We start from the raw sequence: 72,089 nt of genomic DNA, 5'->3' as shown, positions 1-72,089 counted from the left end.
TCTTGGGGCTCCATGTTTTTGGTGCGCAACCGGGGAATATCTGCCATCAACAAGCATCAGAAGAGGCTGAAAATGAAGGAAATGACATTGCCAAGAAGAGAAGAACTCAATGGATATTTGCAAAGTTCCTTCATCCACTGAAGAATTGGAGATTCTTATTGCCAAAGCCACTTTCCACAAGAAGTTCATCCCACAATGGCGAAAACATATTGCCATCATGATGCAGGCTATGCACACACAGGATTGGTCTCTGCTATCACCATAGGACACGTCATCCTCTTCTGTACACTGCACAACAAGGCTCCATGGCCTTCCTACTTGCACCTATGCTAGACAGGATTGGACATACTAATGCATCATCAACTGTGCACCCTGGCATACTCCCTCTGCACCATCCCCCTTGTCAATTCCTAACCCAGTTTTGAGAATTGGGTTTCAATCATGATTCACTCGAGTGATGTCAGTACTAGGGCGAGTAATTGTTCTTTCATTCCATTTGAGTGACCGTGAGTTGAGTGCAATATTCTTCACCATCGACGATTTCACGCGATTCCCTCAACAAAGTTGCCTCCCTAGGTATTGCTACTACGTGGTCTCTACCCCACTAGATGTGTACGTGCTGCAAAGACACCTTGGTCTCTCCTGCATTCGACTGTGACACAATATTCGACATCGACAGTCAACCTTGATTCTCTCCAACATGGGCCAAGTTTTTCTAACCCTATACCTTTTGTTTATTAGTGATGGTCATCAGGTCTTAAGTGTGGGGACATCACAGTCGATTTGATGTGTAGTCCTAGGTCCCTAATGTTCGGTTTACCCTTCCCGTTAAGGTTTTAAGTTTGGGGATGCTTCCTTGTGCGTCTATGATGTATACAGGGCCCCTGCATATGCCTCAATTTGATCATGCATCTATGCCATGACTTTCTTTTACCCTGATAAGGTCCCTTCCCTACCCACCCTTTCACTTTCACCACACTCTTGGGGCCATTCATTCTCTCTTTCCCTTTATCCCTTGTTTTGAAGTGTTTCATTTGAATGCACCCTACATTCACCGGAACCCAAATCCAACCTTCCAGCCCTATTTATCCCTTTGAACTGACCATTTTTTATTTTTGCCAACCCCTGTTCTGCCAGATGGTTCTTGAGATATTACCTTTTGAACCCTTTTCCGTCAATTAGACGTGTTTCCAAGTGAACACATCCTTTTTGCTTCGGAACAACAATCTAACATGACAGCCTTGTCCTACACCTTCCTTTTTACACCGTGTCATTCCGATGCATGGTTCATTAGTTATTAATTTTTGTGGGTTTTTGGGACATTTTCGTGCGTATTTTTTTTTAAATTTTCCATGTGAACATGTCCTATTCTCACCGAAATTACAGTTCAATTTGACAATTGTGTGCAACCAACCTTTCCCCACATTTTTTCTTTTTTCTCCACCCTATTTTGCCCGCTTGATTTTTAGTTATTAAAATTTCAATGTGTTTTCGGGCTTCTTTTTTGTGTTTTTCTCATGTGAACCCCTCCTCATTCCTTCATACATGAGTTTTGATGTGACTGCCATGTAAATCCCCTTCCCTTGGACATGTTTTCTTTTTATTAGTCCTTTGTTCCGGTCCTCAGTTCTTTTTGTATTAATTTTTGAGTCTATTTTTTGGGTTTTACCCATGTGAATGCATTCTATCCTAGTCAAAACCACGTTTTAAAGTTTCAGGCTATTATTTTGCACATTTTTCCTTCTTTTTGCCCTGTGTCCAAACGAACGGATTCTCCGATATTAATTCACGTATGCATTTTCAAGCTCGATTTTTGCCTTTTTCCCATGTGAATGCCCTGCATTCTCCACGGACCCTTGTTGCATTTTTCCATTGTCTTCTCCTTGCCTTTCGGCACATTTTTTGTTTTTTTCGCATTTCATTCCGTTGTACGTTTGGGTTTTAGTAAAATTTTTGCGTTTTAATGTGTGTACGTATCTCCCGCGTTGTGCGTGAACATCCGCGTTTTTTCATTTACCCATCCTGTGCTACGTCCGTTGCACCGTTCGCCCTCGCGCTAGTGTCCCAGCTATCTACGGGTCTCGCCACTGCAAATTTTTTTACCCCCGCTATGTGCCTATGCGTGGGAGGATGGGGACTCCCTTGTTTTTCTTTTTAACATCATTACTATTATTTATCTTTTTTTATTTTTAATTAAAAAATTAAATTCCCCCCTCCGACTGTTCCCTCCTCCCCCCTCTCCTTCCTCCCTCTTCTCTCTCCTCTTCTTTCTCTCTCTTTCTTTCTTCTTCTCTCTCCCTGGCCCTCCCTCTCTCTCTCTCTCCCTTCTCTCCTTGCTCTTGCTCTCCCTCTCTCTTTCCTTCTTCTTCTTCTTCCTTCTTCTTCTTCTTTCTTCTTCCTCTTCTCCCGCTTCCTTCCTCTTCTTCTTCTTCTTCTTCTTCTTCTTCTTCTTCTTCTTTCTCCTCCTTCTTCCCCTTCTCTCGCTTCCTCTCTCTTTTCCTTCTTCTTCTTCTTCTTCCTTCTTTCTCTTCTCCTGCTTCCTCCCTCTTCTTCTTCTTCTTCCTTCTCCTCCTCTCCTTCTTCTTCTTCTTCCTCCTCCTCCTCCTCCCCTCCTCTTCTTCATCTTCTTCTCCCTCCTCTTCCTCTTCCACCCTGTGGCGGCAGTCGCCACCTCCTCCTCCACCATCGCCACCGCCGTTGCCACCTCCTTCACTCTCCTCTCCTCCCCACACCCCCCCTACTAAGCCCCCCATTCCCACCCTTTCCCCCCACCCCTACTAAGCCCCCCTTCCCACCTTTCTCCCCTTCAACCCCGAAGAAAACCCCCCCCCCCCCCCCCCCCCCTTTTCCCTAGCCCCCTGTCCCCCCAACCCGTTGCCCATCCCATACTCAACCCCCCCTTTAACCCACACACATTCACATTCATCATAATGTGGTTGTGTGTGTTCGTGACGTCATGCGCATGCGTGCGAGTTGCCGTGCCGTGTCTAGGAGTTCCTTGTACGTGTTCACGCGCGAGGATGCGCCTCGGTCTTGTTTGTGGGCATGCGAGGTCACTGTTGTTCACGGCAGACCTGGGTACATCCTTTTTTATTTTCCAAAACCTTGTTAAACCTTAAGAAAACACCTGAAAACACTTAAAAAAATTCATTAAAAATCATATAAATCTAATTTAAAAACCCAAAAAATAGTTGAAATTTTCTTTGACAAATTGGAAAATTTTTGGATTATTTTCTTAGTCATAATTGCAAAAAATTAATTGTACGAAATTAAAAATATTTAAAATCCTTTAAAATTTATTAAAATCAATAAAAATAAAAAATAATTCAATAAAATTTTCAAAAAATACCACCATTTTATTTGAATATTTTTGGCATGTTCCATACACTAAAAATGTTGTACACAATGAACAAAATATTATTTTAAGGTCAAAATGCTAATTTTTTAACCTAATTTCATAGAGATTTCATCTTACATTCCAAAAAATAAGCTAAAAAATGCTGAACAATAGAGACATATTGTTGAAACCAGATGGTTCGATTCTCACTCAAGATTGATTGCAAAAATCTCGTTATTAAAATACTTTTTCTAAGTATAATAAACTAAAAAAACTTTAAAAACACATAAATAATAATAATAACAATAACAACAACAACATACAAACACTAATGACAACTAAATACACTAAATAGGACCACACTAACCTTGCCTTGATATTTCATTTTTAAAAAAAATAAGGTGATCCACTTTTTTTCTAGTTAGTGGTTGGAATCTAATTAAATGACAGGCTGGAGAGTCACCTTTGGGGCAAGAAGCTTTGAGTTTTGAGCCTCTAGATTTGTAGTGAACTTGCTCGATCAGTGATTAGAATCACTATTAATGTTTTTTGGAAGAAGAAAACTAAAAAAATCAAGCTTCAAGCTTTTTGGCTATGGCTACCAAATAGGGTGCTAGTTAGGTTTTGGCACATAGTGGCCAATAAAAAAGAAACTTTTACACGCCCTTTTAGAGGGAGATAGCCTACTTGGGGGGCTACAAATGCCCTACGAAAGCCCCTTTAATGAAGCTGACCAGAGGGAGTATTAGCAAGTCATTTCTATAGTAGTGAAAATTGAGCCAAATTTGGGTATTTCTACAATGTTGGGCCAAAGATCATGGAATGTGGTTGATTGAAATGACAAGTAGTGTGCCTTGAGGTGGAGAAGAAGTCTCCAAAAGAGACCATGAGATAAAATTCCCTCATTTGGCCACACCAACTCCTCCAAGGTTTGCAGGTCTAGAATTGGTAATGGAGGTTGAGAGCATAAGTTGAAAAATGGAACTCTCATGTGCACTTAGGTTGAAATGAAGTCAAGAGAAGCTCAATAGATCAAAGATCTAATACATCCATCTTCCTATTTGAACGATAGAGGATTAATAATATTGTAATGATTAATGGAGAAATGATGACCTTACATTGTTGGATGTATGAACAAGTCATTCAAGTCATACCTTTTGATTGTATAGTAGTTCACAAGAGACATGCCCAAAATGAATACGATGTCAAAGGATACCCTTCCTTACCTTCAACTTTCAAAACCCTAGAAATAGATGAGAAACATCCTTATTCGGTAAATGTACCATTCCACAAAGTCCATGATTGACTCTATTGTATTCCTTACTTTTGAATTAATAAAGATTACTCTAGTCCCTAAAACTATCTAAGAGAGTAAGGGATTAACCTCTTGAGCAATGGAATCTAACATTCAACTCATATGTTAATCAAAATTTCCAATAGATGTGGATCAATGATATACACAAAGAGCTCCAAGAGAAGAAGTTCCTTTTGAAGCAAACACAACCACCCAAGTTTAGTGGGGAAGGATCCAAGGTAGAGCAAGATACAAAAGGCTAGATTAAAGTTCTTGATGGAGTAAAACAATAAACATCAGGTTGATATTAGGAAAATTCATGTTGCTCTCTGCCCACCCTAGACTAAGCAACACCACGCTCAGGTGAGAACACACTATCATAATCAAGGCGCTGATAAGTGTAACATATAGCATCTTGCATGATAGTGGTTCCATAGCGTCAAAAGTAAGTATGACACTGCCAACACAAGAGCTATGCATGCACATAAAGATGCCGCTAACACTGCCTACAACCAAACTTGGGTGGATGGTATTGCAAACAAAAATGATCACAAAAGAAAAACCGTAACAGGCCTCTCCCCTTGGTGCATATAAGAACCTGTCATGCGTCTAAAAACGCGGAATACTATAAGGACCTCTCATGCGTCTGAAAACACGAAATACTATGAGAACCTGTCATGAGTCTGAAAACGCGGAATACTATGAGGCCCGACATGAATAGGATCAGAACTATCAGCATCAAGACGAGGGTAAAGCACATCCATCCACAGAAAAGCCATACCTACATCCCATTAAAAACCCCCAAAAGAAAAGAAATCCAAATATAGATTAGTTAAAGGATTATTCTAACCACTAACCTAACTATACCTAACTAAACCAAGTCACAAAATGTTTAAGGTGGAGGCCATTAACCCTAAATAACTCATTTTCAGCATTAATATCATGCACATTAAGAGAACCATTATCATAAACTTTAACAACCTTAAAAGGTCCTGACCACCAAATTTTAAGCTTCCAAATATAGATTAGTTAAAGGATTATTCTAACCACTAACCTAACTATACCTAACTAAACCAAGTCACAAAATGTTTAAGTGGAGGCCATTAACCCTAAATATCTCATTTTCAGCATTAATATCATGCACATTAAGAGAACCATTATCGTAAACTTTAACAACCTTAAAAGGTCCTAACCACCAAATTTTAAGCTTCCCAGGAAAAACATTAACCACTTGGGTGGTAGTGTCAGCCAACTGAGTGTGCAAACTAGAAATGTCCATTTTCTGAGCATAAAGATCTTAGTCTGTTGCTCCATTTGGATAGAAAGATCAGAAAAGCGTTCATGAGCAGAGGCTAGCTCTGCAATTGCTTTTGTCAGCTCTTCTTTGGTTTGTTGGACTTCGTCATACCAAGAGGAATAGAGCTGCTAGATACATGCAGTCATTGAGAGCTCAATAGAACGCTGAACATCTTGACATAGGAAGGGAATTGCATCTCCAGCTACCAAGTGTTGTACTGAAGGGATGGAAATCTCTAGAGTCATTACCCCTTGTGGCTCTAACAAAGTGTTGATCCATTTTTGACAAAAGGTAGGAACTCCAATCAATCGTTATGCCTTTCAACACCATTCTAGAAGCTGTAAACAACTCCTTTAAAAGGTAATTAGAGGGTGCTTGGTTGGCATAAACCTATCCTGAAGGAATTGGCATAACTACTTCCACTCAGGATTGGAGATCATGGAGACACTGATGCCAAAAGTAGTAAGAACCTTCTTGGGATCCAACACATCATGTGTCTGCTTCTGCAACAATTTAAGGATATCCTCATTCGAGAACAATTGTCGAGTAGTACGGAAAGAGTCTCCTCGATAGGGTAAAGACAGAGCCTTGCCCAAACTTTTAGGCGTCAATTGGACAACTGTTCCACTGAGACAGGACCAGACATCTTACTGTAAGAGGCTAGAAACTTATCACAAGTATCACTATTCTCTAGGATGAGTCGTAATGAGAGTGCGATGAACTTAGCTAAGCCTGTTTTGCCAATAAGTTCGGACTCCAGCAATAAAGAATAATTGTGAGACACCAATGGGACATACTGGACTGGAGGAGGAGGTTGAAGCGCCATTCAAATACAATAGGAGGTTGAGGCGCCATTCAGATACAACACACACACATACAATCACAATGAATGCTTGGCAAGGGTGTGTATGCAAGAAACTGAGGGCGCATGGAGTAGTCCCAAGATGCAATGAGTCCAAAAAAAATCAAAAGATTTAAACATCATTTAATTTTCTTTCGCTCTTATTGCCCACCTTGTAAAGGATTAGACACACTCCTATTGCCCTGTGCAATCAGTAAGACCTTCCTATCATGGGCTACATTGATGTAAAACCTCAAATATGCAAGTTTAATGGGAGAGACTTTCACCCATGGTAGGTACTAGTGAAATATAAAATTACGGAGAGGGATTATTAGCCCTTCATAAAAGGACCAAGTGTTAATGGTATTTTGACAAGCCTTCAAAAAGCACGTGTTAGTTACTATTTTGGATTATGGACATCATCATATTATCATGGATGTATTATTTTATGAGAGCCGCGCTCATTCCCGTGCAAATTGTATTTATCACCCGTAGTATTCGTCGCACCCGTAAGTGTTGTGTGGGTTGAACACATGGAATTGTGATTAGATTAGCATAGGCTGGGCCTATTTAGGCTAAGGTTGAAGCATGCAATGACATTTGACCAGCCTAGAGCCCAGTAAGTGGGTAGGATGCCCAACAGAGGGTGCAAACCCTAATTCACAGTTGTGGAAACCCTAAATGCAAAATGCAAATCCTAACCCTAACCCTAATTCTTGGTCTATATAAGGGTGGGAGGTCTCACTTCTTTTTACCCTTTTGGCACATCCATGTTGTGGAAGCTCTATCAGTGTGACTACTCAAGCTTTTGATTCTATCATCTCGCTTCCATTGTGTTGAGAGTGACTGAGAGGGAGAGAGTGAGAGGTGTGTTGAGTGATGGACTAAGGGAAGGTGAAGCTCTTCACCATCGTCTTGCTTTTCTTGTCGTCTCTAGTAGCTCTTTGACTCATCGGTGTGCTTGGTGGTGGATGCGAAGGAGCGACGGCATTGGATCTTGTTGACCGTGGTCATGAACCCATCTTTGAGCCTTCGAAAGGTAAGTTAGGTGGGTTCACTACAACTTGAAGCTAGTCTTGTGTTCTTTCTTTCTTGAATTGGAGAGAAGGATGCTTGGTTAGTTAGAGCGGAGTGTTGAGAGACAAGGTGAGAGATTATCACCAAAGTGAGTTGCAGCTTCTGAAACAATAGAAGTCTGTCTAAAGTCTCGACTGTTGGTGTGTTTCGCTCAACATTTTGGTTATGTTTGCTAGGACCTAGGACGGTGCAACGGTCGAGGTTCTCACACTCTCACCATGTGGCGGAATAGGAGGCTTGTGCATGGGTGTAGATGGGATCAATGGGATACCAATAGTCCACATTTGTGGCTGGCATTCTTGAACCATGCGGCTAGGTTAGGAAAGCTGAATCAAAAGGAACCGGTTCGTTGGATTGAGGTTGTGAAGGTAGACATTGTTATGGTAGAGAAAACACAAAACACAAACACACACGCACGCACACACAAAACTCAAAACTCAAATCTCAAACACAAAATGAAAAACTTGAACCCTTCTTTCTTAGACAACTCATGTGGCAACATTGCAAATGATGGTTTATTTTGCTTGCCCTTGTGATTCACTGCATATGTATTCATGATTGACAACTACCCAAATTTATAGCTCACTCTTGTTCACAAGCACTTGCACACATAGATCACTTGCACCACCTCAATCCTAGCCACTCAGTTGCACCACTCTCACTTGAACCATCTCTCTCACTCACACCACTTCCTTCATATCACTCACTTGAACCACTTCTCTCCTTTGAACCACCCTCACTTGCACACATAGATCACTTGCACCACCTCACTCCCTTGAACCACCACACTCACTCAAACCACCTTGACCCTAAATCACTTTCTCACACCCACCTCACTACTCACTTGCACCATCTAGGTCACACCTGCTCGCACCACTTCCTTCGAACCACCTCATTCGCACTACTCACTAACCCTACTCACACCACTTCACTCGAACCACCTTGACCCCACCACCTCTTTCACTCGCACCACTTCCTTCAAACCACCTCACTCACTCACACCATCTCACTCATTCGAACCACCTTAACCCTAGCCCACTCACTTGGATCACCTAGGTCACACCCACCTCACTACTCACTCACACCACCTAGGTCGCACTCAATTGCGCCACTTCCTTCCAACCACCTCATTCGCACTACTCACCCAACTCCTTCAAACCAACGCACTCACTCGCACCACCCTAGCACTAATCCCTCGCAAACCCTGATTATCACTTAAACCACTCACCCCTCACTCGAACCACCACACCTCTCTCACTAATCCCCCACTTACTCATCCACACTCATCTCTCACTCATCCTACTCAGTCATCCTCTCTCAACTTCACTTATCACCCACTCGCACTAACCAATCATTGCCGCACTCACTCACACTCCCACTTACACACACATACACCACCTCAAGGCTCACTCATACTTGTCTTACTCACATTCTAAATTCGAACCTCTTACTTTAAGTATTTGTATGAAAGTGCCGTCCTTACTTGCCATATTGTCATCATGACATGGTTGTGATAGTTTGAGGAATTGCTTGCACCCATGCACATTGCATTGGAAAGGAAAGCCCGATTTTACACACCTCACTCTTGTGAGTTTTTGAATCAAAGTATTGCAAAGTGCCCTGATAACTTGTAGGTTTTGAAGTTAAGCATTTGAAATAAATATCTTAATGACTTAAGAACTCAACAAGGAGCTTGTTAAACTAAGTAATCGCCTCGTCATATTGCAAGGACCTAGCACACATTGCAGCTAGCACCTAGGCAACCTTGGCAACACACACTGGGCTGACAATACATTAGGTCATTTAAGATAATAATACAACCACAAGAGTCACTTTCACATCTACATATAGGACACACTGCAAGTCATTAGGCAGGGAATCGTCCAACCAAGTTGCCATCATCATGTGCTCCATTCCAATCATTAAAAGGGCTCGATGAGTAAAATATTGTCGACCAATCTACCGTAAGTCCTAAGCCCCCTTTGAATCATTTTGAACCACATTCAAGAAAGTGCCAAGACCACAGCAATTGAGAGGAGAAGCCAACCACTGCACCCATAATTTCACCGCTTGCACTTAGTGCAGATCACAAGACCAATTGACCAACGAGAGACAAATTTGAAGGATTGGAACTCCAAGAAATGAAGTTGCAAAATCCAAGAAGAACTGGCAAGCCTAGAGAGTTGAACGAGAACACCCACACCAAGAACCACACAAGACCATTGCAAGAAGAGTTGAAGAGTTTGTCATCTAGCTATTAAGAGCCTTACACTCTATTGACATGACTCGTAGTGGACTCAATCTTAGGTCTCGAAGTCCTAAAAGTTGATGAGTTAACACAACTCAGTGAATATTCCCATCCATCTATCCATTCACGTGTTGCTAGAGCTAGCAACACAAGAGCTTAGGCAAAAGCTAGTAGAGCGGATGGTGCTAGATACATTTCCAAAGGCTGACCTTAGATGCATTGAGTGCATCATCACTCACATGTATCACAATTGTCCAACATGCAAGGTTTCATCATGTACTATCCTAACTAGGTATACCATGCCTAAAATACAAAAGGTCCAAGCCACAAACACTAACCCAGAAGATGAAGAGATAATCCCTCTTGCATATCTTAGGGCCAAACTAAGTGGCAAGTGAGAGCTCATCATTGACACTCTCACATACAAAGGCTTAGATTACAACATCTTGACCTATGAAGGTATGGACCTGAATTCGTCCCAACCAATGCAGCTATCAAGCCGTATGGAGGATTAGCCTATTCCCTCTTAGGACCATGTGAAATCCTCTTGACTATTAAGACTGAAAGTATGCCCACAATGTTTTATGTGCTTCCAAATCGAGAAGATATGGGAAAGGAAGTCTTGCTTGGAAGACCTTTCAAGCGTGCAACCACATGCATTGTGGACTACGATGCACACCGTATACACCTAAGCTTATGAGACGTGGAGATTGTTAATACTTTTAGTAAAGGGGACCTTTCTTCTCTAGAGAAGGGCAAGAAGCTTGTCTCGGAGTCATATCAAATGCCTAGAGAGGACAGCCATAGAGTTCTTATGAACTACTCAAGCCACACAAGAACAAGAGAGAACTGCTCAGTAGAAAGCCTCCTGGAACCAAAGGAAAGACCACAACTACTAGAAATACTACCACAACTTCTCAAGCTATTGGGAATGGAACTCCATCTAGAAGAGGAAAGAGATTTAGTACAAGTAATCGAAAGCATCGATGGAGAGCTAGCACAAGGCCGCGATGGGTGCCCAAAGCGTTGCTCCGTGCTCAAGGGTTTTATGCGGGAAATTGTTGGATTTGGCTACCAAAACCACCTGCAAAGCCACCTCCCGTGACCACAGATCGAGTCCCATCCAAATCCTAGAGAAAGCAAAAGAGACCCATGCACAAATCTAGGTCATGGACCAAGATACTTAAGGAGACAACACCAAATAAGTTAGTGACTGATGAGCTAGTTCCTGTGACACTTGAGTCCACCATTCCAAAAGAGAAACTTGAAGTTGTTGCTACTCCACAAGAGGAAATAGTACTGTCCGAAAAGTCCTTGAGCAAGGGGGAAAAGCTAGAGCCAAAGCAACCACTTCCATGTGAGGCTGCTCAAGCTGAAATGGAAAGTCCTAGGATAGATAAGATAAAGCCCTCAAGTGTTGATAAGCAACAAGCAACAACCCTAGGTTGTTGCTAGTTCTTCAAAACCACAAAAGTCTCCTCGAAACCAATAACCTTTTTCGCCCAAACCAACACAAAAAATCTGGCAATAGCAGCCTAGTGTAGCTGCTCAATTTAAGGAATATGATCCACAAGGGACAACTCTGAAAACATCAAAAGAGTGACGACCTCCCTCTACGAGTGTTGTCACAAACAAATTTGGAAATACCAAGGCCATGAATACTTCCACTAAGTCTGAGAATCCAAGTGCACAATCATCTATGACTCTCACGATTGACCACTCCACTGAATCGAATGTTACTACTTCGAATTTTGAGATGGAACCCATATAATCACATCCCTTGGCTGTGACTAAGACTATCACTTCAACTAAAGAACAAGTCTCTAGTACCTCAATCTCACATAAGGATATAGAATCTAGTGCAGAGAGCATAATGAGCCCATTAATTCACAAGTCATGTTCTTCTTGACCAAGGAATCCAATGTACTTGAAACTAGCTAAACGATCGATCATGAAGATGTTAGAAAAGATGGGGCAACACAGAGATCAATAAGAAGCTATGAGTTCTCAAGAACCAGATGAAATGCTCTTGACTTCACTTGCTCGTGCATATGTTCATGCCGACCTTGGAATACATACTACTGAGTATCAAAAACTTTTAGACAAGCCTTTGACATGGTCAGAGCAATCACAAATTTGTTGGATTTACCCAGTTGTCGTGGGAGAGGTTATAAAGCAAATGACCAAGGTAGAGTGGCAAAAGCATTGCTTAATTCTTATGTTTTACACTGGGAAGCACACAACAAGTTGGGAAGATGTTGTAGCATTGGCCAAGAAAGCAAAAGGAAAAAGTGAGTTTAAACAAAAATGGTATTCTAGTTGAGGGTTAGTTGCACGATATGGTAGTCGCCTAATGACAATTGATGAGCAAAGAAAGGCACTTTGGACTTCAATGCATGATCCTACATATGTTGCTCCTACATCTCTCTGAGTACTTGCACTTGTCCATGGTGTCAACATTTCTAAATTGGCTAAAGTTAATCCCTTGTATGACAAACTTCTTTCAGAGGAAGAGCACACATTGCAAGTCGATTAGGACAATGAGACATGATAACTGATGTCACTAGATATATCTTTTGTCTCACCTATGACCCACAACTTCTTAATGAGCATGCTTCATTAGAATACAATCCTAATTTTTATGAATGGTTTATTCCAAGGCTGCATGACACAACACCAAATCTTACCTCTACTTCTAATACTACAATGACTGAATCTTCATCCAATGATGTGAAGTAGAGTGATGTACATAAACATTCTCCTAACCCCCCAGACACAATGGTTGAAAGAGGTATGCTTGCGACTCCAGATCCTAGGCCCAATGCCACTGATGTCCCTACTAGCTCACCCTACTAGTTAGTCCCAATTGAGCTAGTTGATCCCCGGGATGCTCCAAAGGAGGTTGCTAAGACACATCTCCAGATCAGTGCTACTAAACTTGACTCTCCATCTAGCATCAAGCCTTTGCTAGTATGTCAACCATTGAGTACCATGGCGGCTCATTTGGTAAAGAAATTCAATTCCTCTGAAATAGAATGGCTACACCAATTTGAGGCCATATACACTAGTTATGCCAAGTTTTTTGCAATGATTGATTTAGGCCTTGCTGATGATGAGGCAGTTCAGGTTTCTTCTCAATGGCATTCCACTTGGGAGGACAATGAACATCTTTTCAATAAAAGCCTCTTGATTCAGGAGGAACATGTTAGGACTCTCCCTCAAGAGCACTTGCTAATATGTCGATTTATTTATTCTTATGCTTCTGTGACCAAAATCCAAGACAAATCAGTACTTGATGAGCTTGAGCAGTATTGTCATTCCTCAAGTCCATTCTTGTAGAAGTGGTTATCTCATTGACTTGATATTGCTGGCAATGGAAATCGTCTTATGACCATAGCTAAGCAATGCCATACAGTTAGTATACTTCAAGTTGACCCAACTTACTGTGAGACCACTTCACTGCGCTCTATCATCCTAGCTCGAAATCTTGCCTTGCCACAAAAGTTGGTATATTCTTGACAAGATTCTGATGGAAGAGGAACTACACATTGCTAGTCACTTTGCATGACCCTCTTTGCTTGGTGATCTGATTACCTACATTTGTGGACTAGTTTCCAAACCACTTGACTTGGATGCTTTTGCCAAATGGGAGTACAATCCAAATTTCTATGACTAGTGGATCCCAAAAATTGTAGATTACTAACTCTTTTTCCTTTTTAGTCTTGGTTCTTTGTACATATTTTTATTTCACTCAATTTGTTACATTGACAAGAGCAAAATCCCTCCGACTTTAGAAACAATGCTACATCTTATGCAAGGGCAAAAAATAAAAACAAGAGGTACAAGCTCAAACCCTTTTGCTCCTCGTGTGACGATGAAATTCAAAGAAGAAACATTTTTTGTTCATAATTCTTTCTATCTTTTTCCCTTGAATCCATTGCATGGTACTCTCAAAGTTTCACCAAGTGAATGCAGGAAAACAATAGGTGACAAAGCAATGCAATGAGCCCCAAGGTTTGAAGACAATATCATTGGAAATAGAAGCTTCCTATGAATATCCTACATTGGAACACCATTAATGACTTGACGTTAACACTAGCATCAAAACCTTCCTAAAGATCTCAAGCTCGAGAGGCATCACGTCAAGACATCAAAGGCCAATCAAGACAATGAGTTTATCTTGGAGCATCATTGAGGAAACACAAAACTTAAAGAACTCAACAATGAGGTACCGATTTCTTCAATGACAACATGCCTTGACTTCAACATCCAATGGTCATCTACTTCCTTTGGAGCCATTGCAAATTGCTTCATCAATTAGCATATCGGTCTTGGTTGCCAAGTTCAAGTTCTTATTCAACAACAACTTCATCAACAATGTGGTATTCAATGTCCAAGCTCAATATTCAAATCTTCATTGCACGCACCTCAGTGCACCAATCATCTTATGCGGCAAGTTTTATTCTTTGCAATCCAGCCTTTTGATCTCATACTTTCGTTTCTCCTTGTAAGGAAGCATGCCTTATTGTATATCACTATTGCTACTTGACTTGCCAAAAGAAAGTAAAAAAGAACAAACAGAGAAAAGAAAAAAAAGAGTGAAAAAAAAAAACGAGAGGCAAAGAAAAAGCACTCACATGCACTCCACCGCACCTTAGGGGTCCTCAAGTTGGACGCATCCAGTGGCTTCGGTCAGCTGGCTCTATCTCTAACCCCCTAGCCCTTTTCCCATTTCCCTGCACATTTTCTTAGGGCACATCAAGGTTAGGACATATCTAGGGAGTCTCGGCTCGCCTAGGTTAGTAGACCTGTCTCATTGAGTCACTTGCACATTTCATCCCTTCATTTGATTTATCCAGTGTCATCAATCCTCACTTCCTAGCAAGGTGGAAAAGGTTCTTCAACATAAAGCCAACCATTGCATCAGCTACCATGTGTGGTTGATCCTGCAGAGAACCATATTCTTCAAAAGTTTATTGGATTGGACATCTGCTAACTCATTTTCCCTCCACCACGAAATTTTTTCCCATCATCATGAGTTCAAGTTCCTTTGCTTCATCAAGCATCATCATCAACAAAAGCACCCATGGAGAAGTCTTCTAACTATGTATTCAACTATGTAAGCACGTGCACTCACATAGTATTTGCACCATAACCTATTCACAGTTTTGGGTCATCAAGTGTGGGACAACACTTCAGGCTTGCCTGGAGTGTTTGACCCATCTCCCAAACAATGTATTCAACTATGTAAGCACGTGCACTCACATAGTATTTGCACCATAACCTATTCACGATTTTGGGTCATCAAGTGTGGGACAACACTTCAGGCTTGCCTGGAGTGTTCGACCCATCTCCCAAACCAACATTCTTATTTGTCTTGTGCACGAACAACACGAACAATAAACTAGCACTACTATATTCATTGCTTCTCCATCAGGCTTACTTCCTCGACTATTCCTAGCATTCTGCATCTTCGGTGCAAGCTATTGCATGCTACCTACGATGTGAGTGCCATGGGACTGGCAATTGTCTAGGGGGGAAATAATGTTAATGGTATTCTGAGAAGGCTCCAAAAAGCACAAGTGTTGGCTACTATTTTGGATTATGGACATCATCATATTATCATGGATATATTATTTTGTGAGGGCTAAGGTCATTCCCGTGCAGATTGTATTTATCACCCACAGTTGTATTTGTCACACCCGTAAGTGTTGTGTGGGTTGGGCACATGGAATTGTGATTAGATTAGCATAGGCTTGGTCTATTTAGGCTAAGGTTGAAGCATGCAATGATGTTTGACCAGCCTAGAGCCCATTAAGTGGGTAGTACGCCCAAGAGAGGGTGCAAACCCTAATTCGCAGTTGTGGAAACCCTAAACGCAAAACCAAAAGGGGCGCAAGCCCTAAATGAAAAACACAAACCCTAACCCTAATTCTTGGTCTATATAAGGGTGGGAGGTCTCAATTGTATTTACCCTTTTGGCACATCCATGCTACGGAAGCTCTATTAGTGTGACTACTCAAGCTTTCTATTCTATCTTTCCATTCTATCATCTTGCTTCCATTGTGTTGAGAGTGACCGAGAGGGAGAGAGTGAGAGGTGTGTTGAGCAAGGGACTGAGGAAAGGTGAAGCTCTTCTCCATCGTCTTGCTTTTCTCGTCATCTCTACTAGCTCTTCGACTCATTGATGTGCTTGGTGATGGATGCGAAGGAGCAACAACATTGGATCATGTTGATTGTGGTCGTGGAACCATCTTCAAGCCTTTGAAAGGTAAGTTAGGTGAGCTTGCTACAAATCAAAGCTAGTCTTGTGTTCTTGCTTTCTTGGGTTGGAGAGAAGGATGCTTGGTTAGTTAGAGTGGAGTGTTGAGAGACAAGGTGAGAGATTATCACAAAAGTGGGTTGCAACTTCTAAAAGACTAGAAGTTTGTCCAAAGTCCTGACTATTGGTGCATTTGTCTCAACACCAAGGCCATTAATGGATACCAACCCTATAGATGTAGAAGATAATGAAAGAGCCCAAGCCATAATAATATTGCATTTGGTGAGTCCTTAATCCACCACATTGATCAACTTGCTAGCTATAAAGGAGAAGTGGGATGAGCTTGAGAAATTGTATGGTGCAAGAGAAAAGAACTCCAAAATTTTCCTCAAAATAGAGTTTTTAAGCTTAAAATACAAGCAAGGAGAAGACTTGGGAAATTTCATTTCCCACATGAAGGGACTAGTGGCCCAACTAGCTTCAGTCCAAGCTCCAGTTGGTGCTAAAGAAGATGCCATTACAATACTTTTAAAAACTTTAAGAAAAGTCTTTCCAACTCTTGTAACAACTCTAACAAATGTACCAAATCCTACACTCGAAGGTGTCATTTAGTCTTGTTTGGATGAGAAGAAAAGAAATAAAAAGGAAGGCAGCACTAGCTTAGTATCTACCTCAACAACCCATGATAAACTCTTAGTCCATACCATTTCTACTAAATGTTCCTTTTGCAATAAAAAGGACATATTGTAAGAAACTGCTTGAAAAAATATCCCAACAAGATGTAGTGTAACAAATGTGAGTAAATAGAACATATCACCAGTAAATGTCCTAACTCCCTTGAAGCACCAAAAGAATTGGAGACTAACTATGTCTCCAAAGCACTTGATGCCTGCCTTTTTTAGTATCTATTGTATCATCTTTCCATAAATGTCCTTGTAGCCTACTTTATAAAGACATCCCACTAATTGATTGAGGGGGGGGGGGGGACATTTCCATGCTATGTAATCCAATGCCACCTTGGCATTGATGGGGAGTGTTATAAGTATAGCATAAGAACCCTATGTAAGTAAGGGCGCATGATGGAAGGTAAGGTGTGAATGGACTAGAGGATAGGAAAAACCCTAACCGTAGCTCATAAAATGGCTATATAAATAGCCCTAAGGGTCACTCTCAGTGTAGAAGAGAGAGTGTACCAATTGTACTTCATGAGCAATTGAATAAGCAAGATCTTCTTCTTGTACTTTGTGAGCTCTCTTCTCCCTCTTGTGCACACTCTTCCATATCGTAACTTTGATATTTCAACGTTTAAGATAGGTTTGCTAAGTGTGGATATGCTTCCATCATGTCTTCCTTCACATCTTGGTTGAAATTACAAAGTTTTAGTACCAAGGCTACATTCACACATTCCTTGAGTTTAATGAACCTCTCTTGGTATTCTACTAGCCATACAATGTAAGTGTTATTCATCAAGAGATTAGTTGAGGATGCTATTATAAGGAAATAATCCCTAATGAGGATTTGATACCGTCCTATTAGTCTTAAAAATCCTTAGACTTCCTTGAATATTTTGAGAACTGGTCAATCTAGAATGCCATTGAATTTTACATGGTTAATTAATATTCTTTTAGTAGAGATAATGTACCCCAAGTATTTGATTTGGTTTGTATAGAATGTACACTTGCTCTTGTCAGCATAAAGCTAATTTTGGCACAGGGTTTGGATCATAGTCTTTGCATGAACCTCATAATCTATTTGGGATTTGGAATATACCGATACATCATCAAAGAATACTAGCACCACATCATATAGGTAGGGCTAAAATATATATAGGATCAATCTTTTGAATGTTGTTGGGGCATTAGTTAATCCAAATGGCATGACCACAAACTCATAATGACCGTAGTGAGTGAGTGTTAAATGCCATCTTTGGAATATATTTCTCTTTTGATTTGGATTTTCTAGTGCCTTGATCTCATGTCTATCTTTGAGAAAACTTTGATTTGATAGTATCCTGATCTCATATCTATCGTTCAGAAAACTTTAGCCCCACATAGTCAATCTAGGAGTTCTTCAATTTTGGGTATGGGATACTTGTTCTTGATTGATGTCACTTGCTTTTGTCCTTTGAATTGAATACAAAATCCGAGGGATCGATCTTTCTTCTTTTGGAAAAGCACAGGAGGGTGGATGAACCCTTGTTCAATTAGCTACCTAAACTATTCCTTGAGTTTGATGGCTTAAGGTATAATTGTCTTTAAGCATTTGATGAAATCCTTTTTGAATGCTAGGTTGTGCCTCTTGGTTTGATAATGAAGTTTTGAACTTCAAGTCCATTGACGTGAACTCATAATCTTGAAACCACCATCACATGCAAGAGTCTTTTGATTGCAATTAGGCTCTTATCATCCAACGATCATACCTTTGGCTTAAATTGGGTGCCCAAGTATCAATGCAGAGATTGGTGTGTGTATATCCTACAGTCGCTTATCAAAGAATCACACCAACTTGATCTATAAATGAGGCGAAGAACCAAAAGTAGATTACCTACACTGGATAGCACACCAATCCTAAGCTACACCAAAAGGCCTCGGGGGCACAAAGCAACTTTTAGACAAAAGTACAAAGTGTTCAATTTTTCTTGAGATATACAACTCTAACAACTATCAATTTTATCTCATATATGACATCTTCATTTGGAGGTAGGTGCCTTAGCTCTTCAAGGTATATGTCATCAAAGTTTTTAATCCATGAGGATAGCATGCCTTTCTTGGGCTTTTTGATAGGCATTCATAGTGAAGGTCTATATATTACATGCCTATAAGTGCTTCATAGATTCTACATATATATGTTGATGCTTGGCATTGATATATACACTCGAATATGCTTATGATGAGTTTAGAGCTTCGTATTTGAGCTCAATTGAATGCATTTTGGTAGTGGCTCATTGATGCATTGATGGTCTTATACCTTTTGGGATGATAGGTGTTTGCTTTTTAGCGAAAACTCAAGTACTTGTGAGTGGTAAGTACCCCCCATGATGCCTAGCTTTAGAGACATGGGAGAAGTTAGTGGGGCTTTGAGATCATAAATCTCATGTGACATGTTGAAGGAGCGCAATTGCATATAGCTTAACCTTGCACGGTTGGAAGATCCCATATTGGGCAAGATCGTTTTGGCCATTCTTGTAAGAGTGATGATATTGTAACAAACTATTTGATTAAAATATTATTGTTTTTCAAAGTGTTAGATTATGGTCAAAGGTTGCGTTAAGGACTCTTTTGTAATCAAATACCAAAAAAGAGGTTACATTTTATTGTTCTCACAATGTGGTACCATGCTTTGATAATTGAATAGCTAAATCAACCCCATTAAGGTAAGTGGGAGATCTCAATCTCGATGATTGAGTATCTATGGCTAGGCAAATGTGATAAATTGGGTAGCTTTTCTACACTAGATGAAGTTTCTAAAACGTTCCCCCCTAAAGTTGGTTGGATAGAACCAACTTTAACACCATTTTAGGAGAATAGAGTGAGGTTAAGTATTGATCCTAATAGCCACAAAAGTTGAAAAAATAATTCCACTCTCTTATGAACCACTCCCTATGAACCAAGTGTGTTTTAGCCTACTGTCACCTTTGATTGGTTGTAAAGTGATTGTTCTCAAGTGTATGTTACACTACCATGGGGTGATCATCTCATGGTTCCCCTCTAAAGTAGGGTTAGATCTCCCATGCCCAACTAAGTTCTTGAGGGAAGTTTGGTTGGTGTTAGCATAGATATTAGGGTTTGGGTAACTATTAGGGTTATAGAGGTTACCATGGCCCCTTTTCAAAGGATGCCTAACACAAAAAACAAATCAGTTTGTGGCTTTCATGTCCAACCAAAGAAGGGATGTTAAAGGTAAGATATATATTTAATGCATGCTTGTAACGTAAGCTTTCATGTATTTATTGACCATAGATTGTGAAATTTTGAAACGATCATGCAAATGATCCAAACTTTTGTTTCTCTTTGTTTCTATCTCTTTATGGGAAAGCACTCTTACTCTCCTCAGGACATGACCATCTCAATGCTTCGATTCAACACTAATAAGCAAGTTGGTAGGATAACTGCTTGAGAAATGGGTGAAAGGTTCAAATCATGCAATTAGATAGCTAAGTGCTCGAGTGCTTGATGGGTATAGAGATTGAGATGAAGCCCAACCGAAAATTTCAAATTTGATGCCCTCCCCCCGCCCAAAAAAAAGAAAGAAAAACATTACATTGAACTCTCTTTCTCTCCCTAGCTATAGTAGACCGATTACTTTGTAAAAAGAATTGCTAGGCCTAGACTATTCTTAGGCATACCGTAGGTAAGTTATCACCTCACTTCACACGTCTTTCTCTCTCTTCCTTTCGGTCTCTCGGAAGATTGTGTGTTGTTCTCTAAAACCCTTGCAACCATTCTCCTGCCATTTTTTCGTGCTGGAAGAGAGACGATGGCTGCAGTCTGCTCTCCCTCGCATTGCATCGTACCCTCTCCCCTTCACACTGTTGAGTCCACCTGGGCCTCTAGGAGATGCTGTATTGTTCGAATTTCTTGCTCCAATGCACCATCAATCGCGGCTGAACCTTCTCTCTCAGGTGGCTGATTATGTCATTTGTTCCATGTTTCCTTGGCAAGTTCATGCTTCCGAATGCTTTGACTAAACAGATGATTAGGTCATCGTTGGCTAGAAAGGACGTATTTCGTTCAGAATCTGGTTACATTTTGACTCTCGGTCGAAAGCGTTCTCCTTTTGGATGCGCCACAAGGCAACTGTCTCTTGTCTTTGAAGTTGCATCCATTGAACTCTTGATTGGGGGAAAAACAATATAAGACATTTCAAGTATGGATAATGATCTGATTGATACATTGAATTCTACACTTTTGTTGGGGGAAAAGCAAGATAGGATGTCTCAATCATTGGAAATGCTCTCGTTAATACATTAAATTGTACAGTTTTGATTGGCGGAAAAACAACCTGGGACATCTCAAACATGGAAACTGCTCTCATCATTCTACATTTTGATTGGGGGAAAAGCAACATAGGATCTCTCAAACATGGAAAATGCTCACATTGATACTTTAAGTTATATATTTTTTGATTGGGTAGAAGACAATAGAGGATGTTTCAAACACAGAAAATGCTCTCATTGATATCTCACATATAGAAATTGGAATGTCGAGCCACTTGATAATTGGGTCACAACATTTCATTCATCTATGATTTTATATGCATAAGTACAGTGATGGCTTCTCTTGATGAATTGATATCTGGAAAACAGCACCGAAGAGGCCTTGGAGAGTGAGTGACACAAGGCTAGTGTTAGAAGATGGGTCAATCTGGAAAGGAAAATCATTTGGTGCTGGTGGAACTGAAGTTGCAGAGGTGGTTTTCAATACATCTTTGACTGGGTGAGTTCTTGCGCGATGAAAGTTTCTCGCAGAGACTATATCCAGTTTTACGTGAGTAGTGAGTCAAAGTAGCTTTGTTTTTATCATAAATGCACTCCATGCTAAGGTTTCAAGTAGATACTTGTTCTTGATTTGATTCTTTTCTTTACCTTCTGTTGAGATTTGCACAGATATCAAGAAATCTTGACAGATCCCAGCTATGCAGGCCAATTTGTTTTGATGACAAATCCACACATTGGGAATACGGGCATCAACCTTGGTGAGAAACAAAGCTTTCGTTTCTTGGACACCATATTTAGGTGCCATATGGTACTAACTTGTAAATGGACGACTGGGACAGGTGATGAAGAATCATCTCAGTGCTTCCTTGGAGGTTTAATCATCAGGAATCTCAGCATATGGTAAGTTACTATCTAACACACATAATAAATACTTCACACCAGACTATTGTGCTGGCGTGGTTCTTCTCTCAATAGGTATAGAATGGTGCAATGCCTGTAAGCTTCAAATGTATACCCTGCCAACAAAAAAAGGCCTGGTTTAGGTCTCTTGTTAAAATCTAGTTGTAGAATTGTTTCTTGTGAACCTAGAAGATTTGGTGAACGGTTGGAGTACAACAGCAACTGTTTGAAAGCTGAGGACATATCACCAATGGTCCATGGACTCTTTGCCAAGAATCATATGATTGAGTTGCTCAGGGTTTAGGTTTTTCTCATAACAACCCTCTTAATCAACAGCTACTATCTTTGAAGGGCCTTGGCTCACATGCTACTTTATAATCTTTCAAAGAGAAACTAGAAGAGAACAAGCACATTCCTTCTTCAAGAGCATTGCAACCCAGTTTGGAGCTAGGAAAGTTGCGGAAGCAACTACAGCGATATCTAAAGGACAAGTAGTTTAGGATAACTTGGAAAGAGTCAAATATAGAAGATATCCAAGCTCCATCATCATGGCAATCTTCAAGATATCCTCTATTCAAAATGACATAGGCATCAACATTGTCAGCAACCATATTGAAGGGAAAGCCAATTCAAGAAATATTCTCAAGCTACCTCAAAAGACTTCGGTAGATGGGAGGGAGGTAAGAAATGTCAACCTTCTTAAAAGAGATTCAGGTTGAGCAAGTAGACCCCTGAATTGCTGCTTTGGCTCTAATAAGACCTATCAACTTCGTAGGAACTTTTTTTTTTGAGTGGCCGGGGGGTGGGGAGAGGAAACGGGATGGGGATGGGGATAGAGGACAACCAAAGTTAGGAAATTGGAAGGGGAATTGCATATTTTAAAAAACATTTTAAATGTAAAAACACTTTTCAGCTCATTACACTAGACTTTGCAGTGCACACACAAGGAAAACATTTTAAGGTTTGAAAACATCAATTATCACTGAATTTATCAAAACATTGCATAATGAACCTAAGATAAACAAATGCATATCAAAATCGAATGTCTAAAATCCAAATGGTGAATATAGTTGTTGCCCAAAAGTTCAAATAAGATAGGTAATTATGGGCGTATTATAAAGTAGGGAACATTTGTCATGAAGACTTGACAGTTTAAAACTAAAGACAAAAAGTAAATTGTAACAAAGTTAGAATGATAGCTAGCTAGGCTACTGCTTGCCACAAAGTTGTACACAAAATGATGACCAAAGCATTAATAGTGACCAACAAGTAGCTACAACTAAGACCTCAAGGCCCAAGTCTCTCAAGCACTATCATCAATATCAGAATAAACTACAGCAATCGCATTAGCATCTACAAGAGCATCAATATTCGTAGCTGTACAATTGATGGCCTCATGATCATGAGTGCCAAGAGTAGTCTCTAGCATACATGCATACTCCTCCTCCATCCCCTATTGTGTAAATGGATTGGCACATCAATGTTTGCAGCTCTATGATTGCTGGCCTCATGATCATGAGTGCCGAGAGTAGTCTCCATCATATGAGCAATACTCCTCTTGCATTTCCTATTGCGTAGATGCATTGGCCTTTGCTATTAATCTTTTGCATAGCATCCTTAGTTAGCACTTACAAAGATCAAATCATTGCCTTTAATACTAGTCAAAATCTCCATCTCCAATGGTTGATTTTGCTGAAAATTGCTGAGGAAGTATGGGGATAGGTTGGAGGATGATAGAGAATGTTGAGGAGAGAAAATTTTGACTTTTGTCGTGAGAAATTGGAGAAAATCAGCTGCTGCCCTGTTTCGACGGCCATGGAAGCTGTCACAGATTGCCAAGTTCTCCCAAAATTGCCGTCGCCTACATCCATAGTGCCTTGGGCTGTAGTCACTTGGTCCAAAAGCCTCCCCCGATGGCTGTCAATCGTCTCTAACAGCAGGTGACCTGATCATAGTGGCTCTCTTAGCCAGTGCATTGTAGAATGACCTCTCTCCCTCTCTTAGTCTCCAATCATGCTTTTCCCACTTGCATGGGCAGGTTTTGGTTAGTGGCAGCCTTTTAAAAACAAATTCCAATATTATCTAGCTTTATTAGATTACTTTTTAGAATATTAGTTTTGAAAACTAATTTTATAATTATTTATGCCTTGGAAAAATAGTTTTATTGGCCAACAATTAAATTAGCTAAGCTAATTTATCACCCAAGTGATCTTGAGCACTCATTAGCTTGAATTGGCATTAATTAATGCCAATTCTCTAGTGTCATCACTGACAGTTATGGCTAATTAAACGGTCTAGGCCAAATTCTGACATGTAGTACTACGTGGTACTTGTCTACTATAACTTGTCATAACTTTTACCTTTGGCACCCATTGATATCTCAGGGTCTTAGATCCCACATTGTGAAATAGCTAATCTGCATCTCAAATGTGTAAGTCGCATTTGCACATTTGATTAACTCTTTAATCAAATGCTAAGCAAAGTGTCAAAATATCTTATCCTCATGATATCATATGTTATTTGTCTCACATTGTCAGTGGATAGTTTCCAGCCCTTGCATTTCTTTCTCAGTGGTGGGTTGGAGAATGTGTTCACATTGGACAAGGGATGATTTGATCATGAAGGCTGCCATCAACATTTTTCTTGGCAATTTGATTGTTTTTTTTCTCCAGACGTAAGTTGCCCAGCAGTTTTGCTCCTTGCTTAATTAGGTCGGCTAGTTTTGGGTTGTTTTTACTTTTTATAGCATGCATATTTAGTTGTTAGCATTCACTCATAAGATTTTTTCTGTAGTCTACTTTAGCACACTTTGACATTGACATCAGCCTCTCCTTCATCTTCGGTGTTGCCATTGTCATTTGTTAAGAAGACTGCTAGGGTTTGCACTGAGGACACACAGAGTGTACGACCACGACAGAAACACAAAGACACAGACACAGACACCGAGGGCAAAACTCAAACCCTAAACGCAAAACTCAAAACTCAAACACAAACAGAAGAAGGGGGAGAGAGAACACAACTCTGAAGTGAATGAATGCTGTAAATGAATGTAAGAGTGTACAGTGTGCTCAAGGGTAGAGCAATGTCGGAGTGTGACGTCCACTGAAGACAGATCCCAAGTTTGTGACCACCAGTCGGAGTGTAGGAGTGCTGAATAGTGAATGCCAGCAGGCTGGTCACCAAAACGCAGCAGTCTGGAGGCTGGAAACTGGTAAACGTAGTAGTGTTCCACCGATTGGGGGCTGAAAATTGTGCACAGTTTGCTGTAAACAGCAGGCTGAAACAGTGTTTGAGAGTGTCAGGGCCTGCAATGCTGAAAACGCAGGTTGACTGACCCTGAAGATGATGGACAGCAGGCTGAACAGCAGTCTGGGACAATTTGGAGCAGTTGCTAGCAGCTGAGAGCTGTCGGCTACAGCAATGGACAGGCTGAAGATGATGTGGCTGCAGTCAATGATGGCTGGACAGCAGATGGAGGCGGGTTGCAGGCTGGAAACTGGGCGCCAACAGCAGCAGAGGATGTGTGGGCTGGTATAACCTGCAAAACAAGGATGATTGCTGAATGGGGGCAGCCTGTCTATTTATAGATGTGGAAGGACGCCCCAAAAATTAGGGTTTCCACTAAACTTTTTAGAACCGCTCCCTGTTTTAGGGTTTCCACCGAACTCTCTCGAACCGCTCCCTGTCTTAGGGTTTTACTCCAAAAGAGCATTTTGTGTGTTTTTAAGAGGCTAATCAGCAAGTAATGCATATTTGAGCTCAACACCCCCTCTCAGGCCCAAAACTGAGCCCAAAGGTTAGGCCAGCCATTGTGATGTTGATGTACCCCAAGGCGTCCCACCCCAAAGCAGCCAAGGCATCGGACAAAGGGTGCACGTCGACTGCCCAGTGGCCTACCAAGACTATAGAGGCGATGGTTATCTTACCAAGGGAATCCAAGTAGTCACCCCAGAGAGGACAGGGCATCGGACAAAGGGTGCACGTTGGCTGCCCAGTGGCCTACCAAGCCCTACAAAGGCGGATGAAACTACATGGAACTTTTGTGTGTGCGTGTGTGTGTGTTTAAAAAAAAAAGTGTGGTAAATTTATGGGATGCAGCCGATTGAGGAATAGTGACCCAGAAGACGGGAGTAGGGAGGGTACACCCAACACATCACAAAACAGTATAAGTTAACCCATCCACTCAGGGTGTCGATGACGAGGAAAAGTAGGTGATGACATATCCATGTGATGAAGAAGGATGGTGGTGTGGTAACAACAGCCGTCGGTGGAAACAGCTTAGGATCCGCTCAAGTGGTGCTCTGCACAATGAGATGCAAAGTATGCTACATGCTGAAGAATGCTCATGCAACAGGTGCTACTTGGACAGTGTCCCTTATGGGAAAATTGTTCACTTGCCCAAGTACCCTAGTATAAAGATGATGAAATCATGCAATGCAAAGGGTAAGGTACAACAGGGGGGAGAAGCGGATGTTGAAGACAAAGTGCTGAAGCCTGTAGAATACCAAGAAGGGTACGAATCCCCTCTCAGCCTGGATGTAGATGCCGAAGAAGGAAGAGGAGCCTGATGTCGGTCTTTGTGTGGTGTCGAGAACCATAAGGAATGAAGAGAAGGAGGAAGCATTCCAGCTGGAAGAGCTAGGTAGAAGTCACAGCCATGATAGCATCAAGAGAGATGCTGCACGATCCGCCTTGGGAGGGGAAGCCTCCATGCTGGTAGAAGAGCAAAACTCCAAGGACGATGAAACCTTGAAGGAACGACACACATTCCAAGTCTCCAGCCCAGGTAGGATTGGGCAAGCCGGCATGTTAGCCCTACACTGAAAACAAAACCTGCAAAGGAGATAAAAGTCTGCAATCACAGAGGTCAGTAGTGAGATGCTCCAAAAATCAAAACAAAACTAAAATGAAAAGCTAACTGAAGGAACAAGTGCAAAGATGCAAATGTGTATGTGTGTGTGAGTAAATGCAACGGAAGACTTAAAATGTAGAGACAAAAATCCTATGGGCTGAACTCTAAGAGTGCGAAAAATGACTGCTAGACTGACCTAGGGTAATCGAAAGGACCTAGAGACATACTAGTCTAAGAAGGTGGCCACCATTGTGTACGTCCAGTAGTAGGGCTTTGCCAAGGGAACGCTTGACGAGGTGGGGAGGAAGGTGAGATAGATGCATGAAGTGCAACAAGATCGGAACCTGCAGACCAATCAACCAATGCTTCAAGAGTAGAGAAGAATGGCTGTTGAGGCTGTCCGGGTGCCACATGTCCAGCAGTCGCTATGGGGGTTGGAGGAGCAGATGGGGTAGTAGCGGAAGGCGTAGCCCCATTGGATCGTGAAGTCGCAGCGGTCTGCTGAGGCTTTTTAGGTGGAAGACCTTGAGCCTTGGAGCGACACTTCTTGTCCACATGGTGTGCTCTCTAGTAATGCGTGCAAAACCGGTTTTTCTTAGGGAGTTGCTGCCAGATAGGTCTTGATTCTTTGGTTCCATCGGAGGAAGAGGAGTCACCCTTTGATTGGCTTGCCTTCACATCTAGCGAGTTCTTGCCACTGGTGGTTTTTCCTCCCGAAGAAGAAGCAACCAATCCCCTCTGCTCTGAATAAGGCTGTGATGAGGATTTCTTGTGGACTTGATCATGCAGCCTTGCGTAACGCAAGAATTGACACTCAAACTCGTAGAAGGTTGGCAATTGAGGTTGGGAGAGGATGTATTGAATGAAATTGAAGTATTTTGCGGGCAACTTATTCAAGAAGAATGTAACCTGATTGTCATCTGACTTTGGAGAGCCAGTAGTGGCGAACTCGGCAAGTAACCACCTATAGTCAGCTAGCTTGACTTTTAGATCATCCCCTTCCTTAAGAGAGAACCCTTGAAGCTCAAAGTCGAGATTGATGCACCGAGTACATGATCACGAGCCGCATAGCGGTTGAGAAGGTGACTCCAACGCTCTGACGCGAGTGGGAAGTGCTGCAACTGAGAGTGAAACTCAAGAAGCAAGCCCTGCATCAGCTCAACATTGATTGTAGCATTGCGGACTCTCCATTGACGGATGTAGTCAGGGTGAGCTAGTCGAGGGTTCCATACGTTTCGAATGCCGTATGTCCTCCATGATTGGAGAGGTGACCAGCCTCACCAACCAGTCCAAATGTGGTAGCAAAACTGGTAGGAGGGGTGTAAACATCACCGTACTTGTTGCGATAGTACTCCTCAAAGTCCTCCTTTGTCATGTTAGTGAAATCTGGTGAAGGTGGAGTGTCATCCTCCTCACTGAGTCCATAATGCGGTCTCAGGGCCTCCAATGATGGAGAAGCCTGATAAGACATCATAGGAACTGGAGAAGAAGGTGTCTGGGACATTGTGATTTGGTTACGAGTCGTATTGTGTGCCTTGCACAAAGACTAGCTCTCAACAATATCCGCAGGATACTCTTTACAAGAGCACCGGCTCTAATACCATGTTAAGAAGACTGTTAGGGTTTGCACTGAGGATACACAGAGTGTACGACCATGACAGAAACACAAAGACACAGACACAGACACCGAGGGCAAAACTCAAACCCTAAATGCAAAACTCAAAACTCAAACACACAAACTCAAACACAAACAGAAGAAGAGAGAGAGAGAACACAACTCTGAAGTGAATGAATGTTGTAAATGAATGTAAGAGTGTACGGTGTGCTCAAGGGCAGAGCAATGTCGGAGTGTGACGTCCATCGAAGACGGATCCCAAGTCTGTGACCACCAGTTAGAGTGTAGGAGTGCTGAATAGTGAATGGCAGCAAGCTGGTCACCAAAACGCAGCAGTTAGGAGGCTGGAAACTGGTAAACGCAACAGTGTACCACTGATCGGGGGCTGGAAACTGTGCACAGTTTGCTGTAAACAGTAGGCTGAAACAGTGTCTGACAGTGTCAGGGCCTGCAATGCTGAAAAGGCAGGCTGGCTAACCCTGGAGATGATGGACAGCAGGCTGAACAGCAGTCTGGGACAGTTTGGAGCAGTCGCCAGCAGTTGAGAGCTGTCGCCTACAGCAATGGACAGGTTGAAGATGATGTGGCTGCAGTCAATGATGGTTGGACAGCAGATGGAGGCGGGCTGCAGGCTGGAAACTAGGCGCCAACAGCAGCAGAGGGTGTGTGGGCTGGTATAACCTGCAAAATAAGGATGATTGCTGAACGGGGGCAGCCCATCTATTTACAGATGTGGAAGGGCGCCCCAAAAATTAGGGTTTCCACTAAACTTTCTCGAACCGCTCCCCATTTTAGGGTTTCCATTGAACTCTCTCGAACCGCTCCCGGTTTTAGGGTTTTACTCTAATAGAGCATTTTTAGTGTGTTTTGGGGCTGTTTAAGAGGCTAATCAGCAAGTAATGCATATTTTAGCTCAACAGCTGCCTTTACTGATGACTTGGGCTGCGTGCAAGGACCAATTAGTTTGCTATCGTATTCAGCCTTCTATTCAGAGTCAATTCAAATTTATCACTTCATTCTTTTCTCCCTTATGTGTCTCTCTTTTCTTTCCTCTTTGTGTTCATGTTTCTCTTCCATTGCGCACTCTCACATGCTATAGCCTAAGTAAGAATGTGGAGGATTCTATAAGAGGAGACCACATCTAGGTTGTTATTTGGGGTATATTTGACACGAAGAACGCAAGCTTGCTGTTGTATGAAATCAGCCTTCCTTCTTGGAATGGGTGGTGATAACTTGATTTAAGAGTTAATTACAACAATAAATAAATGCACATAAAATGAAATACATACTTTACCATAACATTCTTGGATAGTAGATACCCTGTTGGCCCCAAAATTGGTGCCCCTTGCGGTATTTCTTTAGCTTTCATTCAATTGGAAGGAGTACAACGTGAGATTCTTCAATCTCCTCTTGCTAACCAATTGTTCTTGCTGTCATAAATGACTAGCAAGCCTTTTGGGTCATTTGTTCCTTGATTCACCTAGGACTTCTTCTCCAATTTGACCCTTGGCTGGCCAAATCTTTCCCCAAATCAATTTGGGATGGGCTAGCTCCTGAAATCCCTTGATAATCTTCAATTATCAGTTGCTGATTTCAGTCCCTTGAGCCTTCAATCTCTGGCATGGATCCCAAGGTGGCTGCTAAACCCTAGTTTCTTCTGTAAATTAGGGTTCACTGCAAAAATTACAGATCAGCCCGCCAAAAATGGCTGAAATCTTCTCCAAATGGCTAAGAATTGTTGAGAATGGCTGAGCATAGGCTGAAGGAGATGAGAGAATGCTATAGAGAGAGAAAATTCTGAGATTTGTCGCAAAGAACTGATCAAAATCAGCTGCTGCCCTGTTGTACCAGCCCCAAATGGATGCACCAACAACAATAGGAGCATCAGAGACTGTGATCTTCAGGAGAAAGTGTATCAGCAGCAATTGTCAGCTTCCCAAGGTCAAGAATATGTAATCTCCATCACCAAAAATGGTCTCCAATGGCTGGGAAATGGCCCCAAAAGCTGGCAATAACAGTCCAACACCTCTTTTCAACAGCTCCAAAATGTAAAAACGAGATTTCCCTCTCCCTTCAGCCCTATTTAGCCTTTCCCCCACTTGCATGGGAAAGTTTTGCCAAGTGGCAGCTTTCTTAATCCATTTTCAGCAATTTCCAGCCATTTAATTAATTTTCAGAATTATTAATTCTGAAAATTAATTCAGCCATTAATCCTTGCCCAGAAAATTTACCTTGCCCATCCAAAAATTAATTGGCTAGGCCATTTGCAACCCAAAGTGGTCCCATGCATTAATTGACCCTTGGACATGCATTAATCCATTAATTAATGCCTAGTCCCTAGTGTCACCACCCATACTTAATGGCTAATTAATGGTCCTAGGGGCAAACTGACACCAAAATTCACCTAGAATCTAACAAGTGTAACTTGTTACAACTTTTGCCTTTGACACCCATCTTTTTTTAAGGGTCCTTGGGCCTTCAACTGTAAAAAAAGTAGCTTGCACCTCACATGTGCATATTTTAATTGCACATTTGATTAATCCTTTAATCAAATGTCAATTAAACATAAGCAAAGCATTAAATTTTCACATCCTCGTGACATGTATTTGGGCCTTCTATGAGGGTGCAAGACATCTCCAACTTCTTATAGGGTGTGGTTGGTTTTTTCTTTGTTTGGGCATCTTGACGTCGAAACATGAATTTTATAGTATGATTGTTGATTAATTTCAAAGATGGAGTACCACCAGTTCAATGCGTTTGATGACTTAGATGAGGTGTCTATCTATTGTTCAAAAGATAGACATGCTCATCGGTTTAAACATTGCAAAGAGTGACATAAAGAAAGTCCAGAGCACTGTTTCGAAAGGGGATACCACGCTGAAGTCTAGAATATTGGAGTGGTCATCCCCTCCGCCTGCTTCTTTGTGTCATGATGGCACCCTCAGTACAGGTGCTTGTTCTCCCTTCATTAACCAAAGAAGATTGACTTGATGTTTCGGACTACTCTCTTAGGTCCTGCAAAGTGGAGTGCACACTTGACACCTTTTGATCTTTGGCATTTTATCACCACCCTGATTTCTCGTCTCGTGGAGGATCTAGACATTGGTTCTATGATGCAGTAAGCATCTCTATGGGATCAACTTAATTCTCGAGCTAGGTAATTTCTCTTTATGAGCCTATAGGAATTTGTACTTGTTCATGTATATAGGTTGCGGAAAACAATGGTGGTGTGGATGCTCTCATCCCTTTACCATCATAAGACCTTTGTCTTGTGAAAAGTGGATGCAACAATGGAAGCATAAACAAATGCTGAAATAAATTGTTGAACACAAGATAGAAGAGAAAGAAAGAGAGAATACTACATAGAAAAGAACTGAGAAGAATGCTTGGGAAATGAAATCCTTATACCAAATATGATATAGTTGTGTACAACAGTGAGTCATTGGCTGCGTAGGTACTAGCATTGGCTTTTCTCTCCAACAGGAAGTCCACTTGGTGAAAATAATGATAATTGAGGAGGCGGAGTCCCACTATATAGGCATAAAATAGGTCTCAAATCAATGTAGTTTGGCTAGCAGATTGGCCTCATAAATGGCATCGTGACATGAAATGACCACAATAAAAATGCCTAAAATAACTACAATATGCTCAAACCTAAATGGCATGCAATGACTCATACATGAGCTGACAATCTTGTAAACAGTCTCTCTCAGATTATGGGTGATCTCATATAATGAGACAAGGAGAATGACTTATCATAGTCCATACAACATAGAACCATGGATACCCAAGCAGTGGGTGATCAAGCAACCACCAAGGTGCATTAAAGAGAACTTGATGTTGATGTTGATGTTGATTGGACTAGCTCATGAAAAGAGAGAGAAACCATAGCATGTCTTTGTGTTTGTCAACAATGTCTTGTAGTAGCACACAAGATCAAATGATCAAAAATGCCTTTGAACATACGTGACCATGGATTCCCTGCCTTTGGCCAAGACCGCTAAAGTGTCCCCTTGTGTGAGCACAAGACTAGGAGCCAATCTTGCTCTTTGTTAAATACTAGCCCATCATGAACATAGATGTCATGCTTAGCTCTACCTTTGGCCAAGACTGCCAAAGTGTCCCCTCATGTGAGTATAAGACTAGGAGCCAATCCTGCTCTTTGTCAAATACCAACCCATCATGAACATACATGTCATGCTTAGCTCTAGGGTTTGAACCTGCCAAATATCAGTCGATGCATTAGGGATATCCCTTCTTGGAACTTGTGCATGTGTATACCTCTATAGATAAGGTTCACCAACCTTGTTTCACCACCCTCTCACACTCCCTTGATATGATCGCATCACCTGTACTAGAAAGCAGTAGAGGAAGGGATAGCCAAGCCTTTCCCTTGATTTGAAAAAGTGGATCCCTTTTGTGCCTTGGACTTCTCCTTGGCCAAAGGATCAGAGTCGGAGTCTAAGGAAGAGGATGACGCGTTGGAGGAGTCCGCACCTAGCTTCTTCTTCTTCTTCTTCTTCTTCTTCTCATTCTTCTTCTGTGAGGTTGCTAACTTCTTGTAGTCCTTCTGCAAGTGTCCCTTCTTACCATAGTGGTAATATTGGGCCTTCGACTTCTTCTTCTTATCGCCCATCTCAAAAGTTGCAAGCGCCTTACCAGAACCTCCATAAAGAGATATAAGCCTCCCTTGTAGATGCAAAGATGCCTCATGCTCAAGCAACATCAAGGACATATGTGTGAATCTCACATGTGTAGATGATGTCTGCATTCTCAAAGCATTCGCCACTCCATCAAACTCTAGGGGAAGCTTGTAGAGTACTGTTCCCACAAGATGTGCCTTTGGAAGGGCAAATTGTGTGTGTCGAACTTGGACTTGTACTTGTACTTGTGTAACACGGAGCAAAAATGATTGAACTATGTCCTTAGGCTGAAACTTCGTTTGTTGAAGCGGTCCATAAAGGGTCATAGCACACATTGTGGAAGGTGCCTCGTAAGATATCTGAAGCTTCTCCCATACTTCGGGAGATGTTCTAGAGGAGGTAACTGATGGTAGGACTTCTTTAGAAATACATTGAAGAAGAGTAGATTAGGAACGGTGAGAGTTCACACGTAGTGATAACCAAAATCAGGTCAGAAAAGAAGAATGACTGCTGTAGGAAGTGGAAAGCACAGCCAGAAAATGCCAGAAATATCAAAAATACCTGTACAGTTAGTTGCCCAGCCAAGAGAAGAGTACCAAAACGCAAGCTGAATTTAGCATTAAATACTGCGGACTGACGTGGATAGGTGAAACAGTTGTCGTAGGCTGAAGACCTAGGGTCCTGTGCTGAAAACGCAGATTGTATGAAACCACAAACAGGCTGAAAAATAACTAGTAGCAGGCCGCCTTATGAGAAGGGGTAAAATGGGCCTGTAATTAGTAGAAAAACACAGCAGCAGGAGCATTGAACCTGAAGTCTAATACCACGTCAGAAGTGGATGGAGCAATTGAAGCATAAACAAGTGCTGAAATAAATTGCTGAACATAAGACAGAAGAGAAAGAAAGAGAGAACACTGCAAAAAAGAGATCTTAAAAGGATGCTCGGGAAATAGAATCCATATACCAAACACGAGATAGCCGTATACTACCGTGAGTCACTAGTTGCATGGGCACTAGCACCGGCTCCGCTAGAGCCCAATCCACTTGTCTTTGAGCATGAGGAGCGACTCCAAGAGATAGAGCTCGTGGATTCGACACTATGAAGGTTTTTGTTGTAGGTATGAGCGTATATACATGGGTTGTAACCAACTTTTGTATATCAAATGTTATCAAGACATATTGGCTTAAAGCCTTAATGATTCAAATCAATTTGATACTCATATACTTTGAAAGGCGATTTATATTATTTGAGTGTTTCAAAATATGATTAAATGTTTGTCTTTCTATTCAAGGGTGGCCAATGGCCAGAAAACCTTTTTATTATACTTGGGTTGTCATTGATGAGATGCCTAAGAGAAATTGAAAGTTTAGTTAGGTGGTCAGATTGACCAGAAATGTGATATCCTGACTTTGATTTAAAATCTTCCCGACTTCTCGCAAAATGGACTTGAAGAATTTTAAAATCATTAAGTAGAGATCTTTAGGAAAAAAAAGCCCGTAGATTATAATTTGATATTTTTTTCGGATTGACAAGGACTATAGTCACCTATCACAAAAGTTACGACATGAACGAGAGTTACGAATCATATTAGTCATTAGTGTTAGTGTCTATAGTATGGAAAACTAGTATATTTTTAATATTTTAGATATTATTTATTGTAAATATCTTAAAAAGCTATAAAAACTTCTGAAACAGGGTGTCATATAAAAAAAGCAAGTGGTTTTTTCAGTCAGTTTTGGAGATTTAATGCAAAAAGAAGGATTGACGAAATTGTGCACGTCATGATCATAGTTTATAGGTAACAAACAACACTTCGAACAGGGAGAAGGAGTGATCTGAAAGATTTTTGATAGGTGTCTTGGGGTTTTATCCCCCTTTCAGAGCCAACGAAGCTATCAGATTTGCGATTTGAGAATCAGATTGCATCTTGAAAGCTTTAGATTGCTGACTTTGCCAAGATCCCCTCCATAAAGAACTCTTCTTATTAGCTGCAATCATTCGTCTCTAATTTAGCTATAAATAAGAGGCATGGGGAGCAATTGAGAGAGTCCGAGGAAGAGGGGAGAGGCCTTTCTCAGGAGTATAGAGCAAGAGGGAGAAAAGAGAGGGAGATAGAAGGGTACCTCCTCGAGAGGCTGCGAGAGGAAGCTAGAGAGAGAAAAAATTAGAAAGAAAGAGAGAAAAGAAGATCTCGAGAGGCTGCAAGAGAGGGAATTAGAGAGGGGGCTAGAGAGAAAACTAATTAACTCAACCTCCCCCTGTCTCGCTCTTCAACTCAGCAAGCTAACCTCACGCTTTCCCATTCTGAATTCATTCCACCTTTTCTATCTCTCGAACCTGCTTGTGAACAACGGCTTCAAAGCAATGAGGTGGAAATACCATGAAATCCATCGCAATCGGTTAAAGAACGGGTATTGCCAGAGATACAGGAATTCCCGAGGTTGCCGGAATTGCCACTACCAATAGAACATCCGGTGTGATGAACGCAAGCGCAAGCAAAGACGAAATTCCCAATGACGTCGTGCCAAACCAGGTGGTTCACAACTCAAAAATAGGCTATTATTTTCATATCGTCACATAAAATAATAAGGTTTTTTTCCGAAATTAAGTACATAAAATGTTAGCTTTTGCATTTACACTTACATGAGATGTCAGTTTCATCTAGAGAGCGTATTAATACACACATAAACGGTTAACTGCTACCTATGATTTGTAGATAGATTAATCAAGATTATAATTCGTAGAATCATTATGGAAATAGTTGTAGTAGGTTATTGCACGAAATGAGTAAATGACGTTATGCGCACTCGAGATTAGTAAAATAACTCAATATAGTTATTGCCAAACGCGGTAATGGTTAGGAGTTGATTAACGCTTAAAAAGTGAAAGTCTATTTAAAGAATCTTGTAAATTATCTTGTTAAATTATTGTTGCAATATTTTTCTAAGTACCAACTAAAGAAAATTCGCTTATGTTGGGTAAATTCGTGTCTTGCTTAACAACATTGAAAGATTTATACTCAACACTTCTTTATGGGAAGAAGAATCCTCGCTAGAATGTAAGGTTACCTTTGGTTAAGGATCTACCTTGGCTATGTGAAGCCGTGAAGTGTACGATGGTGTGATTGTCATTGTTTGAAAGGATTGTTTGTGTTTACTAGAATCTAGATCTCTGATTAAAAACATTGACAAACATGATAAAAGGAAAGATTGCACTAGGCTATTCCCAAGCTAGCTGCGATACCCTACTCCAAGGTGGTCATGATTATCGCTTCGAGAGGTTTAGACCGGTTGCGTAACGGAAAGGTTTGTCTGTAGGGATAGTCTCGAGCAGTAGGAAATGTGGATGTTAGGGGAAGCTCTGGCCGTAAATTCTGCATTACTTCTAGAATCTGCGAGCCCCTTCGCGACCCAGGATGGGATCTTGGAATCCTAATACTAGTTATCACAGGGGAGGAATCTTGGTGGATAGAATATCCTCGTGGAATTCTATATATCTTTTGCTGGATCTGAAAGATGGAAATTATAATAAACTTCCAATATAATAAAAGAATTTACTTTTTATTTAAGGGTTGTTTGAATTTTATGTGTGTCTGTGAAATAAATTACGTGAAGGAACTGTGATTTAGCGGACTAATTAAAGAAGCTGGTTGTATATGTTTCAATGGTGTAGGTAATTGAAAAACTAAAGATCATACCATCATAAAAGGAAAGTAGGTTGGCGTGACCCTCGACGGGTCCAACGGTAGGGTGGTTCTGGTTAGTTGGGAGCTTTTCTAAATTGGCGATAGTAATAGATAGACGATAAATTGGCCAACTACTTGTTAGATAGAATCGACTTGCATTGTTTTAGAGGGCCGGAATGGGATTTTGCCTTGTGGACAGGAGGGTTGACATACCGCACTTCCCTTCGTTTCCCATTCTCTTTGAACCAAGTGCAATGGTAAGTCCGCTTCAGTTCTAGTAATCTTGTAGGAAGTGGAAACTCGAAATTACTGACGCAGCTGGCTGTTAGGAGACCCGTTTGATTTTAGGAACACGAAAATTTAGGTCAATCCTAGTGGGTTCGGCCAGAACTCTTGCATTGCGATGTAGACTCAGTAGGGCCTAAGTGACAAACCCCGTGATGCTCCAAGGGAGCGTCGGGCGACATCATTTTGGAAAATCTACTGATGGACTACTAAAAGGTGTGCCTTGGATTGAGACTAGCGGATAACTCACGATTGGTATCAGAGCGCTCGTCAGAATAGAATGCGAGGTAAGCTTAAGAATTTTTTTCTTCGATGGTAAATATAGTCTAGCACATGTTTTCCTCTCTTTGTTAATGTATGTTTTGAATTATGGCCAAATAACGAATCTTGGAAACGATTCTTGATCTTTCGAGTAATGTTTATGTTAGCTATGCATTCATCCAGTCTTGCCTGGAGGAATCAGATGATGCGGATATTAGATCAGTTCTACAACCCCTCGTCTCTATATTGTGAAAGACGGTGGATGATTAGCAGAGGATAATGCTATATCGATGCAAGCCGTCTCGTTTATCTTCAGAATAATCTGAAAATGGTAAAATGGATGGAAGATCTTAAAGTTGTTAAGATCTATCTATTTTGTGAAGCCGGTGTAAACTCAACCCTATATAGTAGGGGCAAGAATATAAAACTAAACCCATATATCTATGAGGAAGTTACAAGCATCCTTTCAGCCGACATAATAAAAGTCATAGGTCGCTCTAGCCACCGCAACTACAAAAATGACGGATTTTTTGATCTCCCTAAAAAATATAGATTCCTAGATATTCACTCTCAGAATCCAAGTTATTGCATAAAGAATGTATCAGAGTGTCATGCTTAGATTGTAGTAGAGAATTATTTTTTGAAAAAAATAAGATGAGTCTGTGAGCTATTTGAATAATGTATTTATTTCCATTTGATTATGTTGTACATCTGTTGTAATAAAGATTGATTGATACTTTATCAATTAGAGAAATAATGGAATCTTATTTTCCCTTGGAATCTTTGAAATTGTTTAACTTTACCAATGGGAAAATAGTTTTATTTGAAATTGTTTCAATAAATTAAGCGAGAAATAATTTGAGTATCAAACTTTAATATTAATGCTATGTAAATTTCGTAAAGTTTGACTTAGGAATTATTAAAAATTTCCTAGAATTTCGTACTCACAATAATTCCCAACGAAGCCTTAGAGAAAAGGAATCTTTTGAAGCAAGTCCAACCTTTGGAATATGTCGGAAAAAACAATAATGTGGAAGCCAATGTAGAAATTTGGATTGAATCCATGGAAGATTATTTTACTGTTGTTGGAACTGTCTAGCCAACCAAGCCATGATAGCTAAGCTAAAATTAATTCGCGAAGCTCGACTCTGGTGGAAGCAGTGGTGCTGAGATCAAGGTGTCCCTGAAATACCATTACTTGGGATTTGTTGAAAGAAGCTGTAAGAGGAAGATGTTTACCTCTAGCTTATCGCATCCAAAAGATGAATGAGTTCTTTAGTTTGAAGCAAATGGGATTGAGCTTGGAGGCATATTACCCCAAGTTTGTTTCACTTTTTGAATATGCACCCTCCATGGATATTGCTCATGTCCAAGTTCTGCAATGGGCTAAATTCTCCTCTGAACACTCGTTTGGAATCAATGCGCCCAATAGACCTCCAAGATGCTTTGATTCGAGCTACTGCTATTGTGCGAGAAGTACAATCAAAACCTAAAAATAATAAGTTTTGGAGCTACAATAACGAGAACAAAGGAGGATTCAAAGGTCAAGTAAAAAGAATCCAAGGTCAATTTCACCAAGGTTAAAAGAAAAATGCAAAATCCAATGCAATTGGAATTTTTGTTTCTACCCAAGGAAATAGGGATGGTCTTAGATGCTTTCACTGTAATGAGGTAGGATATTTCAAGAGAGATTGTCCAAAACTTGGTGGAAACCATCACCAAGGCCAATTTCAAGGTCAAGGCAGAGTTGCCCAAGGCTGTGGTCAAATAGCTATGGCAAGAGGAGGAACGTCAAATATTACCCTTAAAGAGATTAATAAGGAGGAAGACCCTACTATGGAAGAAGATATTGAAAAAGCAACTGTTCATGCTTTATTCCACAAGGAGGGTCTAAATCGTCAATATTTGATAATACAGACACAAGCTAGTCACTGAGGTAAAGCATTTAAAGTTTTGATTGACTGTGGAAGTACACACTGATTTATTTTACCCAAGTGTGCTAACAAGTTAGGAATAGATATAGTAAATGCATCAAAACTGCTTGTGGAATTAGCAAATGGGAATGAAGTACTTTCTATATAGCAAATTGCCAAGGTAGAATTAAACCTAGGAGGAAATCTTACAAGTATGAGGTTCAGAGTAATGAACTTAGGAGCTTATGAATGTTTACTAGGAATGGATTGGCTGATTTCCAATGATGCTCATATCCATTGTGGAAAAGGTCAAGTCACATTTTAGGATTTGAACAGTGAAATAGCAACTACACAAGGTAAAACGGAGAAACCTAAAGTTCAATCAGTAAAAGTTTCTTGAATTGTGAAAGGTATGAAGAAAGGATTGCTAGTTTACTTGATCAAGCTTAACAAGGTAAATCAAGATGGTTAGACAAAAGAAGAACCATCTTGGTTAAAAGAATACGTCGACGTATTTCCTGAAGAGCTAACTGAGTTACCTCTGGAAAGAGAAGTCGATCATGAGATTAAACTTATTCTAGGGGCTGCTCCAGTGGCAAAAAACCTTACAAAATGTCTATTTCTGAAGCCATCGAACTTAAAGAGCAACTCAATCAACTACTAGAACAAGGGTGTATTCAGCCAAGTAGTTCACCATGGGGAGCCCTAGTATTATTTCAAAAGAAGAAAGATCGAACTCTCCGTCTTTGTATCGACTACCGAGGGCTAAACTAGGTAACCGTGAAGAATAAGTACTCGATCCCGAGGATAGATGCGCTTCTTGTTCGTCTATAAGGAGCAAGGATATTTTCTAAGATCAATCTTTGGTCAAGATAATATCAGATCTAAATCAAGGATGAAGATATTCCTAAAACCGCCTTCAACACAAGATATGGAGACATTACTTGCTTGGAAATAAGTCTTCCTTAGTCGCAGATCGTAAAAGTCTTAAGTGGATTTTTACTCAGCCTGATCTTAATATGAGGCAACGACGGTGGATTGAAATTCTACAAGAGTATGACCTTGAAATTAAGTTCAGACCTAGTAAAGAAAATATAGTAGCAGATGCCCTTAGTCGTAAAGCCTTCCTTAATGCTCTTATCGTTGAAGAACCATCTAGGGTAGAAACTTTGGCTACAATGGTATCAATGCCAACTAATCCTATCATCGAGTTGACTGATGATGAAGCAAATGAGGACTTAGACTATCAACAATTGTTTTGGGAAGTTCAGAATAAGGAACAAGATTTCAAATTTAAGACTAAGTATCAAGAATTCTCTACAGATGAAGACGAAGGACTTGTTTATTTCAGAATGAGACTATGCATTCTTTTAATTAGACTCTCAAGAGAAGGATACTTTGGGAAGCATATGGCTCTCCTTTTTCAAGACACTCGGGGCATGCAAAAACTCTTAATGCTATCAGAAAAAGCTATTATTGGCAAAGACTCAAGGGTGATGTACTTAAGTATGTCAGCGAATGTCTAAATTACCAAAGGGTGAAATCTGAACATGTTAAGTCACCAAGAAAACTCTAGCCACTTGACATTCCCTAGATGAAATGGGAGTTTATTAGCATGGACTTTGTAGTTGGGTTACCTGTTGTGCAAGGAGGATATAACTCAATACTGGTAATAGTAGACATGCTAACAAAGATGACTCATCTTATTCCAATAAAAATCAATTACGAAGCTTGAGATATTGCAATAATTTTTGTAAAAGAGATTTTTAGGTTACATGGGTTACCTAAAAGGATCATTAGTGATCGTGATTCTCTTTTCACATCACATTTTTAGAAGAGTTTATTTGAAGCCATTGGAACCCAACTTTGTTTCAACACTGCTTATCATCCACAAACTGATGGGCAGACAGAACGAGTTAACTAGGTGATTGAGAATATTTTGTGCGCATATTGTAGCAAAGAACCTAAAAGGTGGATTCGGTATCTACCCTTAGTGGAATTTGCTTATAATACCTCCTATCATCGAAGTATTTAGATGACTTCATTTCAGGCACTATATGGTGAAGATTGCCGTATGCCACTTAATTTTCATGATTCTACTCTAAGGATAGAAGCTTCGAGAAAAATGTTAGAAGAAATGGATGATCAAATCAAGATTATCAGACAAGATATTCAAGCTGCCAACAAGGACCGACAAAAGGCATATGCTGATCTAAAAAGGCAAGAACGAATCTTCAAAGAAAAAGACATGGTCTTTGTCCGTGTCCATCCAAAGAAGAGTTATTTGTCTTTAGGAGAATTTGAGAAGCTAAGTCTAAGATATTGTGGATCCTATAAGGTTCTCAAGTGTTTAGGACCAAGCGCTTACAAGATACAACTACCTGAGAATATAAAAATCCACAATGTATTTCATGTTAGCTTATTGAAAGCATGCGTAGCTAACCCTAACCATATCCTTGATGATCAACAAGTTGTAATACCTAACCAAGGAGTCCTTGAGCTACAACCTGACAGAGTAATTGATATAAGGGAGAGAAAATTGAGGAGTAGAATCCTTAGAGAAGATTTTGCCCAATGGAAAGACTACCATGAAGAGGATGCCACTTATATTGACCATGAGTCACTATGTAACCAATATCCCTAGTTTCATTCGAGATAAGGACATCTTGATTTCTCTAAGAGGCAGAGGATGCAATATTCCGACTTTGATTTAAAATCTTGCCGACTTCTCTCAAAATGGACTTGAAGAACTCTAAAATTATTAAATAAAGATCTCAAGCAAAAAAGAAAACCCCGAGGATCGTAACCCAACATTTGTTGGGATGTAAAGGTCCTTTATTCACCTCCGTGTATTTTACACGTGTATTGTTATGTTGTACATGTGAATGCACCCTTACGGGCCCTAAGTATAAATACATTTTATTCTTTGTGTACCAACACATTGTTGGTACACCCAAATCTGTTCGTCACTCTTACTCTCACTCTCACTCACTTGTTCACTTCCTCTGCTGCAAATCTTCACGCTTCCGCTACCCGCGCGCTCCAACAACTGGTATCAGAGCTGAGGTTAAGGTGCTCGCGCTCCTCGAAGTCCGTGTGAGACAACACCAGCTCTTCGCTCGCGAGAAATCAGTAAGTCGTCACTCATACAGGTCAGGTCGTCACTGTTTCCAGGCACGTGTATGTGCTGGACAGTCAGGCGACAGTGTTGCAGGTCACGTTTTGTGCAAGCGACAGCTTGATAGATAGGCGACAGGTCGTTTTTGACCTGGCAGACAGGACATGTCGTTTTTGACCTGGCAGGCAGGACATGTCGTTTTTTGATCAGGCGACAGTCAAACAGGTCACGAGCAGCCAGGACAGGTCGTTTTTTGATCAGGCGCAAGCTGGACAGGCTGCGTGGCATCTGACGGGCAGCGCGATAGTCAACGGCTGGTGACGGGGTGATTCGACACATTATTTCTTCCAGAAATTTTTTAAATTTCTCTAAGGTTTATTACAAGCAACCCTTTTGCCACTGACGGGAGTTCGCGCGCGCAAGCACAGCTCTCAGATTTGGTCAAATTTGAACCTGGAAATTTGGGGCTTTTCCCAGATTTGATGCTGTTTATGCTTGACAGTGACATCTGTGTCAGAAATTGCAGACATTGTGCGCATTGACCTCAATTAATTTGGGGATTTTTCAAAATTTGTTGGAATTTTGCTCATCCGAGTAAAATTTCTTGGCATTGGACCAAGGAAAATTGGGGCTTTTCATGTATTGATGCAATTTTGCTCAGCTGAGTCAGTTTGGGTGACATTTGCGCACATTTGGACCTGGAAATTTGGGATTTTGTGCAGAATTTGATAAATTTCTGCATTATTTGCTTGTGCAGTGGCTGGTTTATGTCAAAACAGCAGAGGATTATTGCTGGTTATGCAAGAACAGCAGTGTATTTGCTGATTTAGCTTTGTGCTCTTGCAGTTCAGTGTTTTTTACACTCGTACTTGTGAAAAATGGCTGCAACTTCTTCCAGTTCTGACATTAAAAGTTTGATGGAAATCAAGCGATTTGATGGTCAGGGCTTTGATCTTTGGAAAGATCGTATGCAAGGCATACTGTTCTTAAAGGATTGTGAGGATGCCTTGCAAATGGATAAACCCGCACAAATGTCTGAGGCGGATTGGGCCAAAGTCAATAAAAGGGCTGTGGCTTATATAAAGATGGGTGTCACTGATGACATTTTGACAGACATTAAGGTTTTAGACACTGGTCATGCAATATGGGAGAAGTTGAAGACTACCTATGAGATCACCACACCTGTTAATCAGGTGCATTTAATGCGCAAGTTGGTGAATATGCGGCTGGATGAGTCCAAGCCTGTAGCTGAGCACTTGAGTGCATTTATTGGCATTTTAAATCAGCTTAAGGATGCAAGTTTGGATTTTGATGATAAGTTGAGGGCGATCTTTTTGATCATGACATTGCCTGACTCTTGGTAGACTTTGGTTGTTTCTCTCAGCAATAACCCCAATCTCACATATGATGGTGTGAGGGGTTCCATCTTGAATGAAGAATTTAGACGTAAGTCTAGTGGAGAAGGCAGCAACTCAGCTTATAATGTTAGAGGTAGGGCTGAAAAGAAAAATGCAAATGCTGGACAGAGAAGCAAGAGCAAGAGCAAAGGAAAAGAAAAGAGTGATGTTACATGCTATCAGTGTGGTCGGAAGGGCCACAAGAAGCCTGATTGCAGGTATTACAAGAAGGAACAAGAGAGAAAGAAGAATGCAGGAGACAAAAAGAAGAAAGAGGAAAAGACAGATGCATCTGAGGCAGGTAAAGGCAAGGAAAAGGCCAATGTGGCCTCCAGTGTTGTCATAGAGGAGCTCTCAGATGCAGAGGCTGATGTATTATGTGCAGTGGATTATGATGCCCTTGTATGTCACATGCAGGATATGCAGATCACCAAGGCTGATGTGATTGATGCACTTTTGTCAGTTGATGATTGTGTCACTCAGACTTGGATTGTAGACTCTGGTGCCTCTTTCCATGTGACTCCATGCTTGGAGTGTTTTGCTACTTTTGATGCAGACTGTTATGGCAAGGTTTACCTTGGAAATAATCATGCTTGTAGCATTGATGGGATTGGCACCATACACGTGTCTTTGGATAATGGGCAAGAACTTGTGTTGAAAGATGTCAGATATGTGCCTGGCATCAAGAAGAGTTTACTATCTGTTGGACAGCTTGACTTGCATGGTTACACCACACTGTTTGGTGGTGGTTTATGGAAATTAAAAAGGGGTTCCATGCTGATTGCTAAAGGAACCAAGAAGGGCACTTTGTATTGTCTGCACTGTAAAGCTTTGAATGGCAAGTTTCTTGCAGTTGCTGAAATTGGCTGTCATTTGGAGTTATGGCATAAGAGATTAGACCATATGAGCCAGAAAGGACTTGATGTTCTTACCTCTTTGAAGAGGGTTGATGGAAAAGGCTCTAAACTTGATTTTTGTAATGATTGTCAGTTTGGAAAGCAAATGAAAAATTCCTTTTACTCTGGTGTCTCCCGTAAGTCAAATGTATTGGACTTGGTGCATTCTGATGTATGTAGCATGCCTTTGAAATCATTGGGTGGTGCTGCATACTTTGCCTCTTTTATTGATGATTGTTCCAGGAAGATTTGGGTTTATTTGTTGAAAAAGAAAAGTGAAGTGTTTGCTGTTTTTAAAACATTTCATGCATTCGTGACCACTCAGACAGGTAGAAAGTTGAAATGCTTGAGAACTGATAATGGGGGTGAGTTCATGTCTAATGAATTTAAGTCCTTTTGTGACTTGCATGGGATCAAGAGGGAGCTTACAGCCCCTTACAACCCTTCTTCAAATGGTGTGGCTGAAAGATACAATAGGACTCTATGTGAGAGAGTGCGGTGCATGCTGTTCACTGCTAATCTCCCTCATGAATTTTGGGGAGAGGCACTTAAAACGGCGGTTCACATTTGCAACCGCTCTCCAAACAGGTCCCTAAATAATGGCATTCCTGAGGAGGTTTGGTCTGGCAAACCGGCCTCATATGACCATTTACGAATATTTGGCTGTGATGCTTTTGTGCATGTTAGAAATGAACTGAGGAATAAACTTGACCCGAAATCCACCAAAGGCATTTTCATGGGCTATGGTGATGAGAGTGAATTTGGCTATAGAGTGTGGCTACCTCAGTCCAAGAAAATTGTTCGCAGCCGTAATGTTGTGTTTAATGAGGCAAAGTTGCTGAAAGGTACTTTAGCCTCTGATGAAGACATGAAAAAGGTCAAATTTCAGAATTTGCAGCCACCTATTACTTCAAATGATGAGCCTCATGGTGCTGTACCACAGGCTGAAACTGATGATCAGCCGGTTATCTTTGAGCCAGATGATGATGGACAGCAAATAGAAGCACAGGGAGGTCATGGACAGCAAGATAGACTTGCTGATTATGAAAATGCAGGTGCTGGAAATGAAAATGAAGGTGCTGTACAGCATGAACATCATGCTGAAAATGGCTTACAGCAGCCAATAAATGCTGAAAATAACATGCCTCCAGATGTAGATCCGATTCCTGAGAATGTAGATCATTGGGTACGCAGGTCTACACGCCTAAGAAGGCAGCCACATAGGTATGACCCCTCTTTGCATTATGTGATGCTTACTGATGAGGGTGAGCCTCTGACATATAAAGAGGCTAAGTCATGCAAATTCAACAATAAGTGGGAGCTAGCTATGCAGGAAGAGATTAAATCTCTGTATGCTAATGATACTTGGGATCTTGTGTCGTTGCCCAAAGGAAGAAAGCCTCTTCCAAACAAATGGGTTTACAAAGTAAAGACAGTTGATGGGAAACCCAAGTACAAGGCAAGATTGGTTGCCAAAGGGTATGCACAGAAGGAAGGGATTGACTTCCAGGAGGTCTTCTCACCTGTCGTGAAGATGACCACACTACGTGTGCTTTTTGCTCTCACTGCTGTATTGATTTTAGAGCTGTACCAAATGGATGTGAAAACAGCTTTTCTGCATGGTGACATTGATGAGGAGATCTACATGAAACAGCCCGAGGGTTTTGTAGTTCCTGGAAAAGAGCAGTTGGTGTGTAAACTAAAACGCAGCTTATATGGGCTGAAACAAGCACCACGGCAGTGGTACAAAAAGTTTGACACTTTTATGCTCTCTCATGGGTTTACGCGCAGCCATGCAGATCATTGTTTGTATATGAAAAAGGATACAGATGGCAGCCCTATCATACTTGTTTTGTATGTGGATGATATGTTGTTAGCTGGGAAGAGAAAGACTAGCTTGGATGCTCTCAAAGATCAGCTGAAATCAGCTTTTTCCATGAAAGATTTGGGAAATGCAGAGCATATATTGGGCATGAGGATTCGTAGGGATAGAACGCAGAAATTGCTGTTCTTATCTCAAGAAAAGTACATTGAAAAGGTACTGGACAGATTTAACATGGCTGAAGCTAAGCCTCTCGGAGTACCCTATCAGCTTGTGGCTCTCTTATGTATGCTATGGTTGCTACTCGTCCAGACATTGCTCATGCAGTGGGAGTTGTTAGCAGGTTTATGTCAAATCTTGGCAAACCACATTGGGAGGCTGTCAAGAGTATTCTTAGATATTTGAAGGGTACACAAAGAAAGTGTATTTGCTATGGGCAGGGTGCACTTAATTTGCAGGGTTATTGTGATGCAGACATGGCAGGTGACTTAGACACTCGCAGGTCCACTAGCGGGTATGTCTTTACAGTTGCTGGAGGGGCCGTCTCTTGGTGCTCCAGGTTGCAGAACATCATCGCACTGAGTACTACTGAAGTTGAATACATATCAGCTACTGAAGCTTCTAAGGAAGCTATATGGTTGAGCAGACTCGCAAAGGATCTTGGCATGTCTATGAGTACTCGAGTGTTGGGATGTGATAGCCAGAGTGCTGTGTATCTGGCTAAAAATGCCATGTATCATTCACGCACAAAGCATATTGATGTGCGATATCACTTTATTAGACAGATTCTGGAGGATGGTCTAATCACATTGACCAAGATCAAAACACAGGACAACCCTGCAGACGTTCTCACTAAAAGTCTAGGCAAGACTCAGCATGAGCATTGCATACGACTAGTGGGAGTTGGTTAAAGGTTCACTCCGGACCTTTAAGTGGGAGGTTGTTGGGATGTAAAGGTCCTTTATTCACCTTCGTGTATTTTACACGTGTATTGTTATGTTGTACATGTGAATGCACCCTTACGGGCCCTAAGTATAAATACATTTTATTCTTTGTGTACCAACACATTGTTGGTACACCCAAATCTGTTCGTCACTCTTACTCTCACTCTCACTCACCTGTTTACTTCCTCTGCTGCAAATCTTCACGCTTCTGCTACTCGCGCGCTTCAACAACATTTTTTTCGGATTGACTCGGATTGTAGTCACCCGTCACGGAAGTTACCATATGAATGACAATTATGAGCCATATTAGTCATTAGTGTCAGTGTTTGTAGTATGAATCGTCTAAAAATAATAGATTGTTGGACAAAACTAGCATATTTTTGATATTTTGGATATAATTTATTGTAAATATCCTAAAAAACTATGGAAACTTCTAGAACAGGGTGTCATGTAAAAAAAACAAGTGATTTTTTCAGCCAATTTTAGAGATTTAATGCAAAAAGAAGGATTGGCAAAATCGTGTGCGTCGCAATCGTAGTTTACATGCAATAAATAACACTCCGAACGGGGAAAAGAAGAATGAGTGATCGAGAAGATTTTTGATGAGGTGTCTTGGGGTTTTATCCCTATTTTCGAAGCCAACGAAACCATTAGATTTGCGATTTGAGCATCAGATTGCATCTTGGAAGCTTCAAATTGCTGATTTTGTTAAGATCCCCTCCATAAAGAGCTTTTCTTCTTAGCCACAATCCTTCTTCTCTAATTTAGCTATAAATAAGAGGCATGGCGAGTAGTTGAGAGAGTTCGAACAAGAGGGGAGAGGCCCTTCTCGGGATTATAGAGCAAGAGGGAGGAAAAGAGGGGGAGGTAGAAGGATACCCTTCCGAGGGGTTGCGAGAGGAAGCTAGAGAGGGGAAGAATTAGAAAGAGAGAGAGAGAAGAAGATCTCGAGAGGTTGCGAGAGAGGGAATTAGAGAGGGGGTTAGAGAGAAAACTAATTAACTCAACCTTCTCCTATCTCGGTTTTCAACTCAGCAAGTTGATCTCATGCTCTCCCATCCTGAATTTATTCCACCTTTTCTCTCTCTCGAACTTGCTCGTGAACAGCGGCTCCAAAGCAACGAGGTGGAAAGACCATGAAATCCACCGCAATCGGTTAAAGAACGGGTATTGCCAGAGATACGGGAATGCCCCAGGTTTCCAGAATTGCCACTGCCAACAGAACATCCAGTGTGATAAACGCAAGCGCAAGCAAAGACGAAATTCCCAATGACGTCGTGTCAAACTAGGTGGTTCACAACTCAGAAATAGGCTATTATTTTCATATCGCTACATAAAACAATAAGGTGTTTTCGAAAATTAAGTACATAAAATGTTAGCTTTTGCATTTACACTTACACGAGATGTCAGTTTCATCTAGAGAGCGTATTAATACACGCACAAATGGTTAATTGCTACCTATGATTTGTAGATAAATTAATCAAGATTATAATTTATAGAATCATGATGGAAATAGTTGTTGGAGGTTATTGCACGAAATGAGTACATTAAAATAACCCGATATATTTATTGTCAAACGCAACAATGGTTAGGGGTTGATTAATGCTGAAAAGGTGAGTCTATTTAAAGAATCTTGTAAATCATCTCGTTAAATTATCATCGTAATATTTTTCTAAGTACCAAGTAAAGGAAATTTGCTTATGTTGGTAAGTTAGCCCTAAACGGAAAATTTGTATCTTGCTTAACAACGTTGAAAGATTTGTATTCAACACTTCTTTACGGGAAGAAGAATTCTTGTTAGAATGTAAGGCTACCTTGGGTTAAGGATCTACCTTGGCTATGTGAAGCTGTGAACTGCATGATGGGTGTGATCGTCATTGTTTGAAAGGATTGTTTGTGTTTGCTAGAATCTAGATCTTTGATTAAAAACATTGACAAACATGATAAAAGGAAAGATCGCGTTAGGCTACCCCCAAGCTAGCTGTGAGACCCTACTCCAAGGTGGTCATGATTATCGCTTCGAGAGGCTTAGACCAGCTTCGTAGCGGAAATGTTTGTTCCCATAGGGATAGTCTCGAGCAGTAGGAAATGTGGATGCCAGGGGGAGCTCTTGTCGTAAATTTCGCATTACTTCTAGAATCTAACGAGCCTCTTCGCGACCCAAGATGGGATCCTGAAACCCTAATACTAGTTACAAGGGAGGAATCTTGGTGGATAGAATACCCTCGTGGAATTTTGTATATATTTCGCAGGATCGGAAATATGAAAATTATAATAAACTTCTAATATAATAATTTTTTTAAAAAAAAAATTCAAGGGTTGTTTGAATTGTATGTGTGTCCGTGAAATAAATTACGCGAAGGAACCTATGATTTAACAGACTAATTAAGGAAGCTGGTTGTATATGTTTCAATAAATGTGGTGTAGGTAATTAAAAAACTAAAGATAATTCCATCATCAAAGGAAAGCAGGTGGGGGTGACCCTCGACGGGTCCATCCAATGGTAGGGTGGTCCCGATTAGTTGGGAACTTTTCTAAATCGGCGATAGAAATAGGTAGACGATAAATTGGCCAACTAGTTGTTAGGTAGAATCGAATTGCATTGTTTTAGAGGGCTGGAATGCGATTTTGCCTTATGGATAGAAGGGTTGACGTATGTTGAGAAACCCTTTACCCTTCACCCGCAGTTTGCGTTTTTGCGTTTTGCGTTTAGGGTTTGCAGCCCCAAAAAGGAGCGCCATCCTAGACTGACTGTGCCTATTTATAGGCCACTCATTCATTTCTTACGTTTGATTCATTCAGTCCATCACCTCTTCTCTCCAGCCTCCCTCTCCACTACCCTCACAACCCTTCAGGAGGACATTGCGGTTCGTGGTTCGTGGCCGTCTTCATCATCTTCCTTGAGCTACGGCATCCTTGTTCCCTTGTATCACATTCACTCCATGATTCAGAACTTCATCGTTCCATTCATTGGAGTTTTTTTTCTCTTCCCTTCTCTTCTCCATGTTTGTTGAGTTCACTTTGTGTTTCTCCCCACAAACCCTACTGTCTTGTTGGTACGTCATCTTTTGACATGGTATTAGAGCTATAGATCTGCTCACCTAACAGCGAAGATCCTCCACTCCAGTGAAGGCAAAGATCGATGGCGGGTTCGGCATCCACTTTTCTTCTTCCGTTGCATCAAAATCTCGTTTTTGTAGATTTCAAGTGTTTTCAGCCTTCTGCCCACACCCCTTTTGCGGAGGACATTGCAGTCTCAGCTGTCCCTTGCTATTATCTACAGTCTGGCGCCTGTTTTCCGCCTTCTACCCGCAATCTGCAGCTGTTTACAGCAGAACGACTGTTGCTGATCACTCTCCATTTAGAAAACAATCTCGTTTTTGCAGATTTCAGGTATTTCAGCTTGCTGCCCATAACACGGAGGACATTGCGGTTCAAGCTGGCCATTGCTGTATACAACAGTCTGGCGTTTGTTTCCAGCCTATCACACACTGTTCGGAGCTGATTTCAGCATATTGACTGCTGTTGCTGTTTTTTTCTTGTGTTTTTAGTATTTCTCTCTCCTGCAGGCTGTCTTGCCTGCGTTTTTAGTCTTTCTCTCACCTGCTGCCTACGTTTTTAGTCTTTCTCTCTCTTGCAGGTTGTCCTGCTTGCGTTTTTAGTCTCTCTTTCTCCTCACCTGCGTTTTTCTACTGCTTGCAACCTCTTACTGCTGGTCACATCCCCCTTCCACTGGCAACTCACTTCCAGCCCTTCCACTACCCTCCTACCCCTTGAGGCGGACATTGCGGTTCGTGCTTTATACTGCCCTCACACCCCTTGAGGCGGACATTGCGGTTCGTGGTTCATGGTGGTTGACCTCTCCCTTCTTCAGCAAGGCACATTGGTATCCATGGCTTCTTTACCAACATATGTACAGACTACTAGGTGCTCCTACTGTGGCATCAACGGACACACCACTGATGCTTGCCGACTTCGACCTTTGCTTCCCACCCCCCTGGAGTATACACTCCTTGTGCCACCTCTCCTTTGTGGGCCACAGAGATTGTTCTGTATCGGCTATCAGAGTACTATGCTCAAGGCAATAAGATGCATCCGATGCGCGCTAAGTCCTTTCGAGCATATGGAGGATCGATTGGCGCTATGACCTCCTAGAGATCGTCGCAATGCTAGTGGCAGTCTTCTCCCACTTATTTTCAGGTACAATGGCTTTGATGACCTACGGATCTGCAGTTTGCTCTATCGAGTGACCATGATTGTTTGATACCGTCTCCTTTTCAATCCGCTCCTTCGAGAGACAGTGGCTGCTCGACTCCTTTCTCTTCTTCGGCTACCCAGTTTGCTCCACTGAGAGACAACGTTTGTTGCCCACCTCTTGCTCATTTAGAGCCCTACCCTTTTCCACCCTCGACTACTCATGTTCGAGAGGCTACCTCTCGGCGCTCTTCGGCACCCTAGATACCTTCTTTAGCACGACTGGCGGTACTTTCTTCGTCATCAAACATTTTGGAGTCCATAATCCATGAGTTTTTGGATTTCCTATTTACTTCAGAGAGGGATGTTATTTCTTTGCCCTCAGAGGGGGCATCTACTTCTTCTTTGACTTCAGCGGGGGCCCCTCCATCTCCCACCTCAGAGGGGGAATCTACTTTACATGAAGTTCTTCACCCATCCTCTACTTTGTTGGGGTGATTGTCTTCGACGAGTCATCTCTTCTACTGATACCCATGATTTTCAGGTACTATCTAGATTGGGACCTCAGAGGTTCAGTTGCGAATTGGTGATGAGGCCTTTGTATTTCTTCCAGCATGGATGCATGGAGCTAGTGGCTTCTCTCCCGAGGTTGAGTTTTGGGTTCTCTAGTTCACTCTATCTACTGTTCTTTACTACAGGTTTCCTTTGCGTGGAAATCTTGGATCTTAGGGGTCCTCTACCTCTTCTTGCCTTGGTCACTTGGTCAGCATGGAGCCACCTCCAAAGATCGAGTACGAGCATATCCTTATGGTTCTCGGTACCACACAAAGTCCGACATTCCTTCTATGCATTGCATGTTTTCATCATCTTTGTACTAGGGCACTTGGGCAAGTGAAGAATTTTCCCACGAGAGACACTATCCAAGTGGCACTTGCTGCATGAGCATTCTTCAGCATGTAGCATTGCATCTCCACCTCACTCTTCTCTTGTTCCCCTTTCTGGGCTTGAGAGGCGGTGTTGAGAAACCCTTTACCCGCAGTTTGCGTTTTTGTATTTCTGTGTTTTGCGTTTAGGGTTTGCAGCCCCAAAAAGGGGCACCATCCTAGACTGATTGTGCCTATTTATAGGCCACTCTCTCATTCATTTCTTACGGCTGATTCATTCAGTTCGTCACCTCTTCTATCCAGCCTCTCCACTACCCTCACACCCCTTCAGGAGAACATTGCGGTTCATGATTCGTGGTTGTCTTCATCATCTTTCTTGTGCTACGGCACCCTTGTTCCCTTGTATCACATTCACTCCATGATTCAGAACTTTATCGTTCCATTCATCAGAGTTTCTTCTTCTCCATGTTTGCTGAGTTCACTCAGTGTTCCTCCTTGCAAACCCTATTGCCTCGCTGGTACATCATCTTTTGACACTGCACTCCACCAAGTGCAATGGCAAGTTTGCTTCAGCTCGACTAATCTTGTAAGAAGTGAAAACTCAAAATTATTGACGCTAGTTGGTTGTTAGGAGACTTGTGTGATTTTAGGAACGTGGAAATTCAGGTCGATGCTAGTGGGTTCGGCCGGAATACTTCCATTGTGATGTAGACTCAGTAGGGCCTAAGTAACAAACCCCGTGATACTCCAAGGGAGCGCTGGGCGGCATCATTTTAGAAAACCTAGTGATGGACTACTAAAAGGTGCGCCTTGGATTGAGATTGACAGACGCCTCATAAGAAAGCTCACTTGATTGTTTTGGAAGTTGCTCAAATGGAAATTCTATTCACATTAAAGGATCCAAAATATTGCAAAGAATAATTTTGTCTTAATGGCTATCTCAAATTCTTAACCATTTGAGAGATTTTTAGAGTAGAAGGTTTAGAAGCTTGTTCCTCTAGAAAGTGACATGAGGTATCTAGAATAAGACATGCCATTTTGAAGAGACATGAAACTAGCCTTTCTCCTCGGATAGGGTAGTAAATAACATGATTAAGCACTATTTATAGCAATTAACCAATTCACAAAATTGAAATTCACACTTTACTATATAATCTTGGACATTGGACATCCTGTTGGCTCCAAACCTGATGCCCCTTTCGGTATTTATTTAACTTAATTAAAAAGAAGTTGATGTATAATGGGATTCTCCCAATCCCTTTCGGTATTCCAACTTTCCTTGTCGAAAATGACAAGCAAGTCTTAAATTTGATTTGCCCCTTGATTCGGGCAGTCAATTGGCCTTCACCTGCTTTGATGGAGATGGAAAATGCCCCAAACTCATTGATTTGTTGGTCCCTCCACTTGAACTTGACTAAAAGCAGCTTCAGAGCTATTGAATCTAAGTCTTGGAGCTTCCAATTTTTGGCATGCTTCCCAAGGTTGATGCTAAACCATAATTTCTGTTGGAGATTAGTGTTTACAGTAGATAAATCTGAAATTTCTCAGCCTTTGGTGATCTCAATACTGTAATCTTTGAAGCAAGGTTGAGAGATGAGAGAGAATGCTGAGGAGAGAGAAAATTCAGACTTTCTTCGCGAAGAATTGAAGAAAATGTCATTTACTATTGCTGCATTGTCTTAACAGCTTATAGATGCAAAGAACTGAAGAAAATCAGTCATTTACTGCTCTTGCCTTGTCTCAACAGCTTGTAGATGCGGTAACTTGTTATTGATTGGTCTTCTCTTGCTCTTGGCTGCCTCAGAAGGTCCTTCAATGCTGCAAATTAGACCAATAGCATCTCCTCCCTCTCTCTTATTGCAAGTTGAATACACTCAAATGTCTCTCTCTAGCCTCTAAAGACGTTTTCAGTCTTGCATGGGCATTTTTGACAAGTGACAGCCTTCCCAAATGATATTTTCAGTATTATTCATAATTAAATATTAATTTTTGGTGTTTAAATACTGAAAATTAATCTAATAATTATTTTAGTGCCTTGAAAAATAATCTGACTAGCCAATAATTAAATTGGCTAGGTAACTTTAATTCCGAGTGTCTTTGCATAATCTTTGATCATCAAATTGGCGTTAGGTATCATTAAATGCCACTTCTCTAGTGTCACCAATTGACATTAATGGCCAAATGAATGACCTAGGCCAACAACTAGCACCAGATACTACCAAACACGTGTGTGTATAACTTATAGCAACTTTTGGCTTTGACATCCCATGGTTTTCTCGGGTCCTGGGCTCATAAATTTACTCTAATCCCAAATACACCTCACATGTGCAACATTTACTTAACCATGTGGTTAAAAATTAATCCAGATGTTAAATGAGGTTTTCAAAAATACATGTGCTCATGAAAAGACAAGTATGTACTTGTCATTTATATGCTCTACTTTTGTAATGTCTCGAAAAAAAAAAAGAAAAAAGAAAAAAACGAAGACGTACCTGCCATCGTGGAGCGCCGCCGATCCTCCCTCCAAACACGTCGTCATCAGCGTTGCCATCTCCATCACTCCCTCCTGTGTCATCAGCATCGTAATCTTCATCGTCATCATCCTCATCAGCCGAAGCTTCTGGTAGACCTGGCAGTCCATGCGCCAACATGGAGAGCACGTGGCGGAGTCGTAGGCGGGGTAAGAGAGAATAATAAACCCCCCCCCCCCCCCCCCCCCCAAAGTCTATAAAAGAAAAGGATACCCCTCCCCACTAGGGGGGACTATGGGGGCATAAGGGAATTCTGCTACGGGTTGAGAGAGAGAGTGAAAAGAAGAGGGAAGAGAGAGAAGAGGGAGAGAAGAAGAGGAGGATAAGAAGAAGAGGGAAGAGAGAGAAGAGGGAGAGAAGAAGAGGAGGATAAGAAGAAGAGGGAGAGAGAAAGAGGAAGAGGAGAAGAAGAAGGGGTAAGGAGAGAGAGAAGAGGGAAGAAAAAGAAGGGGAAGAAGAGGGAAAAGAGAGAAGAGGGAGAGAAGAAGAGAAGGAGAAGGAGAGGAGTGGTAGAGAAAAGAGAAGTAGTGGGAGAGAAGGAGTGAGGAGATAGAAGGAGTGAGGAGATAGAAGGAGTGAGGAGATAGAAGAAGAAGAGGAGGATAAGAAGAAGAGGGAGAGAGAAAGAGGAAGAGGAGAAGAAGAAGGGGTAAGGAGAGAGAGAAGAGGGAAGAAAAAGAAGAAGGGGAAGAAGAGGGAAAAGAGAGAAGAGGGAGAGAAGAAGAGAAGGAGAAGGAGAGGAGTGGTAGAGAAAAGAGAAGTAGTGGGAGAGGAGTGAGGAGATAGAAGAAGGAGTGAGGAGAGAAAAGAAGAGGGAGAGAAGGAGAAGGAGAAGGAGAAGGAGAGAAGAGAAAGGAGGGAGAGAGAAGAGAAAGAAGAGGGAGAGGAGGAGGAGAGAGGAAAAGGAGTGGGAGAGGGAAGTAGAGGGAGAAAAGTAAAAGAAGAGGAGAGAGGTAGAGGAAGAGGAAGTAGAGGGAGAGAGGTAGAAGAAGAAGAAGAAAAGGTAAAGGGAGAGAGAGGAAAGAAGTAGTAGAGGAAGAAGAAGAAGAAGAGTAGAAGGAGAAAATAAGAGAAGAGGAAGAGAAAGAGAGGGAAGGAGCAGGAGAAAAGAAGTGGGAGGAGAGAGAGAGAGAGAGAGAGAGAGAGAGAGAGAGAGAGTAGGAGAGTTTTAGGAAAAAAAAAAGAGTAGGAGAGTAAGAAAAAAAAAAGAAGCGAAAGAAAGAGAGTAACCGCTACAAGTCATCCAAACCGCTATCTCGGGAACGAACCCCTTCCAGCGGTCTTTTCCAACCGAACATGTCAACCCGAAACCGTTAAGGTCCGGACTGCCCAATCTCCGCGAGGTGAATGGCTCCCAAGAAGAAAGTCGCGGGAAGCGTAGGCGTCCAAGCCACCGGTAATGCTGGAGGGGCGAGCGGAACGACCAATGCAACACACATGAATCAAGCCCAGGTTCTAAGCGTTAAAAATTAATTTAGGAATTATTTCTCGTGGAAGGGATGAAAGGATTGATGTCGTGCATAGGGTTTTGTTTACTCTAAGAACTAAGTTGCATGCACGAAACGGTAGAGTTTGGAATTCGCACAAGATTTTAGGCACGAAATGATAGCTTTTACACACATAAAATGATAAGGTTATCGCCTTACTTCACATAAAATGATAGTTTTTTAACTAGATCAGTGCATGAATAGTCATTTAGAATTCACGTTTCGCAATCATGGTTAAAAGAAACACATGAAATGTTAATTTTTGTTTATGAGATACACTTGCATCGTTAGACAAAATCCTAGACTTTCATAGATGCAAGTCACATGTGATCCGGGGCATTAGGAATAAGTATAATTGCCTGCGAATTGTTTTATCGATCTTGCTGTGGACTATTGCAAATGGATACGTTCCTAGCTTAGTTGAAGCTGGTGACCTAACCCTAAATGGATTGTTGACCCAAGTTATGCTTGGCGTTTTGAAAAGGTTGTAAATCCCTTAAGCAAGTGTTTTGATACATCTAGTTAGAATTCTGATTGTGCATGCAATGGGATTGCGATGCCTTGAAGCAAGAGGTTGTGCATTCAATTGTTTGTTAATGTGGATTTGGATGTTTGTTAATGTGGTTTTGGATGTTAACCCAAGTGGGGAGTGTTTGATGATTTCATGGCCGGGTCTGAGACGACTGATTGGCATGGAAACGAAAAGGATGTTTTCCCTAGCAATTGTTACTATGCTGGTTGCTCCAGCTATGGTTGATTTCCTAAAGGGATAATTAAGGAAGGATAGCGCTAGCTACCCCCCGCGAGCCGCCAAACCCTAACCAAGGGGGTTATGAATTTGTGTCGGGAATGTGGACCGAACCTGCCGTGAGAGGTCTCTCCGTGGAAATCACTTGGCGTAGGAAGATGCTTGGGTGCTAGTGGGGGCTCTGGCCGTAAATCCCAATGCTGCCGGGTCCTACACAAGTGTTCTACGTGACTCGAGATGGGATCTCGAGGCTTGATACTAGTTACAAGGCGGAATCTTGGAAGGATAAACCTTCGGGTTTTATTGTCGGAAGATGGAAGAGTTTTTCTGCGGAGGCAGAAAGGAGCACTTAACCTGTATGGGCAGGAGACACACATTAATCCGAAGATAAGTTAAGGAAGTGTTTGATCTTGTTTTATCTTGTCTTTGTGTCTGTGGCCTAAATTATGTAAAGAAACCTGTGACTAATGGGTTAATTAAGGAAGCTGCTTTTATGTGTCAAGCATAACATGGTAGGCAATTAGATAACTAAAACAACCCTCGAGGGAAGCGTGGTGGATGTGACCAATGGGTCTATCCTAAAGAAGGGTGGTCTCGGTTAGCCGAGAGCTTTCCTCAAAGGAGATGCTAACAGGAAATGTTAGAAAAAAGTCGGTCTATGACCTTAGACAATGTTGACTAGGAACCGGGACTTTTGGTCGAACCTAGTGGGAACGGCCGGATAAGTTCCGTACATTCGAGGTATATCTCTTCATTTCCAATAAGCTATTATGCTGAAATTTCAGCCATATGTCTTGCACTCTTCCATCTATTACTCAACCAAAAAGCACTTTCTACTTAGCTTGACCTAGTCTAAGCACTAAAGAAGAAAATCAATCTGCTACGTAGGGTATGTAGAAATTAGGGTTTTAAAGCCCTAATTTTCTAAATTGCAACAAATTAGCCCTTTTGTATATGGTTCATGAACTTGGTGCTAGTCGTTTATTTCAACAAATTCTTATAAAGGTGGAGGGGTCTGCTCTCCTCTTAATGTGGTGTAGACTCTTTTCTCTCTCTCTCTCTCTCTCTCTCTCTCTGTGTGTGTGTCTCTCTCCATCTTCTAATTTTCACAGTGATAATTTATCAAGTTGGTCAAGTTCTAAGTGTTTCTTATACATTCAAAAAAAATTAGTGGTTGGAAAGTGATGTTTTGGCCCTAAAAAGTATACCCTATCATGAAAATACATTTTTCCCTTGTGAAAGTGCTTGAAAGTAGCATTCTCCCCCTTGCAATCATGCCTTCTACCTAAAACCTTGGGATTCATGAATCGTGATAGGTTACAGCCCTTTCAGAGAGTTTGTGAACAATTGACACTCTACGAACTTATCATGAGCTTATGATACCTCTTTCTCTTTGAGCTAATACAATAACTCATACTTGTAATGCAGCTGGCACAAGTGTTGTTGTAGCTATTAATGAGGATCTACTTGAGATCTCTGACTCTAGAAACAAGAGTGACAAGGAGAAGGACGAGGAGATTGAGGACAGTAAGGAGGACCTTTAGGATGAGTCATGACTCATGATACATTCTCTAGGACTTAGGATTGACTATTAGTAGTTTCCATAATCCTTTTTTGTATTGAGTATTTGACAAGGTTCATGAGGCTTTGGACTTGTTTGGCACATTGTTACTTCTATGATTTCATTCATATTTACTACTTTTATCCTTGCTTTAAAATTAATATTATTTTCATGCTTATAGTGTACAATTTGATCATTGGTTATATAGATAATGGAGAGGTAGGATTACTTCTTTGAGTATTTCATGTGTATGTATTCTATAGCCCATATTTTTTACTATATAGGTAAGAAATGTTGTTTAGACATTTCCTAAAAATTAATATTGTAGGAAGCTTGTTTGAGGCTCATTTCCTACCTTGCTGTTTTCGAAACTCCTAGCTAATATGTTTCTTGCACTTACATGCTTGGTGCTAGGCTCATTACTTTCTCCCCCATTGGAATTGTGGCTATCCCTAGTCGCATAGCCTCTTGGTAGATTTAAAGCAAAGGCAATTGGTCATCAACGAGTTGGGACTCATCCAAATCATGTTGCCTTGTGCAACGTGTAAACTTAAGGCTTGAGCAAATATTGAAGCTTCTCTTTGACGGCAATTAGGGTCCATGAAAGATGGCTAAGCTCAATGATGTAGGTATGCATCGACCCCTTTAATCAGTGGATAGCCATAACTTTTGAAAACTTTGAAGAATTTGTAGTCATTTCGGTTTATGCTAGCTATCCTTTCTCAAAGAGGGCAAAAATTTGGTCCTCTCTCAATGATTTCCAATGTCCTACAATTCTAATAGGTGTTTTTAATATGGTAGAGAACCCTCTAGATAGATATCTTTAGAAAGGATAAATCGTCTCAGTGCAATGGCTATACCTTTCCATCCATCTTGTGATTGTGTTATTTTGAGGATTGGCATGCCTCATATTGTTGAAGAATGCTTCATTTGTAAACAAAAGAAATTTCACGAAAGCTTTTCAAGAGTGGGACCTAGGTGCATCATGTGCCTCTTGTAGAATAGTAGCCCTATAGGATCTTACAAAGTCTATTGGGAAAATATATCCATCCATTCTTGAGCACATAAGTTGAACAAAGGCTTTGCTTGTGCTTGTGCATCTTTGGATGCTCAACCATCCACTAAGCAGGGGTCAAGGGACTCAACAAAATGCATCTTAGGATTAAATTTCAGATGCTCAACCATCCACTAAGCAAAGTGCAAGATGGCCCATGGCCAGTGCTTGCACGAGATTCAGTCCACTAAGCAAAGTGCAAGATGGCCCATGGCCAGTGCTTGCATGAGATTCAGTCTTCGTCTACACTAAGAAAAGTTGTTGGAGCCTATTTGAGTTCTAGATAATTTCACTAGTTGTTGCATCACTTTTTCTTATCAGGCAAGTTGCAACAACGGAAGCTATGTTTTGTGGCTTGAAATGATGTCTAGCTACATCATATCACTGGAAAAAAAAGAAAGATCAAGTTTTGCATTAAATGCAGACTATTTCTGATTCTTTTGCTCTTCTTTCTTGTCCTCCTTGGTCTCTAAATTATTCTCTATCTCCATTCCTTCAAAACTTTCTTTATTCTCTCTATTCCTTTCTCGCTGATATCATGACTTCTCATGGGGTATCTCCTTTTGATGCACCCACTTCCATTGAACCTTAATACATGGAAGATGCTCATCTGGCTTCTTTTGAAAACACATACATGCATGAGTGATAGCTGGCCTTTTCTTCTTTCAAATTCGATGGAGATTTCTCCCTTGTGGCGATTCTCCAAACTCAAAGTAAAAGAAATGTAGTAGTTGATCGAGTGCACACTCCCTATTTTCCATTTGTGCCCGTAACCACGAGGATGTTGCCTCTTCAATTCCAACCCGATCCCTTTAAAGGGAAGAAGAAGCAATGTGATGAGTCGAATGTCAATTCATGGCTGGCCAAATGGATGACGTATTTTGATTTGTACTAGTTCAATGATGCCTAATGCATTGGGCAAATACAAATCATGTTATAGGGGAAGGTATATGCTTGGGTGGGGCTTCGCTCCAAGCTAGTGACATGGGTTGATTTTCAATTTGTTTTTTGGAAATATTTTGTGACCAATGATTGGATTGGAATTTTTTGAAAATTATTTGAGCTTAGAATGGGAAAGAAGAGCTTAAATGCATATTCATAAGAGTTTAAATATTTGTTATATAAAACAAAGGCCTTGGATGATCCTTAAGTGTTGCTCTACATGCAATACCTTTTTGGATTGCTATTAGACTATCAGGATGAGGTGCTTCGCAATGTGTTTCATTCACTTGAGGATTTTTATAAGTATGCAAAGAGTTTTGATAATGCTTTGGCTACAAGAAGGGGCAGCCAATAGACGGGGGATTCCCATCGAGTCACCTCGGTCTTTTAAGTCAAAGAAGTTAGCCATCCCAGTAGTAATTGATTAGCCGTATTTGGAGTTGTATAAGATTTTATGGTGTTCGTGAGTGGCCCTAGAAGAAGAAGATGGAGTCGACTTCTAGGACTTCAATAAATACTTTTGAAGCTTCATGTACATCTTTTGGAATTTTATTTGAATATGGTTTTGTTAATGCTAGTAATAGGAATAATAGTTTCATTAAAAAAATTGTTTTTGGCTCCATGACCTTTTAAAGGTCACTAGGCATTTAAATGCCTAAGAGGTTATAGTTTTATTTGGTAATGGCTCTACTCATAATTTAATTTCTTCTTGTTTGGTTTAGAGACTGTGGCTCCATATGGTATCCACTAATCGAATTTATTGTGTTTGATATGCGGAGGGCCCTAGTGTCGATTGTTGGAATTAGGATATTGGATTTGGATCTTTCAATCCAATAATACTATGAGCTTATGGATTTCCAATTCATGAGCGTTGACCATGTCGATGTCATTCTTAGCATGTTTGCTTGATGAAATAGTTATTGACTGGGATCTTAAGTTCACTAGCCATTTCTAGCAAACGATTTTCTAAAAGTTGAAAATTTGATTGTCTATATTGTCCTTGGAACATCGTGAAATTGATGGGCAAACCAAATATATGGATCAAACCATGGAGGATATGTTGGATGCATGTCTCCCATAGGCAATTTGATTGGTAGCGTTATCTTCTTGAGATTGAGTTTGCTTATAATAGTGCTAAGTATTCGGCTGCTGGTTATAGCCCGTTTATGCTAATGTATAGTAATGAGTCAAAACTATCGATTGCCACAGAGCTCGGGGGTGTGAAAATGCAGTCCGTAATCAACTTTCTACACGATTTTGCAGGAGATGTTGACAATTGCCAGGAAAATCATTAAAACGGCCCAAGATCGTGCCATGTTTTATGCTACTTAACATCGTACTCCTAGGGAGCTCTAGGAAGGTATGTGGGTTTACCTTAAAAGTCCCAAAGGAGTCCGATTTAATGACTACCGGCAAGTGCTATAAATTATTTTCGAAGTATTGTGGTCCTTTCTAGATTACCAAGAAGATACGTAGTGTATCTTATGAGTTGGATTTACCTTCGGAAATGTGAGTAGTAGCATTGGTCACAGTGGTTGTGAAGTGACTTAGTGCGAATGCACTAAAGGCACTTTAGGGGTTAGGGCAGTTGAGTCCTATTTATAGGACTCAAGGTCCTATTGTGCACATTCATTGTGTGATTACCACTCTTGGACTCTTGGCTCGTTGGCTGACGCATCCATACTCCGGGATGGTGTGGGCTGGTGGTATGGGACGCCAACCCTTGGGATGTGGTTGTGACCTAGAGTATTGCTAGCTCCCAAGCTTAGGGATGAACCCATTTGGTTGTATGGGTGGGAGGTGAGTCTTATGTCCAGCTCCTTTTATTGTGAGTTTGGCTTGAATCAAGTCTCGTCTGCAGGTTGGATCCTCGGGGGACGTGTCTCTAAGACTGCAGTTGACTGCACGAGACAACTACAAACATGACTGGTGGTATTATATCCTATTGGTGATGGCTGAAACTGATTGGCACATTTCCAAGTGGGTAGCAAGAACTCAACCTAAATGACACATGCACTCTAGTTGATAGAGACTCATGGGACATTCTATACTACTGTCTACAGCTTTCTAGTAAAAGCATGAGATTCAGTACAAAATAACTTGATTTGATTGTAGCACTAGTCCTGTAGCATGGCCATGCTTATTTTGAGAAGTGGAACATGATAGGCATGGCCATGCTTATTTTGAGAAGTGGAACATGATAGCTTTGTTGGTCTTTATGATGATATTTTTAATCATGTATAGAAGAGGTGGTGACTGTGGTAGGAATTGTGCCTGCTGTAGTAGAGATGAATAATTCTTAATGTGCTGCTTTTGTTTGCAGTGTTTCAAACTGGCGAGCGACACAAACATTGTCTGAATATCTGAACAAACAAAACGTGATGGGAATTTGTAAGTGTAATGATGCCTATTACAGTGGCTATTTTACGTTTGCCTTGAAATATGGGACCTTATCTCGTGTGTATATCAGATGATGTGGATACTCGTGCTATCACGAGAAGATTGCGTGAAGACGGAAGTTTGATTGGAACTTTGAGCACAGATTCAACTAAGACAGATGAAGAGCTTTTGCACATGGCTAGAACATGGGACATTGTTGGTATGAAGAACAGGCTGCCTAATTTACACATTCTTATTTGCACGGCTTTTTTTAACGGTTGTCACTCACATCCAGATACTGACGGAAACGTGTGATGTGAAGGTAAGGATCTCATTTCAGGAGTCAGTTGTACTGAGCCGTATGAGTGGAAAAGTAAAACAGAGGGTGACTGGGAATTCAGTATTGAAGTTGGCAATACAGTTTCTGATCAGTTTCATGTAAGAAATTTTATTGTAAAACCATATTTTAGTTTGGTCAATATTTTTTTTTCCATCTATTTAATCTGTGCAACTGGAGTTGAATGTTGAATGGGTGCATTATATGCAGCTACATTTCCTTGGGCTTTGACTGGAAATGTAGTTTCATATATTGACAGCGATTATATTGGTGCAGGTTGTTGCATATGATTTTGGTATTAAACATAACATTCTTAGACGACTGAGGTCTTATGGATGCCGCATCACAGTTGTGCCATCCAGGTGGCCAGCTTCTGAGGTCATCAAATTGAAACCTGACGGGGTCTTATTTAGCAATGGTCCAGGAGATCCTTCAGCAGTTCCATATGCTGTTGAAAATGTAAAACAAATTGTAGGCAAAATTCCTGTATTTGGAATCTGTATGGGGCATCAGCTACTGGGGCAAGCACTTGGTGGCAGCACTTACAAGATGAAATTTGGCCATCATGGTGGAAATCATCCTGTTCGTCAACTTCAAACTGGTAGAGTAGAGATCAGTGCGCAGGTAACAGGTCATCATGGGCAGTTTGTGTCAACATGCTAGCACAGTTTTCTTTTTGTGCAACTTCAATGCAAACAATTCATGCTTTTACGTAAGAAGGCACAGAATAACTTTTATGTTGTCTTGCTAACTAGAATCGTGACTGAGAAATTGTTTTGGATGCAGTCTGCCAGATGTTAGGGCTTATTGCACTAGTTGCTTTGATTTTGACAGTCTAGTGTAACCTGTCCAGTAGTTGTTGTGAAAGGGCATGATCATTCCATAATTTGGGTCATCAGTTTTTCCAGATAAGGGAGTTGACACTTCTCCTTGTGCTCTTAGCTCATGCTTCAAAAGTCATAAGAAAGTTGCTCACAACAGTTTATCTGAAATATTGTGAACTGTGGTGCATAAAACAAACAGATTGCTACGTTTTGCTAAACATGCTATTGTTTGATCTTAGACGTCTGTGTGTCTATTATACAGCTCTTCAATTGTTGCTGCTGCTGATAGTCCAAGCTGTTGGTGCATACACGCCATTTAATTACAATTGTATTGTTGGCAATTGCAGTATAAAACTTGTGTCTTGATGCCTTTACAGAATCATAATTATGCTGTTGATCCTTCGACACTGCCAGAAGGTGTAGAAGTTACACATATCAACCTGAATGACGGGAGCTGTGCAGGCCTTTCCTATCCAGCTATGAAAGTGATGAGTTTGCAGTATCATCCTGAATCATCACCAGGTCCTCATGATGCAGATCCTGGTAAGAATCTGGTAGTTTGTTCTTCGATTGTAGCCTACTCACTTTTTGGAAGCGCATCGTGTGATGGATGAAATTCATTGCTCTTTGCAGCTTTCTATCAGTTTATTCAGTTGATGAAGCAGAATAGATCGTAGATTCACTTTAACCTTGGTCGAATAGTTCAAACCATCAACAAGAGGTGATTCCAGGATGTTCCTTCTGGTCAACACTAAGCTGCATGAAGATCTTTGAGGCATTAGCTGCAGAAGCCAGAGCTCTATTGCAGATGGGCTCATAAGGATGTCTGTCAGGAAAGATCAAAATCAAAGGGTTCCGCCTTGCACTGGAGTCCAAGAGTACATGCCAATTTTGTTTCCACAGATCTGCACCCAATGAATCATGACCCAGTGTCTCCAAATGCAGATATTGGCATAAGATGATGCCTATTGATGATTCATCAGTAGCATGTAGGGTTTTTGTAAACATAAAAGGATGTGATACCTCTTTACTCCTAAGAGAGGTCGTATCCTTAAGAGACACATAATGACTACCTTGCATTCGTTGCATAGTCATCATACGCAACTACATCATCGACTTGGCTGAATTTAGGTAGTGAGTTAGTTTATCGATCTATGCCTTAGGCAGTTTGGACCAAATATGTGTTTTGCATCTGTATGTTCTTCAAGATGATACAGGTTTCTTTCCTGTCTTGGAAGTGAAACAAGAACTAATCCATGAGCAAGCAGATGGTGATGGCATGTCCTTGACATAATTATGGTTGTGCGTCCTTTGTATGGCAATGATGTGTCTTATAGATCTTTTCTTAATAAAAACTACAATGGCAGGGGATTGTAGTTTAGCATGAAACTCATCTCTACTTTCATGTTTTGGGGCCAGCCTTGTTTTGGCCCAATTGATCATGCCTCTATGCATCCGTCAGGTTTGGCTCAACATAATATGACATTTGGAGTACCTTCTAATGCAAAATTGAGAGGTACCCTAGTGAGTCATGTATTCTTGCAATATGGAATACTAGGTTTGAAGCATATATGACATCTGAATAATGGAGTGATTATTTAGTTTTGAATTTACTAGTGTGAGGAGAAAAACATTGTACACATGCAAATAATGGCACGATAAATTTTGCAATGTGAAGTATGAGAGAGGAAGCATGTTGCTCTCTGCTTCCTCTCTATCTGCATCCCTGAAAGTTAACATGGTATTAGAGCCATGAATGGGCTCACTGGTGGAATGCACTGGAAAAGAAGACTTGAAGCTTGAAGATAGAGTGTATCTATGAAGAAGCAAGGTTGCCATTGTTACTCTATCAAGGTATGTGTCAGGGTCTATGCATTATATCTATGCAAGAGCTTGCTATAGCTTGTTGGGCAGTCTCTCAGGGCATCATTAAGCACTAGAGTGTGCTTTTCCATTTTTTATACAATACAAAATGATATAGTTTAAACAAGATGCAACAATATATTGCCTTAATCCCTGAATATTAAAACTAGTAAAGGCACTCTCCCATTGTATCTTAATTTCTTGGTGTGCTAGTACTTTGAACACTTGTGCCTTTTGTGTATGTTTTGTTTTGCTATGCATTAAATTAATTTGTCCTCTTGTGCTTGGAAAGTAGATTTCTTTGTGCTTGCTAAAAGGCTTTATAAAGATTTATTGCTCCTATATTTCATGTAGGGACATACACCCCCTAGTGGGCTTGCTTTGATTCTAGATATATGCTTCACATATATTGAATATTTTTTCGTATTTTTTGAGAAAAATATCATATATCGTATTTATCTTCTTGCTTTTAGCATGAGCATTCTCAATGCTATTGCTTGTGTCGGTTTTGGTGATCTGTTTTAAAGGTTTCACATACTACATTTGTAAGAAGAGTAAATATGGATTGTATTTGGGCCTTGAATGAAGTTTAGTGGGTTTGTAATGTGCACAAAGGAAATAACTAACAATGAAAGCCCATTACTACTCATGAATGGAGGCACACCAAGTGGCGTACCTCCACGCAACTCAACTCATGGGGCCTTGCTAGTAAGCTTCTAAGGTATGTAGAGCTATCGCATGTGGGAGATGTCGATGTTTGTTAATGTTATTTTGAGAAGGTTGCAAAAGCTGGAGTGTAGATACTATTTTTTGGTGGATTATTATTTCATGGAGATCCGATGTATTATTTTAGGCACTTGTATTATTGTTTTACTCTTTAATATCATTAGATTATCATGGATGTAGTATATTGTGAGAGTTGGGCTTACTCTCAAGCTCAGTCTCGTGTGAAAGAAGGAGAGGCAACAATTGGCTGGCGGAGTGGTTGATCAGAGTTGGTGGTGGGTGTGACAACACCTCAGTGAAATGATGATTGGAGGCTATTGGCCGTTGGCTTTATGTGTGGTTGATGTGCAATTTGGATGGTTGGCATGTTGACCGGTGGCCTAGATGGCATGTTGATGATATCGTGTTGGAGCGGCGTTCAAATTGTGCAGTGGTAGCCAAGCATAGACGGTGACTTCTTCGATTGGTGAGAGGTTGGGCGGGTGGCTCACGAGCAGTAGGTAGTTATTTTTTAATAAATATTTTTTTACTTTTTCTTTCATTTATTTTTCTTTTTTTAAATTAAAAAAACACGTCACACAATCACACTCATACTCTCTCTTAATCCACATTCACATGCTCATTACTCCCCATTTCCACCACATACCCCCACAATACATCACACACAATACACAGGCTAAAACCCATCAAGTGCACTCAAATACCACCCCCTATATCTCACACATTCTATCATTCCATACACAAACTCTACATACTAACCAACTTTGCTCAATCCCACACACATCACTCCCAATCTATACCCCTACTATCACACTAAGGTACTTTCACACGCCACTCACACACTGCCTGTACCACTTGCACACAATAATTTCCTCACCACGACACTCTTACCATTCACGCACTAGAATTCACTCATTGACTTACACCATTAGGTTTGTACCACTTGCACTATCATAACTTACACCACCCACCTAGGACTTGCATTTGCATCACTAAGCTTGCACTTACACCACTTAGACTTACATTCTTTGTCTACACTCGTCACTTGTACCACTTACACCACTCATATGACTTACACTATTTGTCTACACTTGCCACTTGCACCATTAGGTTTGCACCACTTGTACTACTCTCACGACTTGCACCACTCACCTAGTGTCAAAAATTGCGTGGTGGGGAAACTTGCTTGAGTTGTTGCGCCAAACAAACACCATATGCATAAGAGGAAGCTTACTCAAGAACATAAGCAGAGAGATGGAGGCGAAAAGTTCTTGCTTGTTTCTTCTTTTTCTTTCATACATATAACAATGTGCACAAATTATAGATAAGATAAAACATAAAGAAATTGGCCTAGTAAGTCACTCCGTGCATAATTGGCTATACTAATTGACCGATACTAAAACTATGCAAGTTGTAGGTAGGTGCAACAAACTGAATATGATAAGTTAGTAGCTATGTGAGTATCATAATGGCCACTGATGTGCTAACTGTAGATATATAGATCCATTAGCTAGACAGTCTATCATTAATGCCTGCACATGTTGAGCTTGCCATCTTAACACTTCCCGTCAAGCTCAATTGTATCTCTGTAACTCTAAGTAAGCTTTGAAATTTTTGAAGCTTCTCTGTACAGAATGCCTTTGTGAAAATGTCAGCTTTTTGATCATGTGTGTTTATATATACCAAGTTAACCTCTCTTGCAAGAACCTTCTCTCTCACAAAGTGATAATGCACCTCAATATATGTTGTTCTAGCATGGAACACTGGGTTCCTAGCTAATTGTATGTTGCTCATGTTGTTACAATGAATGACAATAGGAATATCTCCCTTGATATCCATATCACACAATAAATTTTGCAGCCACACCACCTCACATACTGCCATAATAGCACCTCTATACTTAGCCTTTGTACTCCATAAAGCAACTGTAGGTTACTTTTTGCTGCTCCATGTAGTTGTTGCAATGCCAAGGAAAAACATGAATCTACTGGTAGATCTTTTGTCAGACATGCCACCAGTCCAATTTGCATGTGTGTATCCAATCATATGTATATCCTTATCTACCTTGTAAAGAAGTCCATAATGCAAAGTGGACTTCACATATCTCAATATGCATCTAACTGCATCAAAATGAGGCTTTTTAGGCATATGCACAAATTGACTAACAAGGCCAACATCATAACTCAAGTCTAGCCTTGTGATAGTCATGTAAATTAGACTCCATACTATCCTCTTAAACATAGTACGGTCAATTATCTCATTCCCAATATCAGCACTCAACTTCACATTTTGCTCGAATGGCACTGAAAGAGGCTTACACAGTGTCATACCATACTTAGACCCAAGCTATATTGTCTTTGGGATAGCCATATACCATCATCACATTTGATCATCTCAATACCAAGGAAGTACCTGAATTCATCTAAACCCTTTATCTCAAACTTCTTCAAAAGGTCCTTAACTTCAGCAATCTCACTATCGCTGTCACATATAATGATCAAGTCGTCCACATAGATGACTATGATAACTAAACATGTATCTCTCTTTCTCACGTAAAGTGAGTAATTAGCATTAGAAATATAAAAGCCAGTGTTGATAAGGTACTCTTCAATCTTGTCAGACCATGCTCTAGGTGCTTGCTTTAGCCCATAGAGCACATTCTTTAATTTGCATATATATGCAAGATGCTCTAAATTCTTGTAACTCGATGCCTGCTCCATATACACCTCTTCTTGCAATTCATCATGCAAGACGACATTCTTTACATCCATTAGCTGCAAACTCTAAGCTTTGGCTACTACCAAAGCAATCATATCTAACAAATGCCATCCTAGCAATTAGACTGAATGTCTCTTCATAATCTATGCCATATGTTTGAGCATAGCCTTTCACAAACAACTTAGCCTTATACCTACTCATAGAACCATCTACGCTATGCTTAATTTTATAGATCCACTTATAACAAATAACTTTCTTTCCCTTAGGCAATAGTACTAGATCCCGAGCCTTATTGGCTTCTAATAATTCATCCATCTCCTTATCCATTACTACATCCCAATAAGCATGACCAACAACATTTTCAAAGTAAGCGGGTGCAACATCCTCAACCACCTTTACCATATAAGCATAATGGTGAGTTGCATAATCTTGAAGACCAAAATATTTTAATAGGGTATTTGACCCTACTAGACATGTGTATCATTACATCACTTAGTGGAGTCTTTACATTACCATGTGCTCTCTGTACACCTGGTGTCATGACTAAATGAATACCAAGCTCATCATTCAAACTCTCTGAACTATTGGAATCTCCATCAAATTCCAAATGACTAGTAGATGCATTATTACCATCTAACACTTACTTCTTCCCTTTTTCTTTACCTGCAACATTAGTAGATGTACTTGAAGATGCGAGACTACTCTTTAGTCTCCTAAACAAAGGGCTAACTATAGATGTAGTACTACATGATGTTTCTGGTCTACTAAGGCTACGTGGTTCTTGCTTTTCTTTCTATATATAACGATCATGATCATTATCATCATCTAATATATCACTACTAGATGTATACCATACTGCTCATCTCATAAAAAACAACATCCCTGCTCATCCTGAACTCACCTATGATAGGGTTATAACAACGATACCCTTTTTGCTTCAAAGAGTGTTCAATAAAAATACATTTATTAGCCTTTTGATCAAGCTTCTTTCGTAGCTCATCTAGCATATGAAAATATAGAATATAGCTAAACACTTTCAAGTATGACATATCAGGCTTCTTGCATCCAAAGCATTCTTTGGGGATCATCCCATGAGCTACACTGTGGGAGTTTTTTTCACAATATAGACAGTAGTATGAATAGCTTCAAACGAAAAATGTTTAGGTAAATTCTTTTTAGCCATTAATGCTTGTGCAACTTTTGCAATATGTCTATTTTTCCTTTTTGTAATCCATTTTACTATGGGATATACGTGCAAGTAAATCGTGTCTTTATCCCATGAGTCCTCAAGAAGTCACTAAACTCATTAGAGAGATACTCTCCCCCTCTATCTGACCTCAAGTACTTAACTTTCAAGCATGATCCATTTCGACAACAACCGTGAAAGTTTTGAAGTGCTCAAACACGTCACTCTTTTCCTCAATGAATTACATCCATAGATTTCTTAAACAATCATCAATAAACATGGTAAAATATTTGATGCTACCAAGAGATATATTCTATGTAGGCCCTCAAATATATGTATGCACAACATCAAGTATGTTCCTACTCACATCTCTATTATGCGAAAAATGTTGTCTTGTTTGCTTACCAAACTAACATGCTTCACACACTTTATGAAATTCTACAACTCTAAAAGCAGACAATCCTTTGGACCTCACTAATTTCAGCCTTTGCACATTTGCATGTCTAATATGTTTGTGCCATATTTCAATGTCTGCAACTACTCCTTTTCCTTTAGCATACATAACAATATTCATAGCAGGAATTCTAGAATCTAAAGTGAACATACGGCCAACTCTACTTTCTTTTGTGACCAAACTGTACTTATCATTAAAGTCTTCTATAAAACAACCTTTTGCATTAAATCAAATCTACAACCCTTGCTCTATTAGTTGGCCAACAGATACTAAATTCGTTGTGATTTATGGCATATGTAATTCATCTAATTCTTTGTTGAATCATCATGTAAGAATAAGGAACCTTTTTCAATGTATGAAATTGGGTGACATGAATCACCACGTGTCTACACATATCCTTTTATTAAATCCTACATCTCTCCAAACCATTTAGTATAATTGGTCATATGGTTAGATATATATGAATCAACATACCATACATAATCATTTGTCCCCTTTTCTATAATAGCATTCATGATATACTGCATAACAAACAAACACTCATTTTTGTCTTCATTTTGTAGTGAAGACGATGCAT

General features: G+C 40.7%; 1 protein-coding gene across 1 annotated transcript; it reads left to right on the top strand.

Moving 5' to 3' along the window:
• Window positions 1-20,724: 20,724 nt before the first annotated feature.
• On the top strand, window positions 20,725-65,845 carry CARA (carbamoyl phosphate synthetase A). Its single transcript, XM_087661989.1, has 10 exons — window positions 20,725-20,977; window positions 21,662-21,791; window positions 21,962-22,050; window positions 22,132-22,192; window positions 63,349-63,416; window positions 63,496-63,624; window positions 63,727-63,842; window positions 64,018-64,365; window positions 64,943-65,108; window positions 65,199-65,845. The coding sequence occupies exons 1-10, from the start codon at window positions 20,833-20,835 to the stop codon at window positions 65,240-65,242; spliced, it is 1,296 nt and encodes a 431-aa protein (XP_087518115.1). The 5' UTR covers window positions 20,725-20,832; the 3' UTR covers window positions 65,243-65,845.
• Window positions 65,846-72,089: the final 6,244 nt, after the last annotated feature.

Source organism: Lygodium microphyllum, chromosome 21 (assembly GCF_053477565.2).
Source record: "Lygodium microphyllum isolate KBCC chromosome 21, Lygodium_microphyllum_v1.1.10, whole genome shotgun sequence".
Classification (NCBI taxonomy): domain Eukaryota; kingdom Viridiplantae; phylum Streptophyta; class Polypodiopsida; order Schizaeales; family Lygodiaceae; genus Lygodium; species Lygodium microphyllum.
The sequence above is the reverse complement of the archived record's forward strand: the minus strand, read 5'-3'. Positions and strand labels throughout refer to the sequence as shown.

Bases quoted from the DNA above. Each gene is read 5' to 3' on its own strand.
- CARA (XM_087661989.1), top strand. From the start codon at position 20,833: ATGGCTGCAGTCTGCTCTCCCTCGCATTGCATCGTACCCTCTCCCCTT. The intron at 64,366-64,942 runs GTAACAGGTCAT...ATGCCTTTACAG, and splicing joins GAGTAGAGATCAGTGCGCAG to AATCATAATTATGCTGTTGA. The intron at 65,109-65,198 runs GTAAGAATCTGG...TGCTCTTTGCAG, and splicing joins TCCTCATGATGCAGATCCTG to CTTTCTATCAGTTTATTCAG.